General features: G+C 31.9%; 2 protein-coding genes and 2 pseudogenes across 4 annotated transcripts; 2 read left to right on the forward strand and 2 right to left on the reverse strand.

The window, feature by feature from the left end:
* Positions 1-4,598: 4,598 nt before the first annotated feature.
* LOC146952275 (uncharacterized) lies at positions 4,599-16,157 on the forward strand (annotated as a pseudogene).
* A 13,356-nt stretch (positions 16,158-29,513) lies between these two features.
* On the forward strand, positions 29,514-32,903 carry LOC146952276 (cytochrome P450 711A1-like). 3 transcript variants are annotated; one of them, XM_085700554.1, is made up of 6 exons: positions 29,514-29,833; positions 29,908-29,999; positions 30,340-30,492; positions 31,125-31,920; positions 32,019-32,114; positions 32,499-32,903. In XM_085700554.1, the coding sequence occupies exons 2-6, from the start codon at positions 29,959-29,961 to the stop codon at positions 32,826-32,828; spliced, it is 1,416 nt and encodes a 471-aa protein (XP_085556680.1). In that variant the 5' UTR covers positions 29,514-29,833; positions 29,908-29,958; the 3' UTR covers positions 32,829-32,903. The 3 variants fall into 3 exon arrangements, with proteins under 3 accessions (XP_085556680.1, XP_085556675.1, XP_085556669.1); XM_085700549.1 differs by lacking the exon at positions 29,908-29,999 and having other exon boundaries at positions 29,514-29,822; positions 32,413-32,903; XM_085700543.1 differs by lacking the exon at positions 29,908-29,999 and having other exon boundaries at positions 29,514-29,822.
* A 17,774-nt stretch (positions 32,904-50,677) lies between these two features.
* On the reverse strand, positions 50,678-52,345 carry LOC146952277 (17.9 kDa class II heat shock protein-like). Its single transcript, XM_085700567.1, has one exon. The coding sequence runs from the start codon at positions 51,368-51,370 to the stop codon at positions 50,888-50,890; it is 483 nt and encodes a 160-aa protein (XP_085556693.1). The 5' UTR covers positions 51,371-52,345; the 3' UTR covers positions 50,678-50,887.
* A 6,815-nt stretch (positions 52,346-59,160) lies between these two features.
* On the reverse strand, positions 59,161-60,228 carry LOC146952278 (uncharacterized; annotated as a pseudogene).
* Between the last annotated feature and the right edge of the window lie 9,041 nt (positions 60,229-69,269).

A 69,269-nucleotide genomic window follows, 5' to 3' on the forward strand; every position in this document is an offset into this window, starting at 1 on the left:
ATCCTCTCAATCCCTTCCAACTCACCACCCAACTTAGGTCCGCCCGAAAGACAAGAGGAACGAGACTTAGATGGCTTCTTACCTTTCCCTCTACTATGACTAGCCAATTCCGCCAAATGGACAAAATTTGGAGTACCCATAGGAAGTGGCTTAACCCCACCATTTGCCTTTTTTTATGTCTTCGCTTCGCCTTTTGCAGCACCTTCCTCTCTAAGTCTCCCCAAAGTCCTCGACTGAATCACTAAAGTCAGAAACATCTGAATCCTCTGCCAAAAAACGAACATGTTTATTGACTTTTCCAACCTCCCCAATTACTGGATCAGCTCCATCAATCCCTTTAGATGATTCAAGAGCTGCAGAAGGCCCAACTGGCCCAACAGGGACCGGGTTCAAGATGGGCCCAACACCCATAGCTTGACCCGACCCCACCACCTGATCTTCACATGTCTCCTTAGTAGCAACAGCGACGCGCTTCTCCTCACAGCCTTGGGGTTCCACGCGCGTTACACCCTCTCCATCCACGTGGTCCTCATCCTGCACAGGGGATGGCACAACAATAGGCCCCACGTTATCAGCCTCAATCGCCTGTAGCAGTTCAAGCCCCACACCTCTCCCTTCCACATGTCGCTTCCCCACAGGTCCATTTGAATTTTGAGGTTCCAAATTGGAAACTCTATCCTGCCCCGCCAACAAAGTTTCATCTGCAACCCCCTTTTGTCCCTTCAAACATGAAAGATCACAGTCCTCCTCCGGCCCACCTAACCTCCCTAGCTGTACAGAGTTGTACTCTCTAGGACTAGCCTGACTCCCATCCTCCAGCAACTGTTCCAACTCCTCTCCACCCCTACCTCCATGGGAAGATACAGATGAGGCCACCTCCCAGCCATGGCCTACCTGCACCCTCTCTGATAGATCTTCCACCACCGTGACAGCAAACCCATCACCCATCACCTCCAGCCAAAACTTCTCAGAAATGAAGCCCAAAGTGGATGTGCAAACCTGAATCCTTGCATAATCCAGCCTACTAAAACCAACCGTAGCCTCATCAAAATCCAGGAACACACCAAAAAGCTCCCCAATCTGATTGAAACTTTTCTCCTCCCATACATGGAGCGGAAGACCGAACACTTTCAACCACACCCTTCTGCACTTCCCCACTTGGTTTGGGGACCACCGGTGCACTTCCGTAAACAGACCCCTCCACCACTGCTTACCGCTTCTCTATGCTTCCTCAATCACACCAGGATCGTCAGTCTCTAAAAGCACTAGCTTCTCCCCCATCGGCCTCACCATCATCTTCCTAAAGCCTCCCATAACCAGGCTATTCGCCACCTCACTAGCCTCTCTATGGATGGTCAGCACAGCTACGAAACACTTCTCCAAAGTTTTCAGGCGAAACTCTGACGGTAGCAGCTTCAAGGTTCTGCACCCAGCCCCCAGATTTTGCACCCTCACATTTGAAATTGCATCTCTGTATGTTAACACCCTTGGCACACCTTCACCAGTGACACCAACCACCTCCCTCCGCTTCTTCTCCTCCGGCGCCTTCTGGTCAACTCTCTTCTGGTCATCTCTTCCAAAACGGGCTTTGTTCACCTTCAGCTTCCTGTCACCGATCCAGACATCACCCAGTCGAAACCCCAACTCCTCCACATCGGAGACCTCCAAGAACTTCACAAATCCAAAGCTTTTCCCCCACCGATCTAGTTTGTTCGGTACAAAGACCTCCTTCACACGGCCAAAACGCTTGAAAACTTTCCAAAGTTCAGTACCTGGACAATCTTCAGGGAAGTTGGTAAAGAAGAAGGAAGTAGTATTGTTGTCCAAATCCTTGAAGAAACCCTTCCTACGATGAACCGGCATCACTCCTCTCTCTTTGTCCCAAGTGGACCCTTCCCCCCTAGAGTTTCTCTCTCTTGTAATTAATTAAATATTTTAAAAATGGTATGTAATTAATTATAAAAACAAAAATATGATATCATTATTTTAAAAATGACAACATTTTAAAAATTTTAAAAGCGAAAAAAATATCAGGATAATAAATAAGGAATCAATTTCTAATCATATATGGATGGTTTCTAACTCAATCTACACTCAGCATAAAAATTACAAAAGCAAGTAAGAATAAGATAGTAAAATGGCTTATTTTATCCTATCTCTTTGGTGCATTAAACATGAGATTTAAAAAATATGATAATTCCTATCATGACCATCAAACGGGCCTTAAGAGCATTTGTTATCAAGTCTCTTAAAATATACACCCTCAAGTCACTATTATAAGCAAAAATCAACATTTTAGATTCATTCATTAAATGATGTATGTAGTCTTTATTGTAAACCACAAACATAATTTAATGAATGAACGTCAAATTTTGATTTTTACTTATAATAGTGACCGAAAGACGTACATCAATAGTTAAAGGGTCTTGCTAATATGTATATATAGTTTTCATAAAAAGCATGTATTTATTGAGAGAGAAAAACTAATTTTTTGATATATAAATTTGTGCAATTTCTAATAGATAATTTTTATCCTTAATACTTTAACATATGTCCTTATAGCACATGTGAGCATTTTCCATAATTAAAATAAGGGATAATAGTCACTTTAGTCTCTGAATGTGTGACGAGTAGGCACAATAGTCTTTCAATGTATGAACGTTTTAAAATAGTCTTTGATTATGCACTTCATTAGTCAAAATAATCTCTAATGTTGAAATGTTTCATTAATATTGTCATATTAGTCATTCAATATATTTATTTATTCTCATATCAGTCTTTATAAATACTTACTTATTGGCATTTCAATCCCTATATTTAAAAAGTTAGTGAAATGTTAACTGGTGTCCCCCGGACACTAGTTAAGGACCTTAAATGGTAACTTTTTATGAAAGTTTGTGTAATCAGTGCATTGTAAATTGACAACTTTGACATTATTAAAGAATAATTACTTACTTAATTTAGTATGTTTAAAGAGTGCTTCGGGGCCCTCGTTAACAAGACTCAAAAAATTATTACGAGCATTAAGATATTATTTTAGCGTGAGAGACTAGTTTGACTAACAGAATGCACAATGATTATTTTAAAATTTTGATACATTGAAGTTGTGATTAATCATTACATAAGTGAGAAGAGAAATAAAGACAAACTTATCTAAGCATCAAAATTCATAAGCAGCAAGTCTTGGTTAAATACCATCGTATCACCCCTTCTAATTTGATTTCTATACATATACATACATCGGACACATCAAGTAGTAATCTTAAAGAGCTGAAAGACAGATACATACAAAAATCTCGTAAGATTCCCGTCCCAGTGTTGCGCACGAGTTTCTCATAATGAATGAATGATTAAGAGAAAATGGTTGAAACTCACGACATTCTTTACGGGCGTGGAACGTAAATTGAGTTTGTTCGTGAATAGAGGAAATTTGCCGGTGAAATCAAATTATCACAAACCGGTCACATGGGTTATTAACGTCCGTGACGTCACTTTGACTTCGACGTGGAACGGTGAAACATTAAACCATGACGTAACCCAAAAGTTAAAAAAATAAAAAAATAAAAAACGAAACTCCCACAGCGTGAATTAAAACCGAGGTTGATGTTAACTGGTGTTTCGGGACACCGTTATAAAATAAAAAATAAAAAAATTACATTAAGATAAGTATTTTTAATAGGAGTACTTTTTTTAACCAGTGTTTCTGAGACACTAGTTAACATGTTCTTAAAACTAAAAATACGATAATGAAGTTTGATTCAATTGATAAATAATTGATTCATTTCCAAAGCCGTGGATTCAAACATGTATCGATGTCACAATCTCATCTATTTAAGAATATTTATAAGTTCTCTATAAGAGCATCATCTACCACATAGCACCCTCCTCTTAGATGCTTAAGTGGTCATGTATGTATACCTCATATTTTTTTTTCTAGTTTTTAATAGTATTAATTAATAAGCATCGAATCTCTCCGACTCGACACCTTAGAAACAAAGTTACTCTCTCCGTCTTAAAATGTAAACAAAAATGAGTAACATAAGTTGATATAAATTTTGAACCAAATACATTAATTTTTTTGACCAATTTTTACTTATATTTTCGGACGGATAAAGCATACGTACAAAGTTTATTCATTTGTGTATAATTTAATAAGTACATTCCACAAAAATTTAAGACAGAGAATGCTTACATAATCATCATTCTCTATAAACACCAAATATTTTCTTTTCACAATGGATGTGTCTCTGTTTAATCTGATGTTAAATAGATGAATGTCACACTATTGTAGATGTTCTAAGCGTTTCTAGAGTCTTAAAATTTATATCTTGTATAAGAACAATTAATATAAACTTTTTAAATAATATAAAAATTACACTGCTGATGTGGATGACATGTGGGGTGATGGGTCCCACTACCATGACATAATCATCTGAGAAAGTCATAACTTTCCTCGTCATCGTAACGTTCCCGTTTCAACACGTGGCAAGATCTTTAACTTTCCTTATGGTAGGGAGGTTTGTGGGCTTTGGGTCCACCATGCTTTTGGGCTTGAGTATTGGATAGGCCCACGTGGTTGTCCTTTTTTGTGTGTAAATATGGAGATTGAAGATGGAGTAGTGTGAGTAATGAATAACCTTGTGGGATGTGGGGACCACAAAAATAATCATGAATATAAAGTCAGTCATATTAGAGATAGAGCCCTCGCACTCAAATATGAAGATGCACCGTTGATGGTGCTAAATAAGTAAATATTTTGTCTGCCATATGGAGGGTGATGACTACGGGTTGCGTCACACTTTTGAAGGGTCCCTCTTCACAATTTTATCGATTAGTCATAAATTTATTTAAAAATCTATATTATATAAATTTGTGACCTTCCTCAAGTCTATATATGGAATTGTTTTTCTCATCATATTCTCATGACATGTGGCACTCTCAATAAACAAATTTTCTTATCCTATTCTTATGACACGTGGCACTCTGAACAAACAAAGCATCCTTATGCATTTGGCTTTCAATACTCTTCCATATTAATATTTGTAACCATATATATCATTTTTTTAAAATATATATATCATGTATATATTTTTTTGGCCAATTCATGATTCTTTTTAGCCAATTCACATTTTTTTGAATTTATGAATTAATGAAATGAACTAACTTTTATTTTTATTTTCATGATGATAATATAATAATAATAATAATAATGTGAGACAATTTTATTATAATATATTTTATAATTGATATTAAAGAATGAAATTTTAACGAGATTGTTTTATATAATATCATATTTCAATTGCATGTGTATTTGAATATGCAGAAAAAATTGCATATATTCTTTAATCTATTAAAAAGATTATCAAATTTATAATTTATCGAAAAGTATAAAATCTAAAAAACTAATAGTAATAAAACAAATATTATTTCATTAAACTGTTCTTTTTTTTTTAAGAAATATCATTAAGTTGTTCGCCCTTCAAAAAAAAATCATTAAGCTGTTCAATTTTAATTTTAGGATAGAAAAAAAAAGCGGAATTGAAGCTGATTGTATTAGTCAAAGAAAATCATAAACATATCGAAACCATTATTTCAATTGATTTGTATTTAACAAACTTTTTTTTTTGGACAGAAAAAAAACAACTTAATGAGCTCATTTTATTAAACAAGAAAAAAATATAAAGATTTAACTAATTTTTTTTTATGTTTTTGTTAATATTTTATAACTTATATCGAGCCATATTATTAAACAAAAAAAAACATTTTTTCTTTTGCTCATAATAATTCTCCATCTTTGGACCTTGCCATTAAAACTTATTTAAGGCTGATTTAAGACTGATTCTCCATCTTTTGCCAGATTGGTGTTTTTGGAGCAAAACTATTTAAGACTTGACCGAAAAAACCGATAAATTATTAAACAAATTAAATGCCATTCAACTAATAGTCCTATTTTTGTCCTTTTTCAAATGCAGGTCATTTAACAAAAAAAAAATTATTCCTTACAAAAAATTATATTTTGCTTAATAGCTAAGACATGAGCTTGAATTTGATTGGTCGAGATAAATGTGGTTGTTTTACGTAATTGTCTTCTAAAATCTATTATAAATTAGACCCATTGGCCAACACTTTCTTCACACCACAACTCCTGTTTTGCAGTTGTCTTTCATATTCCTTTCTTTTTCTTTGGGTAATTTTCGTAAATTTTTTATTCATAATTTTATTCTTAATTTTCAGGTATTTTTCTTCCCTTTTATTTCGTTAATGCACATCAAAACTCCAATCAGCTTTCTTTCTATTTCGTTGGATTTTTTATATTTCGTTATATTTTTTATTGTTTCTTCTTTGTATCTCTTCACAACTAAATTACACCAAAAAATTTGTTCACCGTCAAAGAATAAGGATGTTAAATGTTGGTATCGTGAGAATTTGCTGATTTGTATTTCTATTTGGATCAAGATGTGTGTTGTTTCTATTTAGCTTTGTAGTGAATTTGACACGTTCAATTTTTTGATTTTATTTCAGGTGTGGAAAGAGAGTTTAAAAAGGCGGAGGAGAGCAACTGATTCGTTTTACATAAGGCTAGAGAATTGATGAATAAGGATTGATGGACTTGAAAAGTTGTTCCGATCAAGATTCATTCTACCCTACATGCATATACCACTATTAAATTTTTTAGATTCAACTACAGAAGGAGCACAATACTTTATGGGAAGACCAAGGATACATTTTTTCACTAAGAGTCATAATTGTACATTCTTTTACAAGGATGATCATATATTTTTTTTAATACATTTTTTCAGCCGTAAACATATATTATGTTATTATTTATTCAATTTTTTTTTATATATTATGTTATTATTAATGCTAAGTTCCACATTGTAATGGTCTTTCTATATGTTATTTATTATTTATTCAAAAAAAATTATATATATTATGCTATTATTAATGCTAAGTTCCACACTGTAATGGTCTTTCTATGTTTGTTTTAGTGTTGTATTATATCTGTTTGGAGGGTAGTATTTGAATGTGTGAATTTTTCTATCACTTTTCATTTAGTCAATTTATCCTACATGTTATTCTCATTTGATTTTATATATTTTAATTTATATATTTTAATGTTGATGTTAAAGAAGAGATTAAAAAGATTATGTTGATGTTAAAAAAGAGATTAAAAAGATTACGAGATTGCTGATTTTTTTTTTTTTGGTGTTTTTAATCGCAACTCTTTGACAAGAAGCTCCAAGACTGGAAAACCAGTAACATGATTTGGCAGTCTAGAGCCTACATTTTTGTCAATATTCCCAATTTGTAAATTGAATAAGTGGTATGTAGAAAACAAATTAATTGATTAATATTTTTTTTTATAGAATAGAGTAGTGAACGTTGATATACATTTACCTTTTGTGATTAGATGACAAAATATAGAGCTAAAAATTAGTTAAAAAATTGTGGTGTGGTAAAGGTATTTGTGATGCGTTTTAAATCGGTTTTGAGGTATAAATCATCCGGTCCAAAAATAAAATGATATGCGTTTAGGTTTATATAGAAAAAAACAAACTGATCCAATATTATGGTCTACTTGAATATGTTATTTGATATCCAAATTGAAAAAATGTAATTAAAATTATATTTTTTTTATAAAAGAAAATTTATAATTTAATTTTAACTATAATATGACTATTCCTTCAAAAAAAAAAAAAACTAATGTGACTATTTTCTATCAATGCACTTAATGAATATTGATTTCATAATATCACTTTAAATTAATTTCTCTTTAATTCTCTTTTGGTAAAAAAAATATGTAACTTTACTTAAACCATCCACAACAGAGCACCATAAATTAGGTGCTTACATTTATTTCATATGTCCACATCACTCATTTTACGACAATACTTAATAAGCATCATTTTTCTCCAACCCAGCACCTCAAAATAAATTATTAAACAGGTCCCACAAATAATTTTATATCATTACATTTTAACAACATTTATTTATTTTATTAAGATTTATTAAATGAGACTCATGAAAAATGAAGAGAGAGAGAGGGTGTTTCCATAGCCACAATTTTCCATAGCCACCCATATATTATTCTCCACAATGGGGGTGCTTATTTAATGTGGTGCTAAATAGGTGAAGCACCCACCATTGTGGATGGTCTTAGATGTGATTAAAGAAGAATGATTTCATAAAATCCATTTAGAGTAATTTTTTTTGCCAATAACTATAATAATTTGAAAATTATTAAATAATCACAGCTCTAATTGTCTTCTTTCTATTTCGTTAGTTTTTCAATTGTCTCCTCTTCGTACATTTTTACAATTAAATGATATCAAAAGTCGATTTTGTTTATTATATAAAAACAACTTCTTCATTTTCAAACAAAAATAAATAAAAATTTTCATCAATTTATCGAAAATATTTATACAAAGTCCTATTCTCTTTTGTCTCTATCAGTCGCTAATGATTTTTTTTAGAAGAAGCCAAAACAAAATTAACATAAATAGTTATCATCCTAATACAAGGTGTGGTTGGAGTCGTAACCTACAAAAGTCATACACATATACCACGAAGCCAAATCGGTTGAACAAAAAAAAGCTAAATGGACATTCCAAAATAAACTAAGACCATCCACAACAGAACGCCCTAAATTGGGTGCTTACATTAAATTCGTATGTCCACATCACTCATTTTACCGTAATACTTAATAAGCATCAATTTTCTCCAACCCAGCACCTTAAAAGAAATTATTAAATAGGTCTCACAAATAATTTTATATCATTACATTTCAACAAAATTTATTTATTTCTTTAAGATTTATTAAATGGGACCCATGAAAAATGAAGAGAGAGAGGGTGCTTCCATAGTCACCCTTCTCCATAGGCACCCATGTATTATACTCCACAATGGAGGTGCCTATTTAATGTGGTGCTAAATAGGTGAAACACCCACCATTGTGGATGGTCTAAGAGATTTTCCCCCAAGTATGCTAATCAAATAATAAATTACAAGACATGGCTTTGAGCTATAATACTAATATTGGGAAGCATCTTCGAACCAATCATTATTTTGTTAAAGTTTCGAATATTTTCACTCGGTCGTATATGATCATTTTCATATAAATAAACAGTTAATTAGTCCCTAAACTATCACTCTTTCAATAACTTAATCTCTAAACTATTAAAATCAACTAAAAGATCATTAAATTGAATTTTTTACATGGTCCACTGGTGAGAAACTTCGCAGAGTCTTCGCCTTAGACTCTGCAATTTCTCAGGAGAGTCTTTGCCTTAAAATGCATCTATAACTATGCATTGAATTTTTTTTTTATCCTTTCCTTTTTGGACTTAGATATAACTTAAGTAAAGTATTGATTATTTAAACCATTTGGTTTGGAAGAAAAAGATGTAACACATGTATGTTTTTTTTTTTGTCAGCAGACAAAATGAAAAGTATCACTTGAAATTAACAAACACAATTGTGCGGTTGAAGTTCAAATTACCTGAGTGAAAGTGTCCAATCTAACAATATAACGACATTGTCAATCGAGTTAGATCTTACAAACATGACAATATTTTTTTAATATGGCAAAATGAAATATATTAAACCAAGAGAAGATTCCAACTTGGACAAGAAATGCAAGGCTAAGACTCAAAAGAATATCAAGTTATATTACAAACCAAACACCGGCAATAAAAAGCAACAAAACAATACATATGAACCAAAACAAACACTAGCTAGAAAACAAAGTTCAAACACCCGCCGGTAATGAAAATCAAAAGCTAAGTGTTTAGCTTTCAACCACTAAAGATAACACACATTTTTGTTATAAATGCTTTGTTTATTTTTAATAGATATGTAGATGTTCTCATTTTCATTTTCAATAAATCTAAACCCATTTATTAAGTTTAATGGTGTTTTTATATGGTCCATCAGTGAGAGACTTAATAGAGTCTTCGTCTTATAATCCACCTATAACTATGCATCACTTTTTTTTTTTTGGTTATTTTCTTTTTTGACTTAGAGACAACTACAACAAAACATTGATTTTTTAAACAAGTTGTTTTAGAAGAAAAAAACATGTAACACGTGTATTTATTTTGTCAATAGATGAAGTGACAAGTACCATTAAGACACATAAAATGGGAATATCCAACGTGGATGGTCGTAGGAGTCAAGAATGAATATGTTTAAAAAATTTGAGACAATTTTTAAGAAAATGATATAAAAAAAATCTTACAAAATTATTATATTAGACGGGACAATTTTTCATATCGCGACATGAATGCATGAAAAAAAATTGTACAAATTTTTCTAAATAATATGTATAAAATAATTAAAATTAGAGTTATAAATACATAAATCATAAAGTTATGAACCTTTTTCAATTTTTTTTTCTTTCTTCCCTAAAAAAACATTTTTTTCTTTTTTAAAAAATTCACATTAATAAAAAAAAATCATTTAGAATGGCAAACTAATTTCATATTTGTTTTCCACCCGTTGTTTACTCTCTCTATTAATAATATAATTATTGTAATTTATTGATTTAATTGATTATAATTAAATTCACAATTATATGTTTAAATTCAAATATTAAATACCGAAAACAGAACACAAATTTATGATGGAGATTTGGTGTTAACTTTGTCTGCATTCAGAGAAAGTAGCTTCAAATAGTGATAGTGGCGGTGATTTTTGGATGTCAAACTATTAGATTAGTTTGAATCTTAATTCGGTTCCACCACCGATCTTTCATATTCCATTTATTTTTTAGGTATTTTTTTTATTCTTAATTTTTTATCAGTAGCTATCTATAATAGACTAATAAAATTAACTTATACTTAATTGTTGCAGTTCTGGTGATTCTGTTAATAAAGTCAACACAGGTATGGTGGAGGAACTTAAGGAAATGGTTGACGTGTTTAATAAATATGCAAATAAATTTCATCAGGTGCGGGATCATGTGGAACAGGGCGGAACACCAAACTTTTCGGTTAGATTGCTTGGAAGACATAAACGGGAGATGATGCACAATCTACTGACATGTGACGAAGTTGTTGCTCTAATTATTGGTGATTCAAATGATAAGGAGAATGGCATAGATGTTGTTGCTAGAAATGCAGCCGGGGAGTATAAGAGATTGTACGAAACTGAGCCTTATTTCATACCTTTACAGTATCCTCTGTTCTTTCCTCGCGAGGAGGATGGTTTTAGTACAAATATTCCAATTAGATTTGTTGACCATGGAAATAAGAAGCGGACACGGATAACAGTTACCATACGCGAATGCATTGCATATAGAATGCAAGACAGGGTCGTTGAGTATGGCAACGTTGTTAACTCGAGGAGATTGTTGCAACAATTTGCTGTTGATTGCTATACTATGATTGAATCGCAACGGTTGTGGTACATTAGAAAAAAAATCAAAACACCATAAGGTGCGGCATTCTGAATGGTTTGCACGAGGCAATGGATTGGGGTGAAACTGATGCGTCTAACGTTGGATGAAAGATAGTGTGACCGCCGTCCTTTACGGGTGGCAGGCGTTACATGTTTAATAATTGCCAGGATGCAATGGCAATTTGTAAGAAATATGGATATCCCGATTTGTTTGTAACAATCACGTGCAATTCAAACTGGCGAGAAATTCAAGATTTTCTTAAAGAATGAAACTTAAAGGCATCTCATTGACCTGATATTGTTTGTCGAGTGTTCAAATTGAAGTTGGATAAATTGATGGGCGATTTTAAGAAGGAAGAATTGTTTGGCAAAGTTGACGCAGATATATATTGTAATATTAGTAGTATTTTATTTAAGTATTTTATTTATTTTTTAAGTAGAATTTTATTTATTTTTTAAGTATTATTATGACACCGTCTTTGTCTGCATGATAAATTTATGCAGGTATACATTGTAATACTATGCGGTATACATTGTTGATGTTTATTTATTTTTTAAATAAATTATTACACCATTTTCGTCTTAAAATAAATTATGACATCATTTTTGTCTTCGTAATAAACAGGTCATAGTCACGTTATTTTCGAGTGCAAACTATTGTGTTGATATTGTCAACTGTACTAATAGTTATTGTTTTGTTGGCAGGCATGTACACAGTCGAGTTTCAAAAAAGAGGTCTTCCGCATGCTCATATCTTGGTGTGGTTGAGTTCAGGGAACAAACTGAAGACGGGTGCTGACATTGATAAGATCATATCATCCGAGCTACCTGACAATACCCTTTATCCAAGACTTTATGATGTTGTTTCTTCTTATATGATGCACGGGCCATGTGGTGGTGCACGTCCCTTCTCGCCTTGCATGGACAGGGGCAGATGTACGAAATATTATCCGAAGGATTTTAAAGGAACTACGACGATAGACGACGAGGGTTATCCGAGGTACAAACGTCGCGATTTTGGGATACATGTTGACAAGCAGGGGGTCCAATTGGATAATCGTTATGTCGTTCCATACAATCCACATCTTCTCATTAGATACGGAGGTCATGTAAATGTGGAATATTGTAACAAATCCAACTCCATCAAGTACCTTTTCAAATACATTAACAAAGGCCCTGATATGGCATTGATGCAGTTGTCTGTTGACGGTGATAATCGTGATAAGTCCAAGCCGGTTGATGAAATAAAGCAGTATTACGATTGTCGTTATGTTTCACCTTGTGAGGCTATTTAGAGGATATTTGCTTTTGATATACACCATAAATGGCCTCCTGTTCTCAAACTAACGTTTCACTTGCATAATGAACAATCGGTACTATATGATGGTGATCATGACATCGAGGATGTGGTGATGTATAACGAGGAAGCGTCTACCATGTTTCTCGCGTGGTTTGAAGCAAATCGTCGGTATGTAGGCGTGCGATCTAACGTGTGCTGAATTTCCAACAAGATTTACTTATGAGAAGAAAGACAAACAGAGGCAGCCACATAAACTAGGATATCAAATTGGAAGGCTTCATTACATGCCGCCTGGTATAGGGGAGTTGTACTACACGAGGATACTATTGACTGTTCAGAAGGGTTGCATGAGATATAGATGCATAAAAACAACTAATGGCCATACCTATGACACGTTCCAAGAAGCATGCTCTGCTTTGGGATTACTTGACGACGACAGAGAGTTTATAGATGGTATCACGGAAAATGGTGAGTTAGGTTCAGGCCATCAATTGCGTTGGTTGTTTGTGCATCTCTTAACCACTAGCACAATGACGAGCCCTGATATAGTATGGGCTGCTACATGGCAGTTACTGTCCAATGGTATCTTATTTGAACTTAGGAAGCATCTGAATATTCCGGGTAATGTCTATTGTACTTATTATGAAATCTATGCACCATTTTTGTTTTGTTTACGATCTAATTTTTGCATTTTTTTCTCTGGCTGAAAAGGACAGTTTAGAAAAATGTTTAACATAGCCGTGCTCAAAGTATTTTATGCCTATCTCAATAAATATATTTATCTATTTAAGTAGTGATAATAAACAAATACAATATTCTTTCAAAAAAAATAAACAAATACACTATTAAATATTTTTTTATTTCATGACAACGGGTTTATACAGCAATATATAGAATAGAATGAAAGGATTTAAATATGAGTGTATGCACGTAGGAAAATAATAACTTAAGTAAAACAGAGATAAATTCAAGGCTACCTAACAAAGTAGACACACCAGAGAGCTTTTCACTATTTTTTTTTAGACGACAAATATTATTCTTCGTTGAGAGTGCATAGGAAACGCCAAGCACTCGCGGAAATGAACAGAGGATGAATACAAGAACCAACAAATGCAACACGCCTGCACCCAAAAAATCATGAGGCCGAGGTGTAAACTAGGTTGCCTTAATCAAAGACCAAACCCAACAAAGTACCACGACAAACCGTGGTGCTACCTACACGAGAGTACCCCTGTCTAACAATCTAATGCCCACAAAGATCCTCTAAAAAATTGCAGCTGCACTACAACAAGCCGAAATACCTGCAACTAAAAAACAAAAAAGCCAAGCGGACGCAGCAACAATTATGCACACACAGAAGCCTCCCAGCCAGCGGCTACATCACGTAGTAGCAGCGCAAAACTGACACCAACACACCCATAGATAATGCAAACATCATAAGGTTAATGCAGGACCTACTGTCAACGCCACAAAACTGTCATATATAGCTTTCCACTATGTATATCTTGATTAATTTGATCACATTTTCTGTTCTTTAATTGATTATTTTTTCATGTTATATAGATTAGCGAGCTATCATGACATCATTTTGTAGCAGTTCCTATATCTATTTATTTTCGTGTTAAATAAATAATTGCTTGGGAAATCCTTTACAAATAAGCATATTTTTTTAGTTTGAGTTAAGCTGGAGAAGCTTTTTTTGATTAAGAATTGAGTCGTGACTTTAATATCATTTTTTTCTGTTGCATTGCATATATTCTCTTACTATCATTTTTCTTCAGGTGTTAATATTAATTTCGTGACTTTACATTTAATATGAAAATCTGCATATCGGTGACGATGACATGAAGAACCTGTGTTTGATTGAAATTGAAATGCTGCTTCAGGAAAACGGACAGTCGCTTACTGACTTCAAATTTATGCCCATGCCAAACGCAGCAGACATGCCAACTTTCACAAACAAGCTTATCGTTGATGAGCTAAATTACAACAAAGTTGAACTGAAAAAGACATACGCTGATCTGTTACTGATGGTGACTGATGAACAAAGATGTGTGCATGACAAGATCATGGTTCTGACGACGGTGGTTTCTTTTTCTTATATGGTTACGGTGGTACTGGAAAAACCTTTATATGTAAAACATTGTCGGCTGCTGTTAGATCGAAGGGGTTAATTGTATTGAATGCTGCATCCAGCGGTATAACGGCTCTTCTATTAACAGGTGGAAGAACCACGCACTCGACGCTAACAGTCCCTATTAAGATTAATGAGGCGTCATCGCTTACGATGGAAAAGGATAGTCCTAGGGCAGATCTGGTGCGTGCTACAAAGTTGATAATTTGGGATGAGGGTCCAATGATGCACCAATGGTGTTTTGAGGCAGTTGACTGATCATTGCGTGATATCATGTCCAAGAACGATCCCCTAAATGAGGTTAGACCTTTTGGTGGAATGACAGTAGTTTTAGGTGGTGATTTCAGGCAGATATTGCCTGTTTTCCGAAAAGGAAAGAGGCAGAATATTGTTGATGCCACAATCAATTCATAAAAGATATGAGCTTATTGTAATGTGTTGAGGCTTACTGTTAATATGAGATTGGGTGCATCTTCGGTACCTGCGGAGCAGGAAGAAATTGCTAATTTTGGTAAGTGGATACTCTCAATTGGAGACGACAACGACACTTCGGATGAGAATGGTGAAATGAAGGTAGAAATTCCTGAAGATTTGCTCATGTCGGACACAACAAATCCTTTGATGCCACTTATAGACTTTGTGTATCCCGATTTGAATGATAACCTTGGTGACCCGCTATTTTTCCAAGAAAGGGGAATACTCGCACCAACGCTTGATTCAGTTGAGCATGTTAACGAATATATGATGTCACTGATTCCAGGTGAAGAGAAAGAGTATTTAAGCTCTGATTCTGTTTGTCGATCGGGTGAAAATTCTGATGTCCAAAGCGAGTGGTTCACAACGGAGTTTCTTAATGGTATTAAGAGCTCTGAAATTCCAAATCACTGGTTGAAACTAAAGGTGGGATGTCCAGTTATGCTGATGAGAAACATCGATCAGGCCAATGGACTGTGTAATGGTACGAGGCTGACAGTTACACATATAGGGAAGAGCACGATAGCTGCTACTGTAATTACAGGAAAAAGGGCAGGTACCAGGGTATTCATTCCCGGGATGAATCTTATTCTGAGTGATCCAGGACTACCCTTCAAATTCAGGCACAAACAAAATTTCCATTGACACTTTGTTTTGCAATGACAATAAAAAAAAGTCAGGGTTAATCTTTATCTCGAGTGAGAGTTTATCTTCCTAAGCCCGTGTTCACGCATGGACAACTCTTTGTCGCTGTCTCTCGAGTTACTTCTAGAAAAGGTTTGAAGCTGCTCATCTTTGGATGAAAAGGAGACCACAAATGTTGTGTATCGCAAAGTTTTTCAAAAAGTATGATCATTGATTATGTTTTAGAATTGTTGTTGCTATAACTTAGGAAACTAAAGTTGCGTATTGTTTGGAAGTCGTTTTTTTTTAATTTCTTTGTAAGGCAGACTGGTCATTACAGGACATGCAATTTCTATATAAGCAGATCCTCCTGCTATTGACTTTTAATTGATGCACTTTTCAGGTATAACAATACGCGGAACTTTTTCTTTTACATCGTTGTTACCTTAAAATACAATATTTACATTAGACCATTTGTTTTGTAAAAAAATAAAAACAAATAACAATTGGCGTTTCTGTAGCCCAAACTATATTTATACACACCCGTAAAAAATTTAACGTTTGCATTCACAGACTAGGTGTATACATCTGACACAACTATTATATAAAAAAAATACAAATATTTTAGTTTTAATGATTAATAAAATACATTATGTCAACAAATAATAATATACAGTACGTCGGCGTATTTTTACAAAAATATTGCATATGCTAAGTTTAACAATGAGTACATCTTATACTACAAATAATTAGTATAAGTATAAATCCAAATACTTTAATCGTTATGTGCAATGTTTAGATATTTCAAAATATATACAAAATTAACAAAATTAAGATGATATTTTTTTCCATATCAAATTTAAATTATAACCACACTTATAACTTTAAGATAACATAATATAAAATCTATACATTTGATCAAATTTTTTTTTATTTCCCCGTGCTTGGCACGGGTCACTATACTAGTAAAGAATTAACTTTCAACTAGATGGAATCTAAGTCTTTTATTTAAAGAGAATGCTAAACATTGCCCTCAAAGTATTGATTAAACAATCAAAACAAATAATTTTTTATAAAAAATTGTGTAATTATTACTTAATTAAATGTCAAAATTTATATTTTCAAGACAATTTTTTTATTTATAATTTCCGTAACCATTGTCCTGAGGGCACTGGTTAGTGAGACCCTTAATTTAAATACTCCTTCACAAAATCAATCACTAGATGTCAGGTCATATTTCATAGGGGAGTGCCTAAACTATATGACATTCATCAATTTAGTCTCTCGTATAGAAATTTTGGGGACGGAATGGATGAATTTTCACATACTTTAAAGCGCTAAATTGGCGAATTTTATGCACTTTAAAAATTATGTAATATATTTTTATAATTTAAAAATTAAATTAAAGAGAGAGTAATATTTTAAGAACTAAATTGATGGATTTGTGTAGTATCATCATTACTATACAAGTTGATTGACTTATTTCTTGCAAGAGCTCAATCTTGATTGGATAATTGGATTCTAAAATGAGTGGGAATAAACGACGTGGTCTCATTGAGGATTCAATAATGCGTGATGGATATTATGAGTGGACCAAAACTCTTCTTCTTGTAAATATTGCCATAGCCTGTGTCCGTGGAAGCTGCACTTCCAGTCCTGGTCACCATGCACAATATACATTATTTTAGTATTTGTTTATACATACTTACTATAATTCACTTTTAAAAGCATCATGCATTTTTGTATCAAAGAAAAAGCAACATGCATTTTGCATTTTAAAAAAAAATAAATTTAGGCCCACGTGAATCCTAAACAAGATTTAAATTTCAATCCACACAGAATACTTTAATGGAATATTACTCCATTGTTTTCTTCTATCAATACAAACTTTGGAGTTTGGAAGAAATTAATAGTAATGTATCGATACGTAATAAATACATGTCTCATGTGATGACAAAATATGAGTATTTTTTTTTCTCCTTCTTCTTCTTCTTTTTCTAACGAGTCTGGCAGCAAAATTTGCATATCATATAGTAAATGTTAAGAAATAAAAAATTATTAGGAGTTTAAACCTTTGTCTGAACAAATCAAATGTCATTGCAGTATTTTATTACTCCCTCCGTCCCGTTTTATCTGAGCCAATTTAGTTTTTCACACAGATTAAGAAAAATGTATAAATAAAGGGGAAAGTGGAATATATTGTATTGGGAATGATGAAAGTAGTATTTATTAGAGTTATATTGTATTGGGAATGATGAAAGTTGTATTGAAAATTGAAATGACTCATTTATTTTGGGACACTTTTTTTTAGAAAATGGGTCAGATATTCCGGGACGGAGGGAGTATGTGATTTATATTTTATAGGATGATAAACAAAAATACTTTTAATTTAGATTTCAGATTAAATCTAATTCAACCTTACGAAATTTACTTGTAAGCATTAAGGATGCCATTCTTTATTAATTATAATTAGGTTTTATCTTAAATTTTATATAAATTTTGGTTTTTTGGAATACATCTTACGTTCAACATTATTTAATTTGATGCATGGATAGTTGGATATAACCGACAAATGACTCAAACTAATAACATTCAATCTCTTCTTAGATTTCTCTATTTGATCAAATCATCCATATAAAACCAACTTTTAAGATAAGAGATCGATACCCTCTTTATAACTCTATCAAAACTTATTTTTATTTAAATTTTTCTCAATAATTTACCACAAAACTAATGTTAAATGTGGACAAATTATACTACATTATTGTATACTATGCTGGATGATTTGACATATGATTTATATTTTTAATTTAGTTATTTTGGTATTTCATTTTGATGGGTGTATTATTAATTGTGTGTAGATTGGCACGTTGTGGATGGTTGCTTGCTTATAATGCAAATCTGTCGGCGCCGCGGAATGGATGGAGAAAGAAAGAAAGAAAGAAAGAAAGAAAAGGATGATTCATTTGTTTTGAAGGTGTAAAAATGAATTTAGTTGACTAGGTTTTGATTGGCGTGACACATGGGTGACGCAATCTGAGGTGACAGTGTCACATCAATGGTGGGGACCCTATGACTTCATACTCTGAATCTTTGTATCATCACCATACCTTAACTTTTTTTTTTTGAGAGAAAAGAGAAATAGTATCGTGTTAAGGTAGAGGTGGATTGATTAGATGGTGGAGATAAAAAAAGGTTACCCTTCCATTTTTAAATAACTCTCTCTTCTTGTCTTAAACATTCAATTAGACTCAATAAGAAACAAATTTGATTCTAGAACTTTTGCATTGATTTCAATCAGATTGTTCGATCTAAATGAAAATTGATCTTCAAAATTATTCATTCCCTTAACTCAACGGACAACTTTTTATGTCGCTTCAACCGATCTTAAAAGTGCACGCGTGAACTAACTCACGCCGAAAAATATGAAGCGAAAATTAACTCCTGCTGAGTTAAGGAAATGAGTAATTTTCAAAGGGATAATAGCAATTTTCAATCTAAATTGATGGGTAGGAAATATTAATGCTATGTTTGGAAACAAAGTGGAATTAGGCTTGACGTGGGCCTCACTAACTCTACAATAAGTAGTTTCTTGACGGAAGCATATCCAAACACTCATAAAAATAATTTTTGATAGTTTTAGATGCTATAAATAATTGTTAACTATCAACTGAACCACACTTACTTACATAACATCTTTATCTCTCTTTTAATTAATCATTCTCTGTCATTCAAATAATTTGTTTTAATTTGCATTGTAATTTGTTTCCTAAATACGCTAAAATCGCCAAATATAGAATGTAAGAATTCATTTCCATAAAAACAAACTAGGATTATCTACCTTTCAAACCTCAAGATTTACTAGCTTTATCTCGATTTCACTTGTGGGGTGCATTTGTTATTGATTAAAATAAAACTAATTTTGATAAAAAAAATGATTTAGAAATTCTAAAGAAAACTATAAAAGGCAGATAATACATTTTCTACAACAATACGGCACTATGCACATTACTTGAATCATAAAGAAAACATAGACACTATTTTTTGCTTACCCTACTGTCTTTTTTACACGCCCTACAAAATTTAGAATTATGGAAAATGCTAGATATCAAGAATAATTTTATCAAGAAAGATTCAAGAATGACATGGCAGAATAATCACCCTTAGATTTCAGTCTTATTTATTAACCTTTCATAAAAAAAAAATACATAACACCCACCACCCCATGATTTCCGGCCAGGCTGAGATTTTATTGGCTAACATTAATTTCGGGACAATTTATTAATAAAATCTAAGGGTGATTATTCTGCCATGTCATTCTTGAATCTTTCTTGATAAAATCTTTCTTGATATATAGCATTGCTCTAGAATTATATAATCCGAATAGTATAAAATATATTAAAAAATACCTTCCAAAATCCTCTATTTTTGGTTTATAATAAAGTTTATGAGAAGGTAGGGTGTGAAAAGAAATTTTCATAAAGATATTGCATTCCGACTGAATAGAAAATGGAGGCCCAAGCCAAAAGCTCCTATCACTTGTATCTTGCTTGAATTTTCACTTGATAATTGCTCTCTTCCTTTTGGTTTTGCACATTTTCTTAATTAAACGTGAATTAACTTACGCATGATATTTTTTAGCGTGAATTAACTAACGTCGACACTTTTAAAATTGGTACAATCATTGATTTTAAAAGTGACAACGTGAGTTAACTCACGTTGAAAAATGTCAAACGTATTAACTCACACTGAATTAAGAAAATGAACGGTGTTCAAAAGGAGAAGAGCAATTTTCTTTCCACTTTGGATAGTGAGTGCTTTTCTTGCGTTACCTTTATCCTGGTTCTCACACCTAAAAACTCCACATATTTTAAAAGTGCACATCTTTGTACAAGAAAAATAAAAGGAGAAGAATCTAAAGTTATAAAAAATGTAACAACTCCTCCCATAAACTTTGGAGAAACTAGGTTTTGGAGTATCTCTTAAATTAGAGTCTCACCATCACTTGTCTAATTCTAAATCATATCAATATTGAATTAAAGATCCATCACATTCTATTTGAAATAATTTATTTTATGGGATGATTGGACGCATAAATTAATTTCTTTCCCCCTCTCTTCTTTTGAGTGGACAGCAAATTAAAGTAAAGGCACCGCCACACAGGTATTGGTTACCATGAAAAAAGGTCATGCCTTAAATTAGTTGGGCTTACTATCTATCTATCATAGTCACACAATGGGTGGAAGGAAGTGGATGATTTTCGTTGAGCATTATTTACCACTTGTCTCTATGTTCTTTAAAGGGCTAAATAGTAGCATCGGATTCTAATTTGACCAAAACTAACGTGTCCCATAAGTTTAGTCTTCTTCAATTGTTTTCTCATATCTTTGTCAATTACTTTCATCACATGCCTTATATATGATTTATTATTACTTAATATATTATTATGTACTATTACGGTTCAAACTAAAGAATGAAAAGGCATTCCTTGTTCTAGAAGGCTGTTTAAAAATTTGGATGGTGGGGGCAATCCTCACCTCACAAGCCGATTTTGTGGGATGTGTTAGGCCCAACCACAATTTCTAAGTTGGTATCAGAGACTCTTCAAGATCCATTTGACCACATGCAATCAGGTTTCTGCTATCGGGCCACCCATTGTTTATGTCCACGAACCAAGTCCAATAGTGTTGGTCGTGAGGGGCGTGTTAAGAGTTCCACATCGAATATGAGATGGTCTGGCGATGTATTTATTAGTGGGGGAAATCCCCACCTCACAAACCGGTTTTATGGGATTGTGTTAGGTCCAACCACAATTTCTAAGATTTAGATTGTAGGATCCGATCGACATAGTACATACCTTTGCATTCACATGGAAATAATATATATGAAGTCCATTATGATTGTATTGTGTGTAGAAACCAATATTTCGTGAAATATGGGTGTTTTTGTTGGGGGGGGGGGGGGTTTGGACTCGAAAGTGAGAAAGATGGCTATTGTGTGTAGAAACCAAAATTGCTATTCACACACGTGTTTAAGCTGAAACACACCAGTAAAATATTGAAATACCCTTTCGACAATTTACTGCCGCAAAAGTTAACCTACGGCGGAAACTTCGGCAGTTACCGCGGAACATCAAACTTGAAATTACAGAGCAGAATGCAGATCTGAAACACAATCTGAATCACAAGAACCAAATTGGCTTGAAAATCATTGATTAACCTGAGAGACCTTGACCTTCAGGGTGACGACAAGTGATGGCAGATGCATCACCTCTGAACGTATTGCCCCCAAAGGTTGACAGTTTGGTCAGACCTTCGTAGGCAAAAACGCATAAATTAATTACCTTAATTCAAGCTAACCACATCATCGTCTAATTATTATTACTATCATAATAGTGTAATAGTATTAATGGTCAAGCTTATTCTTATTTGGATATGTTGTCGATATAAGTGTATAAATGTAATCATGGTATGATTCTTACATGGGAGATGCATGACAACTATTGGAAGCGGTTTGTCATGATAAAAAGAGATTGACTGGTTTAACAAAAACTAATTAAGAGTAATGTTATTTATACATCCTTTTATTTTTCAGTGAGAGACATGTAGAGTAGAGATATAATGTATGAACATGTTTGTACATTTAATTAATTAGATCAATCAATGAATCTTTTATTATTTTTTTCCCCGATATAAGCGAGGTCGTTAGATCAAATAGACGAACACGGCGAACAAACTAGATATGGACTACATTCTTCTACATTCTACTGTAAAAGGTTAACACAAGTTGATAGTGAATAATCTAAATAGTAAGCACTCGCATTCACGTGCATGAATCTTTTACTATATTAAGAGAGTATAATATATCCACATGATAGAATTCCACACCAACAAGAGTATACTATACTTTTTTTAAGGAAAACATGAGTATATTGGTTACGCTTTTATAGAACCAAATATGTTCCCAATTTTCTCCCTAACTTATCCGGTATATGTTCCCAATTTTCTCCCTAACTTATCCGGTATATAAGGGCAAATTCAGTATTTCTTGCGGTCTTTGGATATTTTGGGGGGCTTAAAAAGAAAAGTTTTTTTTCCCAACAGTGGACATGTGCTTGTTCTTCCTTTGAGAATTTCTTATCGCACCTTACATACTTCTCGCGCATCCGAGAATTCCCTTGGATTTTTTTAATTCTAGAATCTGAAACGAGTTTTTCCGTTATTTTCAAAAACAAAAAAATTAATCGTGGCTAGCTGTTTTTTCTTCTTCAAGTCTTTTACCCATTTGGATTCTAGAATTCGAACAGAAAACAAGTGTTTTTAAACATTCAAATTTTAAGAACCGAACATCTATTTTACATGCTTTGAACCCCTCTTGTCAAAAAAAATTTTCACATTTTTTCCATGATTAGAGGGGTTTGAAGCATATAAAAATAGAGTTTAGATACTAAAATCAATCCAAATTACTTGTTATGTTCGATTCTATAATCTGAATCGATAAAAATCCTGAAAAAAGCAACTAGCCACGGTTGAATCATGGTTAAAATAACCGTGACTAGTTTTTTGCACTTTGAAAATGAATGACAAAAGAATTTTGCTCTTCACCCAGCACAAAACACTCGCGCCCTATAGCCCGGACCAAAATACCCCTGCGTTAGTTAACTAACGCAAGTGTAAAAAATGTGACTTAGTTTTTTTACACATGCGTGACTTAAGTCACGCAGCATGAGTTAACTCACGCAGGTGTTATACCTCGCGTGAGTTAACTCAAGCTAGTTTATATTCCAAATTCAAGTGAATTGCAAGCAGCCAAGCAAGGCACATGGGAGCCAAAGTGAAGTGAATTACGTGTACCACATTTCAGTGTGTTTTTAAAGGCAACAAAGTGCATAGAGGCACTACATTGAGGATATGAAGAATAATAGACAATAACTTTGTGTTTTCTGCTTGCATCTGAACCGAAAATCCATTCTTTTTTCCAGGAGATGCTTCGACCAATTCCTGTAGCATTGGCATCTTGCACTCGGTAGTTTGAAGCAGCCAAAAGAGAGTCATTTGCAGCACTTCAAAAACTTAGAGTGGGCCAATTTGATTCCTCTGTACCTATAACACCGGCCAGAGATCCTTCTCAAATGCAAATTGGATTGGTCGGTTTCACTTTGGCTCCCAAGTAATTCACTTTGGCTCCCATGTGCCTTGCTTGGCTGCTAGCAATTCACGTGAATTTGGAATATAAACTAGCGTGAGTTAACTCACGCGGGGTATAGCACCTGCGTGAGTTAACTCATGTTGCGTCACTTAACTTGCGCAGCGTGAGTTAAAGTGAACAGCGTTACTTAACATGCGCAAGGGTAATTTTGGCATGGCTGCATGACGCGAGCAAAATGTGCAGGGTGAAGAGCAAAATTCATGACAAAATCTCATTCAAATTATAGAATCCAAAAATCGGATAACATTTTTGGTTTTTCAAAGGGCCCGCAAGAAAGATCAAGGGTGAAATTAGAATCTTTTCTTTTTAATATATGGTGGCCCAAAAAGGCCCAATCATGAAAATGATTTTGTTTTTAATTTGACATTTTTTTCCTATTAATTTATTACAACCTCAACCCAAATGAAAATTTAAAATAAATAAAGAGAAATGATATTTGTATAACAATTTTGCAACAAAAAAAAAGGGAGGGGGTGTTCTCCTAAACAATTTATGTCATCTTGAAATACACTATTAAAACATGTGCAATGTTTCGTCTTATCAAATGCACCATCAATACTCAAGAACGCCAAGATAAGAGTAAGAGATCTCTTACGGCTCAACCAGAGGTTCTTGGTTCAAATCCAACTCTGAAAATGTAGTAGTGTTCAATCTTTTGAGGGAAAACTTTACCACTCATCATCTCAAAAAACTTTGCCACCCATAACGGTCCTATCGGCTCGAGCATGCATGGTTTGTACAAAAAAAAATGCACCATTTATCATTGTAAAATTTTAATTTTTTTCCATCTTAATTTTTTTTCTCATTTATAAAATTTATTTCATAACCTATTATACGTTCAAATATTTTCTCTCTTTTCTTCTTATATCTCAATTTCACCAATAGAAAGACAACTATCCTTAATCACAAGCTATTTGTGACACAATTAATTTGGCTTGCGACAATATGGGGTTATGGAACATGAGAAATGACATTGTGTTCAAAGGTGAGATTGCTAATAAAGTGAAGTTGCTGTAGCACGTTAAACATGTATCATAGGGGGGAGCACTCTAATTAGGGTGTTTGCGATGTATTTGAGTCTTTGTTGTTGGAGTTTTATTTTACAAATTTTGTTGTAGGAGTTAGAGTATCCCTTGTACTCCTATATATGTTTAAAAAACACGTGCTATTTGTAATTTTTATTTATTATCAATATTTGTATTATTTGTTTTTTATTTTTTATTTTGACGGGATACTATCTTAGTTGTTAAAATTTATTAGTTCATTTCTAGTTTTCTCTCAAAATCTTCGCAACTAAACTCGACCTAAATCAAAAGAAGATTAAATTCGACCTAAAATCAAAAGTAACAATTTTTCTCATTTTCTCTTTGTGTGTGTGCGTGTTATATAGCACAAGGAGTATCCTAAATTAACATCAAAAGAAATTAGTTAATTCCTTCAAAGAATTTGAAGTCAGAGAGGTGATTCTCCCCTTTTAAGTAGTAGAATACGTTACATATAGATTTTTTATAATTTGAACATGTGATTACTTGTTTAAGTATTGAGAGAGTCCTCACCACTCAAGTCACTCCAACTTGATACATACATCATATAAAATCCTTCAAAGTTTATAAAATTTTCTTTTCTAATATCTTTTACTCATCCTATTCTAATGTTTAAACCTTCGACCTCGTGAGCTTAGCTCAGTTGGTAGGGACAATGCATAATATATGCAAGGTCTGGAGTTCAAACCCTAACCACCACAAAAAAAAAAAAAAACCTTCAAAATTATTTCAACGCTATTATGAATTCTCAAATATGTGAAGTCTAGTAATTCAAAAAGTGAAGGATTGAATTGAGTGAAAATTTATAAAAGAAAAAAAAATATATCATACAAAAACAATAATAGGGACAAAATTCAAATTAAACTTCTTCGCGTGGTTTATAAGTTCAAATGCTTTAGCCAACAAATCAAAGTAGAAAAAAAAAAAAAAAAAAGCTAACAAAAAGAAAGTTCAAATGTTTTTTTCCCTGGCTATAAACGGTTCAATTTTTATTTGTTTTCCAAGATGATTCAACATTCTAACAAATTAATGGACGGAAGCAAACTCTAGTTCATTTAAAAAATATTACTAGTGTCTTCCACCAAAGCAAAGCACACAAGTTGTGGAATCATTGTCAATGCAATTTGGTTGGGAAGAACTGGCTCCGTTCATGTCATTTTCCCAAGTCATTAACAAGTACTGAGTGAACGAACATAAAAGCAAGGAAGTAAAATAATATGAAATGGAACAAATTATTGCAATGCCATAACAATAAGAAAATGTGAGTTAATTCTTTATGTTGGCGTCGGTAGAGAACTAGAGATGCACCAAACCATGTGCCAATATCTCCTTGATTTGGAGGGAAAATTGTTGGAAAAATCTACCTCCAATGTAAATAATATTTGAAGATTTTGAGATCATCATCATCATATCTTATCTTAATAATAAAAAAGGGAAGTGTTTTCGGATGGAACTTTTGTAACCTCGGCCAACACTCAACCATGCTTCAAGTTAGATGTGTTGCATTTAAGTCGAATGAACGGCATATCTCCTTTTATTTAGGAACCTCCTTCTTTTGTAAAGTTTATTGAGAACCATAAAAGAATGAGTTGAGTATACATATTATGGGTCGAACATCCGTCGATGGCTAGAACTCGGTCAATGTGAGTTTTAAGGCCTTCAGACGTGTAGACCTAGGTCTAATCACATGGATGCTTTTTTTGTTTTGTTTCTTATAGGCTCCCTCACTAGAGATAATTCTATTCATGTGTGGTAGACACTGAATGTAAACATCTCTTTTAGCTAAAACTCAAATCTTGGTTCGTCATGTTAAGGGAGTTTAACATCTTCTACTAGATCAAGCTTTGTTGATAATTCAAAAGTATTCGTAAGAAATTATTGTCTAATTGTCAATTGATTTAATCTCTTATCCCAATTATATCATCCATAAAAAGGCATGAATTCTAAGTCTAATGACAATTCAAAAAACTTAACCATTTTCAAGCTGGTCATGCATATGAACTTGGATCCATCACAGTTACTAAATTGCACTATCACTACCGTCAACAAAATTCGGTCATTAAATTAAAACGAGACAACTTGTACCATGAGTTCAACAAAATAAAGAATTTAAATTAAAATCCCAACCGTTCTTTTTTAATTTTTAGATTATTCAATTTTTTTGGTGCTTGTTCCTCATAGTAGGGGCCTATGATGCATAGATACTAGTATTTTGATATAAAACATCAAAAAACAGTTGTTTAACTGAGTAACTACCATTGTTGTTGTAAAAACATGCTTAAAAAAATCAATTATAATAAAAACTAGTATAATACTATACATATTTCAATCATGTGTTTAACGTCACTTTTATCATCATGTTGTTTCAGAGATTTACCTTTTTTGTTCACCTCCTCCACTATTTTCATCAAAAGCAATGGAGAGAATTGAAATACAATAAAAAAGCGAAATATTTTTTGTTGCATCCGCTGCGACGAATCAACTAAGTATAAAAATGAGTATGTTTTGGTATATGCAGTATGAGCAGCGGCGAAGCTAGCAAAAAATATTACGCGGGGGCCAAGTTTAAAGAAAAATAAAATATTTTTAAAATCAAAATATTAAATTTAAAGATAAATATAATTGTAGCCTAAAAAATATTTATAACTTTTTAGGTTTAGTTGCTAAAAAAAAATTAATTTCTCCCAAATTTTTACCAAAAGAAAAGAAGAAGAGTGTTTTTAGTCGTGCATTTAATCTAGATAACAACAAATTAAAGACTAAAATTAAACTAAATCTTAGAACTTAACTTAAAAAATGTGAGTGTTCTAGAGACTAAAATCAAATTTAATCATAATCTAAAGCAATATGTTAAAAAAATCACTATAATTTTTACTTACATGAAATGTAAATAAAACAATAACAAAGAAAATAAAAATTGACAATAGCTATTTAGAAAAGTTGGACACAAAGCATTTCAAAAAGTCAATTTTATTAATAATTGATTGTATACTAAATGGATTAATAATATGTCTTTTTCAATGTAAATAAATAAGTTATTTGCAAGAAACTCATTATTTGTTGTTGAGACCGAAAGTGTCAAATTAATACAAATAAATCTATCAATCATGTAATAATTTTTTTACTTTATTATTTATGCTAATTTAACAAATAAATTTGTTTGGGGTAGCTAAATATTTTTTATTTGGGGTAGCTAGATATAAAAACATACCAACTCATTTAAGAAAAATATTTTTCTTGGGGTAGCCTTGGCTACCACATGGTGTTGAAGGGTTACACCCCTGAGTATGAGTACCGTACATGTACCTGGTATCACGGGCGGATACACACCCCAGCTGCCTGGGCACTAGCCCGGGCACAACACTTACTTTCTTTGTAGCAAGCCCAACTCAATAGCCCATTAACCACTTAAAAAAAAAAAAGAATTATGCTCTTCTCCCATAAAAAATTGCTCGCTCCCAACCAAACTTTCGAAAATACCCTTGCATGACTTAAGTCACGTACCCTACGTGAGTTAACTCATGCTAGTTATAAATCGTGCGTGACTTAACTCACGCAGCGTGACTTAAGTCATGCAGGGGTAATTACGTCTTTTTAGTTGGGAGCGAGCAAAAACAGTTGGGAGAAGAGCAAAATTCTAAAAAAAGTGAAAAATCTTTTCTAACATGTGTTTTTTTTTCTTCCTAAAAACACATGAAAAATACGTTTTTGCCCCCAGTAGTAGTTAACTATCATTCAATCTTTCCGACTGCAGTTAACTACCGCTGGCTCAGCTGCACTTAAGTTCGATTCCTGGCAGAGCATCTATTGTGATTTTACGCGTTTCGGTCAGAAAAAAAATCGAGACTTATTTGAAATGCTACAGAACTTTCCAAATCCTCTATTATGTCACATGTGAATTTGCGATAAAATTTTTGCTCAGACTCTATAAAATTTCTGACTCCACCACTGCCAGGTATGGGTGCGTACCTGATACCAGTAGTTCACCATGCTTGGAGTCCTCATCCTTCAAAGGTAGGGGCCAATATGCCACAGTGCAGAGGCTTGTATGTCCCAATTCTGGTGATTGTGCACCAATTACTCCGCATGCATATATGGGGTCCTTTTCAATTGAAAATAGAATGACGCCTACCTAAGTGCGTAGTTAGCATGTGTGCAAAAAAAATTGGGTTAATTAATGTTTGTTTACCAAATTCGTCTATATCATCATTCATACACGGACAAAACAAAAAACCATCTCCACTCCACTCTTGATTTAACGATCTTACTCTTATAATTAATATGGTCCCCCCAATCCCCCTTATATAAACTTCAATCCATGAAATGGGACAATATATATAGCCCCACTCATTCTTTTATTTCAAGCAACAAAAAACCCCCCTCCTCTCTTACTATATGAAGTATATGCACACATAACAATGTTATTTATTACTGTAATCTCAAGTGTCCCTTTGGCTTCAACAATATTCATCTTAGTGACTTTAATTGGAGGATTAGTGGGTTATCTCTATTGGCCATTTTGGAAGTTAAGGAAAGTTCCAGGCCCACCATCTCTGCCTCTTGTAGGACACCTTCCATTGTTAGCAAAGTATGGCCCTGACGTTTTCTCAGTCCTTGCCAAGCAATATGGCCCTATCTACAGGTTCCTATATTGTACTTGCATACATACAATTTATCATTTTATTTATTTTTCTTCCTCCTTTTCTTTTAGTTCTCTGGTTGAGAAGGAAAAAAAAAAACTGTTATTGTTGGAATCAAGATCAAGTTGAATACATGATATGCAAAATCTTCAAACCCTTTTTGATGAGGATGAACTTCAGCCTAGTCATGATGGCTGCTATTTTGACTTGTGAATTTTGTGGTTTGGTGGGTCAGTGTTCTAGTGGATATTGCTTGTGGAAAAAAAATACAAGTGTATTTGGATGCAAGCATTTGTTATTACATGCAAGTTTGAGACTAGGGTTAATATTTTATTTAGGATATTTTCTAAATTAAAACAAATATTAATCTTTATTTATATTTTAACAAAATCAATTTTTTATCATAATGAGATTAGCAAAATCAATTTTAATTTTTTTTTATGTAAGTCAAATATTCAAATAATTATTCAAGTAATTATTATTGTTGATGATATTGTTCCTATTTGTTAAATGGAGCAGATTTCATATGGGAAGACAACCTCTTATAATCATAGCAGATGCAGAGCTTTGTAAAGAAGTGGGAATCAAAAAATTCAAAGACATTCCAAACAGAAGCATTCCCTCTCCTATCTCTGCTTCTCCTCTTCACCAAAAAGGTTTATTCTTCACCAGGTATATTTACATATTTATAATTAAGGTTAAAGATATTATAGGAAAAACCACATAATTTACATGACCAAATTTATGTGTTATTTAAGATTAGTTTGAACTGTAAATGGTTTGTATGACATATGAATGCATGCTCTCTCTTTTTGGACTCACATGAGTAGTTTTATTCATATGATCAATACTATTTAGTGGGAAAATGAAATGTTTATTATTGTTGTTGTATATATCCTCAATAATATATTTGTCACACCATATAAAATAGACTGCAAGATAAGCATAAATGTACTTTGCTTGTACAACTTCATTTTCTCACAAGTCAACATTGCATTTTTCATGTGGATTTCGGGGTGGGGTAGCCTAGCCACTAAGTTGAATGGCATTAACTTTTTGTGATCACATCATTATTAAAATGAGATCTGTAAAATTCATTCAAATACAATGGTTGACCAAAACTCTTTTATCTTTTGTGTGTATTTTTAAAATGAGTGGTGATACATGTACACCCATAAATGACATACACACTTAAACCTCCACGTAAACATGTGACATGTGGCCTAGACCCCACAAACACTTTGTATCTCTTCCGCATCGTTGTATTTTGATGTTAAAATAAAACAACTAATTTAAAATTGTAGGGACTTGCAATGGTCTACGATGAGAAATACTATATTATCGGTATACCAACCATCACACTTAGCCAACTTAGTGCCTAAAATGCAATCATTTATCGAATCAGCAATCCAAAATCTTAATGACACCTCAAAAGAAGACATAATCTTTTCAAATCTTTCCCTAAGACTAGCAACTGATGTTATTGGAGATGCAGCATTTGGTGTCAACTTTGGTCTCTCAAAGCCTCATTCAATTTGTGAATCAATGAACAATGTTAACAATGTAGAACAATCAAGTGCTAATAGTGATGATGTATCAAATTTCATCAATCAACACATTTACTCCACAACACAACTTAAGATGGATTTGTCTGGTTCCTTCTCAATTATAATTGGCCTAATTGCTCCTATTCTTCAAGAGCCAATAAGGCAGATTTTGAAGAGAATACCAGGCACTATGGATTGGAAAATTGAGTGTACAAATAAAAATTTAACCGGTCGTCTTGATGATATTGTTAAGAAGAGAATGGAAGTCAAAAGCCGAACTTCGAAGAATTTCTTGTCCCTTATATTGAATGCAAGAGAATCAAAGAGTGTGTCGGAGAATGTGTTTTCATTTGACTACATAAGTGCCGTTACATATGAACACTTACTTGCCGGCTCGGCTACCACATCTTTTACATTGTCATCTATTGTTTATTTGGTTGCTAGTCATCCAAATGTTGAGGGAAAATTGCTTCGAGAGATTGATGGATTTGGTCCACATGATAAGATACCTAATGCTAAAGATCTCAATGAAAGTTTTCCTTATCTTGATCAGGTTAGTGAAAGAAACTTGTAGAAATTTAAGTTTGTTTTGAACTTTGATTTGGTTGAAAGGGCCAAGAAAATAGTTGCAAGTTCTTTTTATTTATTCAGGTGATTAAAGAGGCAATGAGGATTTACACTGTCTCTCCACTGGTTGCAAGAGAAACATCAAATGAAGTAGATATAGGAGGTTACCTTCTTCCAAAGGTAATATATCTTTGTCCATGGATTTTATTTTTTTACAAAACTAGTGTTAAGATAAGTTCTGGCTCATTAAGTTGAGTTTTTGCACTATTTTTGTAAATAACTCTAGTCCCATCACAATTTTTTTGGAGGGGACATATGATATTAGTTTTTGTTGGATTTGGCTTCTCGCAACTTAGGTAATCATGTCGTCTCCAATTTGAACTGTCTGATCAAGATCAAATGGTTTACTTTTTGACTTTTTATTTTGGACCACATTTTCTAGAGTAACATGTTCTTCCATCCTGTTTTGACGGTCCAGATTGCACAACTATGTCAAATGCGTGATTTCTTATTCGGAAATAATTCAAATATGTCTATCTAAGGCTTTATGCTTTGGTATGACAGGGAACATGGGTATGGTTAGCACTTGGAGTTTTAGCAAAAGACTCAAGAAACTTTGCAGAGCCAGAAAAATTCAAACCGGAGAGGTTTGACCCAAAATGCGAAGAAATGAAACGAAGGCACCCTTATGCATTCATACCATTTGGAATTGGTCCAAGGGCATGTATTGGTCAGAAATTTTCCTTGCAAGAGATCAAGCTTACTTTAATTCATTTATATAGAAAATATACATTTCGTCATTCACTTGACATGGAAAAACCTGTAGAACTTGAATATGGTTTAGTTCTTAACTTCAAGCATGGTGTTAAGCTTAGAGTAATAAAAAGAACATAATAGTATTATCTATGTAAACCAACTAGATTGTACTATTGATATAGTGAATAATTAATTGTTCTCTCCTCTCTTGAACATTTTTATTATAAGGAAATTAAAAACGTATAGTCACTTGTGTTATTGATACACATGAAAATGTGTTTATAAGTGGTAGATTATCGGGTTTTGTAATAGTTAAATTAGACCCGACTTAAATTATGAAATGGTATCAAAACCATATTTCGATCATACCTTTAAAACTCTCACAAGTTTGCATCGCAATACACACTCCACATAAAAATTCCAAGTTTTACATCTAAAACAAAAGCTATTAAATCTTAGGAGTTTAGTGTGTTGTGCGGAAAATCCTTAAAGATAACACGATGTGTCTCATACTACTTCATTCTTTGTATTGATAATTCAACAAACAGAACACAGAGATCAATAGTGTTAAAAATATTAAGAGATATTAAAGAGACCAAAAGTTTATAAGACTAAAATTTTGTTTGAATAATTTGACTTTCAATTCATTGATATGGTCGATATTAATTTTTGCTATTTTGTTTGAATACTTTTAATTTTTTGCCGTTTTGTCATAATAGAAACATTTATATTTAATTTTTTAAAAACATTTCAATTGGGAGGTAATAAAAATATATCAAATATTATTTTAATCAGATATCAAACATGGATACGCTTAATCTAGAGTTAGTTTTGATCTTATTCTAACATTTAGAATTTTACTTTTGATTTATAAATTTAAGTGTTCAAATTTTAATTAAAAAAATGAGAAAAACAAAAATAGTATATCGTTATTTTTTAAAAATATTTGATAAATTAAACAAAATTGTTTTGTTTTTCCCTCATTCTCATGTATTAAATATGAATTTTGGACTCATGCATATAAATTGCCAAAAACAACATCAAACAACTACATGCATATCAATCGGTAAGAACACTGCACCAACCAACTACATATGCATGAATTTTGAATCTATTATTTCTAATTCACAACATCAACCAACTACATGCATATCAATCGGTAAGTTGCCAAAAACAACATCAAACAACTACATGCATATCAATCAGTAAGAACACTGCGCCAACCAACTACATATGCATGAATTTTGAATCTATTATTTCTAATTCACAACATCAACCAACTACATGCATATCAATCGGTAAGAACACTGCACCAACCAACTACATATGCATGAATTTTGAATCTATTATTTCTAATTCTTAATGTATTAAACATGAATATTAGAGTCATATATGTCATGTGATAATGAATATTATATATCTTAGTTAAAAACAAAAAAAAAATTGTAAATTCTAACTTTTATTACATTTATGTATTATATATATCAAATAACTTTTTTTATATAAACAATCACATAATTTTTTTTTTTGAAGAAATCACATAAAATTTTCTAACATTTTTTTTGGACAAATTATAATTCTTGTGGTTGCTACTTTGAAACTAACATAAATTATTTCTTCAACAAAAAAATTTAGCTCAAGTGGTTAATGAACTCTACCAAAATACAAATTGTTCAGGAGAACTTCGACTCATGTGTTGAACAATTTTTTGGAATTGTGGGTGAATGCAAAAAAAAAAAAAATACATATAGATTATTTCTTTGATCTCATATATCGTTTCACCTATTCTTTTATATTTCCCCTTTATAATTTCTTTCATCTTTTTGCACATATGCGTAAAAGTAGAAGACATTTGTTCAAGCTCATAGTCTTAGGTACATGAATGAATATGGATGTTTAAATTCAAACCGATCTAATTAAAACTGCGGATTTGATCAAATTTTAGATTGAATTTTAAAAATTGAAACAAATCGCACGCGCACCCACACATACCCACACACATATACATTAATACTTTTTAATTTTTTATTAGTGTATGATTTTTTACATTAATTTATCATTCATTGGTTTATAAATTTTTAATACTCATTATTAGTTTCATTCATTCTATTTTTGTTTTTACTATTTCATTTGTTTCAAACATAATCAATGGTCTTTATCAAGTAATATTAGGAGAATGCTAACTAGTGCCCCAAGGGCATTGGTTAAGCATCCAAAACAAGTAAGTTTTCATGAAAAAATTGTGTAATCATTACTTTAGCAAAAATATTTCTATTTGTAGATTCCTTAACCAAAGCCCTGAAGGCACTTGTTAACAATACCCTTTATTTTAACATGTCTTTATAACCACGGTCGACCCAACATAATGTGAGGCCTAAAGTGGATATTAAAATGAAGCTTAACAAAAAAATGCAACCATTTTTCAATACAAAAAAGTAAGAAATAATAACATAAAAATCTATTTTACAAAATATAAACTAATATTTTTTTTTTGGTTAGAAAGTTAAAAATGTATCGATTATATACATTTTATAATAAAAATTTATTATTTTTGAAAGAAAAAAAACATAGCAAAAAAAAGCGCTACTAATATATCCATAAAAAAAACACTACTAATATAAACAAGCAAAAAGACAAACATGATTTTTATTTTATATTATTTGTTTTATTTATTTTACTTTAATTCACTTATTTCAGTGATAGTTTTTTTTGAATAAAAGACGACAATTATTATTGATGATAATTTATTTTATTTTTTTCAGTTTGATAATTTTGATATAACTTAAACGTATCTAAATTTTAGTTTCAATATTCATATCATATGTTGATAAGTTAAATAAAATTTGGGAAAAAATTATTGTTAAGAACAAATATATATATATATATATATATATATATATATATATATATATATAAACCACTATTATTAGTTATTTTTTGTATTTTTTAATACCTTGTTATTTATAATAATTTTTTTTGAAATAAATAATACTTCCAAACTAACTAAAACAATTATTTAAAAAATTGACGAAAACACATTTATAGCTACAAAATCATTCTAATAGAATTCCTTCAAAAAAAAATCATTCTAATAGAATATAACATTTTTTTTTAGCAAAGGCAGAACTAATTCATTTCATTAAAAAATAACGGGTACAATGTAGATGGTACTTCATGAAAAATATGGGGGCTAGGGTGAGATAAGGAAGCTCTAGCTATGCTATGAGCTACCCTATTTGCTTGTCTCCTGACATAGCTCACAATAAAATTATTGCGATATGACAATAGATCCTTACATCTAGAAATGATATCTCCGAACTCGTTGTTTGGAGTAGAGTTAGAGTTAATAGTATCAACAAGTAACCTAGAGTCGGACTCAAAGATAACAGATGACATGTGACAATTAATAGCAATGTTTATAGCCTCAAATAAGCCTAGCGCTTCAGCTTCTGGAGGAGTAGAATTGAAATAAGAATGCTTCGAGAAGCCTAACAACAACGTCCCGGAGGAGTCTCTAAAGCATATGCCAAGACCCGTAACAGTGTTGTTGTTAAAGAGTGCACAATCCACATTACATTTCACCATGAGAGGCGGAGGTTTTTCCCACAAAACTTGTTGATGCGTACCTTGACTTGGTTACCGTGCGTTTTGCATATGTATCCATTCTTGGAGAGAATTTTCAGCCCGCAACACAATAGATTCGGGAGGTGTGTTCGTGCCTTCCCATAGCTTGGAATTTCGACTTTTCCACAGACTCCAGAGAATCATGGATGCCAGCTCTTGTTGCTGAACCGGGATCTTGTTAAGGAAATCAAAGAGAAGACTAGTAAAGTTATTAGCAATACACAATAAATTACGGACAATGTTGTGCAACCCAATTAATTCCCAAAACTTCATGGCTTTGGGGCACACAAAAAAAGTATGGATGTGTGTTTCAGCCCATGTTCACTTCATGTTCACAATAGAATATAACATAAAAAAGAAAAAATAGATAAACACTGTAAAAAATCAAACATCTAACCCTGCCCTATATTTAATTGTATTATTTCATTGGAGTCTAAAGCCATTGGAAAAATGGAAAAAGAAAGTATTTTTTTTGGGCGAGAGACGCCTTATGTTTGATCTTATTATGCCTTCTGCCGACTCTTTAAAATTTAATCTGTAACATCAAAGTTGATTCTGTTAATTTTTTGTGCAATTAGTTAGAACTCGATACTAATCTTAAAGAGCCAATTAAGGCTCAGAAACGTACTGCACCTTATTCGTTGTTCTGTTTTTTGCGGCGAAATTAAGTGGGAGAAGGAGCGATAATTGCTCCCTTATTATAATAACTAACTCACGAAACAAAAAATTTCAGAATCTTCCAAAATCAATACCAATGCTTGATACAGTAAATTACATAAAGTTTGGAGACAATGATCGTGTTACTTTGAAGGTTAATTTAGTTAGGTTACTTACAGAATAAGTAACAGTTGAGGTAGTTGCAAAATTACTTAGCTACTAGTGTGTATACCCGTACACCGTACGGGAGGAAACATTTTTGAATTTAATTAATAAGTAACTGTTTTAAATTTAAGTTAACAATTTGGAAATACACTACAAAAGAAAATGGAAATAAGAGAACTTACTTAATCTTCACATTATACATAAAATAAATGTCAATCTTCAAAGCACAATATGTGTTAATAATAACAAAATTAACACTTGTAAAAAAAAATTAACAACAATTATGAAGATAAAATGTCATGTCATTTTAAATAATTTGGTTTAACACCACTACTCATCCAACCAAGACAATCCTATCATGTTGAATAAACCAATTTTGACTGAAGAAATGTTGGAATAAGGAATGAAGGAACAAACACGTGGAATTTGATTTTATTATTCAACATAGTTTTGGAACATGTTTACATGAAATTTCAAAGAAAATACTGATGAATTATCCTTCAGAACTCTTCAAACTTATTCCTCCACTTTTCGTTTTGGTTTTCATGCATGAATTTGGATCCCCCATAATCATCCAATCTAACTTAAAATCTTTCCTAAGCCTTTTACTTGTCATAAATTTGGTCTTCTCTTCTCCAATATTAAGCTACCATCCTCATAGCAATTATTTCCCTAATGTATCTACCATTACCTAAAATTATTCAAAGTAACACTTGATTTTGCTTGTTTATCCAAAGCTACTCTTAATCCAAGTGGATGAAAGATATCCAATGTCTAAAGAAAACAATAAGGTCAAAAGGAAGCCAAAGAGATTCATTACAAAATAAAAAACTAAGCAAGATATTTCACAACCGAGAGTATTCAAATTCTATTTTATGTGGCTTAAATATCAAGGCGGCTGTCATAATTAGTATATGCAAAAACAAAATAAATTAATATCTTTGTATAATTACAAAAGAGTACTTAAACTAAAAATAAAAAGGCCATTCTAAAATTCTGGCAATGCAAACATGAACACTATCATGCTGAGCTACTGTAACACCCCGTTTTCCCAACTTGAAAATTTCATTTAAATCAGAGTATTTTAAATCATAACGGAATGTCACATGCTACCTAAAAATCTCAAATACAGATAATAATGATTATCCTTTAAATTCAACATCGTGAAAATCTTAAACTGTTGCAGCGGAAAATAGTTCAACATTTAAAAGTCTTGGCACGCAGGCCTTATTGGAAAATCTCATAAATTAGTTCATAAAAGAGACACGTAAGGAATAGAAGTAAAAGCAAACCCCCATCCCGTTACGTATCAGAGCACCTAGACACCAAGTGAGGAGTCCACTCACGAACGCCTCTAATCTTTATTACCTGCACATTACCCACGGTCGAGGCAACATATACGCAGAAGGGGTGAGATTTCATAATCAATACATTAAGCGCATATAATCCAATAAAATGCATTTAACAAGTTAACATTAACAAGATCTCAACAATTAACACTTAGCATATTTTTCATTTCATAACAAACACAATCATCAAATACTATTACTAATTTTCCTCTCAAATCATAATCAACTTAACACTCAACTTGACGACACAACTCATCTTTGACCATGCAACTCTATCAACTCAACAACAACTTAACAACTTAGACCATCATGAAACTTCTTGATATGCAAATGCATGTGGTACCAATCAATAACAAAAATGAGCATAATAGGCTCTTCAATGTGTGAGCACAAAGGCTGCCGGGCCTAAAGCCCCCAACTTTAATGAGCACAAGGCTGCCGGGCCTAAAGCCCCCAACTTTAATGAGCACAAGGCTGCCGGGCCTAAAGCCCCCAACTTTAATGAGCACAAAGGCTGCCGGGCTTAAAGCCCCCAACTTTAATGAGTATGCAATGGACTCAATCTTCCTACAACTTGAACAACTTGAACATCATGAACATCTTATATGACCACAATAATTTGGACGACATCTTACAACTTTACAACTTAGACCGACATTTACAACTTATGACATTAATGGTCAACAACAGCAAACAGCAACAAGTGCAGCATATAACAACTCTTATCTAACACATCTTTAAATCCCTCAACTTCAAATAGCACATCTTTATATAACTCCTCTTAAATTACACATCTTTAAATCACACATCTTCGAATAACACATCTTTATATAAGACCTTTCTTTGAATCACACATAGTCAAATAATTCATCAATTATACTTTGTTAAATAACACATCAATTAGATCAATAAATAACACACTAATACAAATCTTTAAATAATTCATCATTTAAAACATCATCAAATATTTGCTATAACATTAGCCACATAGGTATAATCACATAATACAAAATTAATTCAATATGTTATAAAACACAAAAAAATTGCCGAATGAATAACCTTTTAGAAAGAACCAATTAAGACCCCCCTTTTTTTTATAACCCACACTAACTTTTCTTTATATGAATAAGGTTGGTGGATCAAGGATCAAAACAACACCTAATTGAAGGATACCGCATAAAACTCTCATTATATATACTATCTGTCAAGTAAACCCAAAGAACTCAAAAGATGGGAAAAGCGAGACACATGGATATCAATTGAAAACAAGTTAAATAAAACACAGTCAAATGATGGAAGGCAAACACAGCACAACCGATAAAGATTGAGAAAGTTTCAGTCCAATTGACAACAAAATTTTCTATAGAACAGTCTTCTCCCTAAACGCTTGAATTTCTTTATTCGTATTTAAATCAAAATTATCAATTTCAAGTTCAAAGAAATAGATCCAGAGAAGAATTTATGGTGCAGCAAATCCATAGCTTTTGATTTGTTTAAAACGATAAAATATTGCTAAAATATCATGCAATCCTTTTAAAACAATATTAAATAGAAACAAACACTACTTGCTTATCCTGTACGGAAGTTATTCATCATGGTTTGATGAAAATTGTTATCTCATATAAAGGTTCAAGGAACATATATTTACATACGGAATCACTTCATAGACTACAAATCAACATAAAGCCATAGCGACACAAGGGAACACAATTTAACAAAGATTCAGCACAATTTATAAACTACAATCAAGGTATAGTTATAACAATATATAAAAGAACCTGAATTTAACAAAATTCATCAAAGATCATCAAAACAAACATAAACCCTTCACTACCCATATGATCATACAACCCTAATTTCTCATAATCTCACAAACTCATCCTAAAGCTTAAATTCATCCTATAGAATTATACCCTTAATAATATTGAAAATTAGTCTCACCCTTACCTGGTAATTGCAGAAATCGCAGCCCTCACTCTCTTTTTCTCCTCTTCTGACTTTTCTCCCTTTTTCTCCAAAAACGTACGTACTATTTTTTCTTAACTTATGTCTGTCTATTTATCTTTTCGTATTACTCTTCTCACCTCTAAACTTACTCTTTCCACACCACAGCCCAACTTCTAATATTTTTATTTTATTTTTCATATCTTATTTTATTTAATAATAAAATAAGTCACACCAACATTATAACTTCACAAAATCACATACTTCACATCAATCTTGAAAATCACACAATTTACCTATAAATCATGTAAACTACTTAAATTCATAAATCATATAAATCACACATATAAATCATATAAATATATGTTAAAACTCATCAAAATAATTAAATAATTATGACGGGCGTTACAACTCTCCCCAACTTAAAGAATTTTCGTCCTCGAAAATTCAGAGCACAAGAGAAAATTGATTTAATTATTGCTCAAATGTCTTAAACTACAAAGTATTTCAAACACGATATCACCACAGGCCTCACAAAAATACGACAGAAAATTAAAACAAGTTTTTCTCTGAAGACACCCAACAACGAAAGGAAAAACTTTAAGAATCACAAGGCGAATAGATCAGCCATAAGGCCCCAACACCAAACTTAAGCAATCAAATTCATGACAACAACAAACAAGTAAAGATGAAAATAAGAGTTACAAACCCGTCATACTTCCACTCATAACAACATACGTTATAACCAAATATAAATTATGAATTTCAACAATTAGAGGACCAAATAGAACACCAATAACTCACTTTCTACACTAAAGTATACCGCACATAGACTTCCTGCACTAATCTGAAAGCGCAATATAAAAAGTTGAAACAAGGCTCTAATTAAAATCTTGCCATGGAGCACATTACATGTATCCCTTTTTTTTTTTTAATAAAATAAAATTATCAACTTACTTATTATGATTATCCTTTTTCTAGGTCTCACAACTATACATTTACAACTTCTTACATTATATCTTTTAAGATTTTCTAAGAGCACGAAAAGAAAAAAAAAAAAAAATATATAGTGAAATTCAAGTTAACTATACTTACCTCAAACTTTATCATCACTCTACACAAAAGGTTTACTAAAATCAACAAAACAAGAATATGATCAAGGATTCTCTCTAATGATAAAGTGGTATACAAATAAGCACACGTCAGTAAACATGTAGTTACATGCGTATAATAATTTTTTTTTCTTTCTTTCACAGAAGCAGTTAAGAAGATGAAAATCAGTCATAGGTTCTCTTTGCACATATTCAAGTTACGACCTTAAAGAGAAGAAACAATAAAACAAAGTAAGAATAATACTACTTGCTAATTTTGCATTAACTAGGATTTCAACCCACAAACATTGACAATTGTTGTAAGAATGTATGTATATAATAAAGCCAGTAAAACCAAAACAATGAAAAGCAAATTATACACTAACTGAAAATTTGAGAATTAGTGTAATTGTCATGCAAACTACAGCCAACAAAAGTTCATGGAAGTTGAACACTGTTATTAAAACAAATGCATAATTCGAAAAAGATAGTCCTCATAAAAAAAATAAAAAAAATAAAAAACTCAAATAAATAAAATAGTTCTCGCACAACTAGCATGCTACAACACAGTTTTGGAAACTTCAGGAAGATTTAAATCAATACGGTCCATTTTCTTATAAAGCTGGAAACATTCCGGTGTTATTGAAGAAATCTAAGATGCATCCTTTGTTATTTTAACATACAATTCTTAATTTAAATACAATGTAATAATGTTCTCTCTATTTTTTTTTTTTTTTAAACTTACGAGAAAACAATTCGATCAATCTAATAAAGCATACATATGTCACTTTTTGACAGATGATATTTTGTATCTATAAGCTACACAAATCTAGCAATATTGTGCATGTTCCTTTAAAGGAGAGCTATAAAATAACTAACAACTAGAAAATATTATAATACACTGGCCTTCAAAATCATCAATATTTTAAAAAAATTAATATAAATCAAGAAATAGAAGGTTTATGGTTAATGCAAAGAAAACACAACAGATCACGTGTCAACAACAACAACATGATAAACAACAGATCACATAATAAAACATAACTACTAACTAGAAAACATGACGACGCGACACAACGACTCATCTACTTGGCCGGGCAGACCGACCTGCTCTGATACCAATTGTAACACCCCGTTTTCCCAACTTGAAAATTTCATTTAAATCAGAGTATTTTAAATCATAACGGAATGTCACATGCTACCTAAAAATCTCAAATACAGATAATAATGATTATCCTTTAAATTCAACATCGTGAAAATCTTAAACTGTTGCAGCGGAAAATAGTTCAACATTTAAAAGTCTTGGCACGCAGGCCTTATTGGAAAATCTCATAAATTAGTTCATAAAAGAGACACGTAAGGAATAGAAGTAAAAGCAAACCCCCATCCCGTTACGTATCAGAGCACCTAGACACCAAGTGAGGAGTCCACTCACGAACGCCTCTAATCTTTATTACCTGCACATTACCCACGGTCGAGGCAACATATACGCAGAAGGGGTGAGATTTCATAATCAATACATTAAGCGCATATAATCCAATAAAATGCATTTAACAAGTTAACATTAACAAGATCTCAACAATTAACACTTAGCATATTTTTCATTTCATAACAAACACAATCATCAAATACTATTACTAATTTTCCTCTCAAATCATAATCAACTTAACACTCAACTTGACGACACAACTCATCTTTGACCATGCAACTCTATCAACTCAACAACAACTTAACAACTTAGACCATCATGAAACTTCTTGATATGCAAATGCATGTGGTACCAATCAATAACAAAAATGAGCATAATAGGCTCTTCAATGTGTGAGCACAAAGGCTGCCGGGCCTAAAGCCCCCAACTTTAATGAGCACAAGGCTGCCGGGCCTAAAGCCCCCAACTTTAATGAGCACAAGGCTGCCGGGCCTAAAGCCCCCAACTTTAATGAGCACAAAGGCTGCCGGGCTTAAAGCCCCCAACTTTAATGAGTATGCAATGGACTCAATCTTCCTACAACTTGAACAACTTGAACATCATGAACATCTTATATGACCACAATAATTTGGACGACATCTTACAACTTTACAACTTAGACCGACATTTACAACTTATGACATTAATGGTCAACAACAGCAAACAGCAACAAGTGCAGCATATAACAACTCTTATCTAACACATCTTTAAATCCCTCAACTTCAAATAGCACATCTTTATATAACTCCTCTTAAATTACACATCTTTAAATCACACATCTTCGAATAACACATCTTTATATAAGACCTTTCTTTGAATCACACATAGTCAAATAATTCATCAATTATACTTTGTTAAATAACACATCAATTAGATCAATAAATAACACACTAATACAAATCTTTAAATAATTCATCATTTAAAACATCATCAAATATTTGCTATAACATTAGCCACATAGGTATAATCACATAATACAAAATTAATTCAATATGTTATAAAACACAAAAAAATTGCCGAATGAATAACCTTTTAGAAAGAACCAATTAAGACCCCCCTTTTTTTTATAACCCACACTAACTTTTCTTTATATGAATAAGGTTGGTGGATCAAGGATCAAAACAACACCTAATTGAAGGATACCGCATAAAACTCTCATTATATATACTATCTGTCAAGTAAACCCAAAGAACTCAAAAGATGGGAAAAGCGAGACACATGGATATCAATTGAAAACAAGTTAAATAAAACACAGTCAAATGATGGAAGGCAAACACAGCACAACCGATAAAGATTGAGAAAGTTTCAGTCCAATTGACAACAAAATTTTCTATAGAACAGTCTTCTCCCTAAACGCTTGAATTTCTTTATTCGTATTTAAATCAAAATTATCAATTTCAAGTTCAAAGAAATAGATCCAGAGAAGAATTTATGGTGCAGCAAATCCATAGCTTTTGATTTGTTTAAAACGATAAAATATTGCTAAAATATCATGCAATCCTTTTAAAACAATATTAAATAGAAACAAACACTACTTGCTTATCCTGTACGGAAGTTATTCATCATGGTTTGATGAAAATTGTTATCTCATATAAAGGTTCAAGGAACATATATTTACATACGGAATCACTTCATAGACTACAAATCAACATAAAGCCATAGCGACACAAGGGAACACAATTTAACAAAGATTCAGCACAATTTATAAACTACAATCAAGGTATAGTTATAACAATATATAAAAGAACCTGAATTTAACAAAATTCATCAAAGATCATCAAAACAAACATAAACCCTTCACTACCCATATGATCATACAACCCTAATTTCTCATAATCTCACAAACTCATCCTAAAGCTTAAATTCATCCTATAGAATTATACCCTTAATAATATTGAAAATTAGTCTCACCCTTACCTGGTAATTGCAGAAATCGCAGCCCTCACTCTCTTTTTCTCCTCTTCTGACTTTTCTCCCTTTTTCTCCAAAAACGTACGTACTATTTTTTCTTAACTTATGTCTGTCTATTTATCTTTTCGTATTACTCTTCTCACCTCTAAACTTACTCTTTCCACACCACAGCCCAACTTCTAATATTTTTATTTTATTTTTCATATCTTATTTTATTTAATAATAAAATAAGTCACACCAACATTATAACTTCACAAAATCACATACTTCACATCAATCTTGAAAATCACACAATTTACCTATAAATCATGTAAACTACTTAAATTCATAAATCATATAAATCACACATATAAATCATATAAATATATGTTAAAACTCATCAAAATAATTAAATAATTATGACGGGCGTTACAACTCTCCCCAACTTAAAGAATTTTCGTCCTCGAAAATTCAGAGCACAAGAGAAAATTGATTTAATTATTGCTCAAATGTCTTAAACTACAAAGTATTTCAAACACGATATCACCACAGGCCTCACAAAAATACGACAGAAAATTAAAACAAGTTTTTCTCTGAAGACACCCAACAACGAAAGGAAAAACTTTAAGAATCACAAGGCGAATAGATCAGCCATAAGGCCCCAACACCAAACTTAAGCAATCAAATTCATGACAACAACAAACAAGTAAAGATGAAAATAAGAGTTACAAACCCGTCATACTTCCACTCATAACAACATACGTTATAACCAAATATAAATTATGAATTTCAACAATTAGAGGACCAAATAGAACACCAATAACTCACTTTCTACACTAAAGTATACCGCACATAGACTTCCTGCACTAATCTGAAAGCGCAATATAAAAAGTTGAAACAAGGCTCTAATTAAAATCTTGCCATGGAGCACATTACATGTATCCCTTTTTTTTTTTTAATAAAATAAAATTATCAACTTACTTATTATGATTATCCTTTTTCTAGGTCTCACAACTATACATTTACAACTTCTTACATTATATCTTTTAAGATTTTCTAAGAGCACGAAAAGAAAAAAAAAAAAAAATATATAGTGAAATTCAAGTTAACTATACTTACCTCAAACTTTATCATCACTCTACACAAAAGGTTTACTAAAATCAACAAAACAAGAATATGATCAAGGATTCTCTCTAATGATAAAGTGGTATACAAATAAGCACACGTCAGTAAACATGTAGTTACATGCGTATAATAATTTTTTTTTCTTTCTTTCACAGAAGCAGTTAAGAAGATGAAAATCAGTCATAGGTTCTCTTTGCACATATTCAAGTTACGACCTTAAAGAGAAGAAACAATAAAACAAAGTAAGAATAATACTACTTGCTAATTTTGCATTAACTAGGATTTCAACCCACAAACATTGACAATTGTTGTAAGAATGTATGTATATAATAAAGCCAGTAAAACCAAAACAATGAAAAGCAAATTATACACTAACTGAAAATTTGAGAATTAGTGTAATTGTCATGCAAACTACAGCCAACAAAAGTTCATGGAAGTTGAACACTGTTATTAAAACAAATGCATAATTCGAAAAAGATAGTCCTCATAAAAAAAATAAAAAAAATAAAAAACTCAAATAAATAAAATAGTTCTCGCACAACTAGCATGCTACAACACAGTTTTGGAAACTTCAGGAAGATTTAAATCAATACGGTCCATTTTCTTATAAAGCTGGAAACATTCCGGTGTTATTGAAGAAATCTAAGATGCATCCTTTGTTATTTTAACATACAATTCTTAATTTAAATACAATGTAATAATGTTCTCTCTATTTTTTTTTTTTTTTAAACTTACGAGAAAACAATTCGATCAATCTAATAAAGCATACATATGTCACTTTTTGACAGATGATATTTTGTATCTATAAGCTACACAAATCTAGCAATATTGTGCATGTTCCTTTAAAGGAGAGCTATAAAATAACTAACAACTAGAAAATATTATAATACACTGGCCTTCAAAATCATCAATATTTTAAAAAAATTAATATAAATCAAGAAATAGAAGGTTTATGGTTAATGCAAAGAAAACACAACAGATCACGTGTCAACAACAACAACATGATAAACAACAGATCACATAATAAAACATAACTACTAACTAGAAAACATGACGACGCGACACAACGACTCATCTACTTGGCCGGGCAGACCGACCTGCTCTGATACCAATTGTAACACCCCGTTTTCCCAACTTGAAAATTTCATTTAAATCAGAGTATTTTAAATCATAACGGAATGTCACATGCTACCTAAAAATCTCAAATACAGATAATAATGATTATCCTTTAAATTCAACATCGTGAAAATCTTAAACTGTTGCAGCGGAAAATAGTTCAACATTTAAAAGTCTTGGCACGCAGGCCTTATTGGAAAATCTCATAAATTAGTTCATAAAAGAGACACGTAAGGAATAGAAGTAAAAGCAAACCCCCATCCCGTTACGTATCAGAGCACCTAGACACCAAGTGAGGAGTCCACTCACGAACGCCTCTAATCTTTATTACCTGCACATTACCCACGGTCGAGGCAACATATACGCAGAAGGGGTGAGATTTCATAATCAATACATTAAGCGCATATAATCCAATAAAATGCATTTAACAAGTTAACATTAACAAGATCTCAACAATTAACACTTAGCATATTTTTCATTTCATAACAAACACAATCATCAAATACTATTACTAATTTTCCTCTCAAATCATAATCAACTTAACACTCAACTTGACGACACAACTCATCTTTGACCATGCAACTCTATCAACTCAACAACAACTTAACAACTTAGACCATCATGAAACTTCTTGATATGCAAATGCATGTGGTACCAATCAATAACAAAAATGAGCATAATAGGCTCTTCAATGTGTGAGCACAAAGGCTGCCGGGCCTAAAGCCCCCAACTTTAATGAGCACAAGGCTGCCGGGCCTAAAGCCCCCAACTTTAATGAGCACAAGGCTGCCGGGCCTAAAGCCCCCAACTTTAATGAGCACAAAGGCTGCCGGGCTTAAAGCCCCCAACTTTAATGAGTATGCAATGGACTCAATCTTCCTACAACTTGAACAACTTGAACATCATGAACATCTTATATGACCACAATAATTTGGACGACATCTTACAACTTTACAACTTAGACCGACATTTACAACTTATGACATTAATGGTCAACAACAGCAAACAGCAACAAGTGCAGCATATAACAACTCTTATCTAACACATCTTTAAATCCCTCAACTTCAAATAGCACATCTTTATATAACTCCTCTTAAATTACACATCTTTAAATCACACATCTTCGAATAACACATCTTTATATAAGACCTTTCTTTGAATCACACATAGTCAAATAATTCATCAATTATACTTTGTTAAATAACACATCAATTAGATCAATAAATAACACACTAATACAAATCTTTAAATAATTCATCATTTAAAACATCATCAAATATTTGCTATAACATTAGCCACATAGGTATAATCACATAATACAAAATTAATTCAATATGTTATAAAACACAAAAAAATTGCCGAATGAATAACCTTTTAGAAAGAACCAATTAAGACCCCCCTTTTTTTTATAACCCACACTAACTTTTCTTTATATGAATAAGGTTGGTGGATCAAGGATCAAAACAACACCTAATTGAAGGATACCGCATAAAACTCTCATTATATATACTATCTGTCAAGTAAACCCAAAGAACTCAAAAGATGGGAAAAGCGAGACACATGGATATCAATTGAAAACAAGTTAAATAAAACACAGTCAAATGATGGAAGGCAAACACAGCACAACCGATAAAGATTGAGAAAGTTTCAGTCCAATTGACAACAAAATTTTCTATAGAACAGTCTTCTCCCTAAACGCTTGAATTTCTTTATTCGTATTTAAATCAAAATTATCAATTTCAAGTTCAAAGAAATAGATCCAGAGAAGAATTTATGGTGCAGCAAATCCATAGCTTTTGATTTGTTTAAAACGATAAAATATTGCTAAAATATCATGCAATCCTTTTAAAACAATATTAAATAGAAACAAACACTACTTGCTTATCCTGTACGGAAGTTATTCATCATGGTTTGATGAAAATTGTTATCTCATATAAAGGTTCAAGGAACATATATTTACATACGGAATCACTTCATAGACTACAAATCAACATAAAGCCATAGCGACACAAGGGAACACAATTTAACAAAGATTCAGCACAATTTATAAACTACAATCAAGGTATAGTTATAACAATATATAAAAGAACCTGAATTTAACAAAATTCATCAAAGATCATCAAAACAAACATAAACCCTTCACTACCCATATGATCATACAACCCTAATTTCTCATAATCTCACAAACTCATCCTAAAGCTTAAATTCATCCTATAGAATTATACCCTTAATAATATTGAAAATTAGTCTCACCCTTACCTGGTAATTGCAGAAATCGCAGCCCTCACTCTCTTTTTCTCCTCTTCTGACTTTTCTCCCTTTTTCTCCAAAAACGTACGTACTATTTTTTCTTAACTTATGTCTGTCTATTTATCTTTTCGTATTACTCTTCTCACCTCTAAACTTACTCTTTCCACACCACAGCCCAACTTCTAATATTTTTATTTTATTTTTCATATCTTATTTTATTTAATAATAAAATAAGTCACACCAACATTATAACTTCACAAAATCACATACTTCACATCAATCTTGAAAATCACACAATTTACCTATAAATCATGTAAACTACTTAAATTCATAAATCATATAAATCACACATATAAATCATATAAATATATGTTAAAACTCATCAAAATAATTAAATAATTATGACGGGCGTTACAGCTACAAACTTTGGTGTCTGATCTCTATGTACACATCAAAGTCACTATTTCAAAAATTAGGTGAATTTAACATGAATTTCAGGTGAAAAGTTAACATGAGTAAGAACACAGTCATTTCAGGTGAATTTAAAAGTTAATTTATAAATCTTCAAGATAAAACACAACAATTTCATTCAAATTCAATAGGGGGATTTTGTTCCCCATACATCACATGGGAACTGGTAAGAAAGACATACCACATTTTCATGACTCCTGTGTCTAAGACACGGTACATAATCGAACACGCTACTGCATACTATAAATTAATAGGAATCACATCATTCAGAATTAATTCAACTTTCAACAAGGGTTTAAAACTTAACCCTCATTTTAACACTCCGAAATCGTTCGTACCCAATAATTTAATGAATGATGTACTTGATGTATGATCCTTGTTGCATAAAAATAGAATGCTAGTAACACTCACTTTTGAACACTCTTTTTGACACCCATTATTTTATAAGATGGAATCAATGTATGTCCTACTACGTGTGGGTTCTATTTCTAAGGTGACCCACAATGACCATGTATTATTCTTCTAAAAGTGCATCATTATCATGAGGTTGCATTGTCTTCAATAACCTATATTCTTATTATAAAAGGGGACTATTCTTTAGATATATTAGATAGATAAAGGTCATGTTCAACGTCAAGAACTTTATTTCCTGCAGGTTTCAGAGAGAGCTCATTCACAGTAGATGCTGAAGCAAATGTGTCCATTACTTGAAAAATAACTATTATTTGTCTACTTTGATATTTGACTCTATCAATCCATGAAAGTCTAGATATAATTACTTCATTTTCAAATAAACCAAAATTCCTAATAAGAACCAAAACAGAGGAAATACACATATAATCATAAAAACAGATCGACATTGCATTTCAAATCAAAGTTACAAATTCAGTGCTCAACAACCTAACCATCCTTGTGCTTCATCAAAACAAGTACATAATAACAATAACCTAAGAACAAAACATTAAAAAGAACAGAACAACCTTAAAAAATAACCCCAAAGACCATCACACATAGTAAGTACATCATCATTCATTCAGAAACAAAGTTTCAAGCAATCTGAACCTGAATGGTTCTAGGTTTCTTAGGCTGAGGAGGAGGCAATTTCTGAACAGTAACGCTCAACACACCATCTTGACAGACAGCAGAAACAGCATCAGTGTTAGCATTCTCAGGAAGCACAAATTTCCTCATAAATTTCCCAACCCTTCGTTCCATTCTCAAATACTTTGCACCACCTTCTTTCTCTTCTTCCCTCTTCCTTTCACCGCTTATCACAAGCACATTATCATCTTCCACCTGAACCTTAATATCACCAGATTTCAACCCCGGCATGTCGATCACAAACACATATGAATCCGGATTTTCCTTCACGTCCGCTGGAGTAGCAGCCATTGCCTTTGCGTCTATCACATAGGATCTTGTTGGAGCATTGTGTGATGATGTCTTCTCCACATTCTCATCTGAAAGGTCCATCATTTGATGGAGAGCCTGAAGCACTGGAGCATCCAAACCCATCAACCTGAAATCCATTTTCAGTTTCTCTCGATATGATATTTTTTTTTTAGATACTTTGATGAAGAAATGATTTTTATTTTAATGTTGAAGAATGGTTTTTCTTTGAAGTATTTAAATGTGTGTGAAGGAAGAAACATGAAAGTTCTAGAGAAATGAAATGAAATAAACACGCTCTGCTTTTGAAACTTCTAGTCCTTTCTATACAAATCCCAACTAATTCGTTTTGATTTTTCACCGTACAGTAAAAAAAACATTATTCAAAAATAAATAAATAAAAACATTCAATAAGAACCTAACACGTGCCTTTTTAAACATTCCGTTCCAGTAGTTTCCAGAAGCATACCAATGCCATATTTTATCTCTTTAGAAATACTTAGGTAGAAGCGAACCTAACACATCATATTTAGGAACAGCCAATGAAGAAGTGCCACGTTTTTTCACAAATAAAAATGAAATAAAATAAAAACAAATTTTGCAGTAACTTGTTTCTCTCTCTCTCAACCGCCATGGATAAGAAGCAGCAAGATGAAGGAAAAAACACAGTACAAAAACAAACGGCCGAACGTTAAATTTGTTACAGAGCAAAGGATTAAAATTTAGAAAATGAAGAATTCAAAAATTAATTTTCTTAAGAATTTTATCATCTGCAATTTTCTTAAGATTTTGTTTATGAATTTTTATCTTTACTTGATAAAAATGAAGGCAAAAAGTAATATCTGTTGTGGCGGAGGTATCATGTTCAAGCACACCGGAAACAAAGGCAAAGGCTGCAACGGTCGGTGGTGCTTGGTTTCTTTTACGATTCTCTATGGAAATGGGTTCCATGGATGGGAGAGAATGTTTCGGTGTCATGGCAGGAAGTATATTTCAATGATGATTTTTTATATCAATATTCTAAGGATGACAAACATGGCCTTTAAGATTTATGAGAATTGAGAAGCTTGAAATTTCACCATTGGTGTGGAATGGAATAATAGCAACAGGGTCGTGTGGAACAGAAAGGATGATGATGGTGGTTTTTTATTTTTATTTAAAATGTATTGAAAATAATAATGACGTGGTTGTATAAAAAACAAAGTTAACGAGTTGTCTTAATTTTTTTGGCTGTTTGCAAGGAGGACGTGTTAGGTACGATCCTATGCAAGAATTTCTCTTATCTCTTTACATTTCTCTCCTTGTCTCAAGGTGTATTCACCCGAGTAAAATGCACACAAAATATTTTTCTTCCGAAATTTTATGGCCGATATTTTTTTATTTTTAGTTTAGACAAGTAAAATATTTTTACTTTTTTTTTTACTATGAGGATAAAAAAAAAATTGGTTACAATGAAGATAAAATATTTTGAAGTTACTAAATGTTTTTACTTTTTTTTCTCAAAAAAAATGTATTACTTTTTTGCTTAAAAAATATCTATATAAAAGAGGAAAATATTATTTGAGTAAAAAAAGAAATGATTTTATATTTTAATTAAATTTATTTAACTAAAAATATAATTTAATTATTTTAATTAAAAGGACTTTATTTTTGGAGTATTGAATTGTGACGTCTTTAACTTGAAATTTTTATTTAAATTTGTACTTGTTCTAAGTATGAAAGTCCCGATCACCTCTCCCAAGACAGTGAGAGGAGGAGTACATCATCAACGACAAGTCGCATGCTTGGGTATATTGATTATAGCTCGACAAGAAGGATCACTGTTCTGACGTATCCTTAAGTACTTAAGGAATCAGAGCTACGTAGTTCTCTTGTAAATTGATGATGTGGGAAAGAATAAGTCAATGAATGAGGGTGGCATAAAATCTCGTATCTATGGTGTGGTCCTATGAGGTAGTGGGAGAAGGAGTAAGGAGTTGGCGGAGAGTAGTGGACAAGTTAGTGGAGATCATGAGGTGTCATACTACTCCATCTCTCGTAGACTTAATCAAAGCCCGATGTATTTTATGTGGGATGACTTTAGTCAAAGCATGAGGTGTACTGACCACGTGGGTGGGTCGCCCCTTCTTCTAAAGAGGCCATGTGGTTCCTTCGTTGGCATAATTCTTATGGCGATATAAAATTGAATTTTCTCAATATTTTTATTGTAGTTAGGTTCACAAACGCTTTCAAGGGTATCAAAAGAAGAATGATAAGCTTTACATGAGAAAATGGAAGTGATGAAAGGATGTACCTCATTAAAAATTATCTCTGAGGAGAGAAGAGCGAACATCTATATATTTTGCAGTTTAGGTTTATAACTAAAACTAGATTGCTGACCCGTGCGCCGCACGGGTCTTATGAGCTAAAATCATTTTATAATGTATTTTGTTTTGGGGTAGTTATATTGTAAATATGAAAAAATACTTAATACCCAATGAATGTTTCAATAATCAAGGATTATTTTTAGCTTAACAGACCCGTGAATCAACAAACTTTTCAATGTCAACTTCATACAAATTAAAATAATTTCTGAATGGTCAAAAAACTTAAGTAAACAACTTTAAAAGATATTGCAAAATGATCTGAAAGTTGAAGTTGAGACAATATGTGGCATTTTCTCTTGACATTTTCAAAATAGCAATGAACATAGTATCAATTGTTGCACAAAATACCAACTGTGGTTGGATAAACACAGCTGCACCATTCTTAAAAGTTATGTGGTGTTATAGTTTTGTGGTAAAAAAAATTAAGAGACTACCTATTAAAAAGTTAAGCTGCATAAACTTATTTCTAACTTGTACGAAAAAACTATTATATTGATTGTAATACTCATTGTTGTAAGATTATAATCATCTGAACTTTTTTTTATTAGTTGTTGTTTGTTGAAAAATTTATCCGGACTAACTCTTTATCAATGTAGTTTCGATGCTGAATAATTTTTTCAAAGAATAGGAAAATAATTGAAGAACTTTGTCTTTAATGTGCATTATCATTTGTTTTTTAAGAAGCTAATGGAATTAAATTAACAAACAACCACAGCCCCTAAATGAACAATGCAGCACACCAAAAATTGGACAGCTAACAAACATGGTAAAAAATGCTGCTGCTCAATATTTTGAGAATTGTTAATTAGAATTATACAACCATAAGTGCAATAACTATCAAAATTTCTATTTAATTATTATAAACAGTCCCATCCAAATGTTTAAACTAACTATTTCTTGCATTTTGTGCTTCAAAAATCCTATTAAGACCCTTTCTATCACGACCTTAATATGATTTCTCTATTTAATCTTTTGCTGTCACTTCAATTGTATCTTAGAGAAGATGGCAGCGTTCACAAAACTTAAAAGATGTTACTCATCAATCATTCTAATACCTAAAACCAATTAATTAGTTCCACATGCCTACTTTGGTAAAAAAAAAAAAAGTTCCAAATGCCTACATTGAACAATTTACTAATGAATTGAATATCTACATTTTTCTGTGGAATGAGTTATAATTTATTATTTACATAGTATCAAAGCCTCAATGACTTATAGTGACACAAAAAGGAATAAAAAATGAATAAAAGTATCACAGTAAGGATGCAACATGCCACATTATATACAACTCAATCAACTTATTATCAATGAAGCCTCACCAAATTAACCTCTCAACCAACAAAATCTTCCTTTGGATATATCAACTTGATAGAAGCCCCGCATTACTGTAAGAATCCAATCAAATTTGCAGGTTGCATGAAAATTTTATACTTCGTTCATGCCCCCTCCAAAAAAACACTTCTGGTAGTCGGCTCTAAAAATAACATAAACAGAATCTCAAAAGCACCAATTACAGCCAGGAAACAAAAATTGAAACTGGGAAAAAAAAACACCATTCAAGACAGTCACAAAGATTAAACTACAATTGATGAAAAATCTGTTCGAAACACTTGAACATATCTGGAAAACGACAACTACTCTAAACGGAAACAGTTTCACACCGTTCACGCCATTCAAGACAGTCACAAAGATTAGAAAAATCTGTCCGAAACACTTGAACATATCTGGAAGACGACAACTACTCTAAACGGAAACAGTTTCTGCTCGAAATACAAACTCTCGGGTCATGCATATATTTGCCTGTCATGCACATATCTGCTAAAACATCAACAATATGAAGAGAAATTACTTGCTATTGAAAATAGATCAACAACCTGAAGGGAAAGAACTTGTCATAAAAAATATAGCAACACATAAGTATTTTGGTTCTTCAATTATAGTTCACTGCTTTTGCTGAAGGTACATACAATTCCAAAAATAAACAAATATTCCCTCCGTTTCAAAATGAGTGTCGCTTTAGCCAAAAAAATTTGTTTCAAGATGAATGTCGCTCTCAGTTTCCAATGCAATAATAACTTAGGATGAATGTCTCTGCCGATGTGAGGGCAGTCTTGGTGGGTGATCCGTAAGTACCTCTATAAGTGTCCTTTGGGCCCGGAGGCGTGCCCTGACCCTGGTGGTGACTGGAGCCGAACCCACCTAAACTTTTTGTAACCAAAAAAAACATGTGAATCAGTCACTTGTATTGAGAGTCTATATTAAATGAAATACGCTTGAAAGTTTATAAGCGTGGACCATCCACACCTTACGAACCAATTTTATTATAATTGTTAAGTTAGATCTAATTCAAATTCTAAGATGATACTAAAACTATATTTTCATCCTAAGACTTATGGGATATGGCTCCACCACGCTTTCGATGTGCAAGTATGCAATCATATGAACTAACTATATAATGGACATAATTACACAAAGAAACAATTCTAACATTTCTATGTGTATCCCTTCATATTTTTTTTTAAAGGTTAAAACTCAAATCAGATGTTACTAATTTGTTCCTAATGGGGTTGAGGTACATCAAGAGCAAGACAAGACCATTGTCTAGAAAGTGACATTGAAGAAGAAGAAATAGAATTTCTAGGATGATATGCTGATATTCTCTTCCCCTTTCCTTCATATATAATAGCATCTTCTTCTTCATCAGGTACACATTTTTCACCTAATATAATTGTTTTCATCCAAATAGATTCATCAGGTTTTAGCTTCTCTTTATTCCCTATATCATTTTCCTCTTTTTTATCCCAATTTCTTGCTAAAGATAAACTCCTTGGCATTTTTATACTCAATTTAAACGATAGCCTACGTTCGGAACTTGTCCTTTTCACAAATTCTGAAGCTTTGTTGGTGTTGTTGGGTTGTTGCATTGATGGTGGAAGAGGTAACTCTTTCGTCGACGTTTCATTGTTATTTCCTTCTATTGATGTATTTTCTAACTTTGTTGTCTCCAAGGTACAAGGTTGTTCTTGTGACGTGAATATTGTTGCGTTTGTTGTGTTTTTGTCTGTGTTTGTGGCTTCTTTGGTATTTGATATCGGTGTTGTAGGGGGCGGCGCCAATTTTCTCCTTCGAAATCGAACACTGCATAGAGTTGTGATTATGGCAATACTTGTTGCTAATCCTATTAGGGAGAATGAAAAATATAAAAATGGACCTATCAATGAATTGTTGGCATTGTCAGAGGGCAATCTTCTTCCCATGACAAAAGATATTATCTATGCAAGTGATTTCTATTGCTAACAATTTGTTCTATGTTCTTTGTCTTGTTCCTGCGATTTAATAGTTTTGTTTCTTGGCAAATGATATTGATTGAAGGGTGTCTGGGGAATTCAAATTCCTATAGAAATATATAGTTTTGGGTGGCAATTTTGTTTTTTGGTTTGGTTTGTTGAAGAAAACCGCATATGGTTGCTCAAATATTGGAGTTGTAGGGAAGGAAACATACAGGGAAAAGAGGGAGTCTAAACTTGGAAAATTTAGTCGATAGAATAAGATTTTTATTTAACTTCCGGTGTATCATGCGGCTCCGATGAGCATGGACCCATGCTCATCATCAACTAACGAAACTGACTATGTTGAAATTGTTACACATGTTGTATCTCAAAGGTAGTTTCATCCTTTTAGCGTCTTTTATAGATTTTTTTTTTGTATCATTAATTTTTGTTTTTCACAATATTGAAACTCTCCAATTCTCTTTAAAAAAAAATATTGGAACTCTAGTCTTCTTTCTCATTCTCGTCTTCTTTCTTTTGTTTTTAAATCTACATTGTTAACATGGTATCTAAGAGATCGATTTAATTTTGGGATCTACTATAAAGTGGTCCATTGCTTCTTTTAGTTGTCTCACTCGTCTTTAACTGCTCCGCGATTTGATTTCATCTTGAACTCGCATTGTTTTTCGTTTTTTGATGACGCTCTTGCTTTTCGTGCGTCTATTTCTACTCCCTCCGTCCCTATATTTAAGCACCATTTTGACTAAAAATTTGTCTTTAAATATAAACTCCTTTTCAAATTACTAAATGCGTTTATTATTATTTTTCTAAACATACCTCTAATTAATACTACTAATTTATCTTCAAATATGAAAAGTCAAATTTAATACACATACAAACAAATGACAATTTGTTAATACTAGCTTGGAAACCCGTGCCAAGCACGGCTAGAATTACGACTATTTTTTTTATATAAAATCTAATTAAATGACAAATTTATTATTTTATACACAATATATCAATAAAACGCATCGTTATCGTATTTTCGATTACATATTATATACAAATATCAACGCGTATATAGTTATTTGGATTTTCGTATCGATAAACAGGGATGATTTAACGGATGTAACGTCGAAATATTAGTATTTAATGCCGGAATATTTTACACGAATGACTAAAAGTAATCATGAAGACATCATGAGTATTGTTTTTTTTTTTGCTGTTCTGCATATAACTGGGGGTGTTGGAGTCTCGAGGCCTACCACTGCATATACAATTTCTACCAGATGCCCTTATATATAGTTTCTTTCAAATTCCATGATTTCTATAGCGGATACCCTTATATATACAAAGTTAATATCGTGCATACACTTGATTCATCTTAACATCCAACATGAATTTGTAATTATTCAATCGTGTAACAAATAAGTATAACAAACAACGACAAAGACACCAACTATCTATCACATTTTTTTAACTAAGCATATTATAAAATAACCCATCAACAAAAACACAACAAAAAAGACTTGAAAAAGGGACTACAAAATTCTCCTATGCATGCACATAAACATAGGCACTCCAAAGAACAAAGAAAAAAAAGACGGATATATAAATGATTGTATAAAAAAATGAAGCAGAACATATAGTTGATAATATGGTCACTGAAAGAGTACGACTTACATTAGGAAAAATGAGAAAGATCAGAAGGATACTGACATTATAAATAAAATTAAACTGAGTATGAGAATATTGGAGTTGCTCTATCAGATAATAGAAAAACTGAAGTCTCAGTAGATAAACACGTTAATGTATCAGGCAGTGTTAATTTCGTTGCTGAAGAGAAGGTATTGCACCTATTGCAATTGGTCAATGATATTTCAATGCCATAGAAATTCCATTAACGTGAGCCTGTGTACATCTAAATGATATCACGTCACCTGAAGCACAAACACCTGAAGGTACATGAGACCAAAAATATTATCAAAAAAGGATCAAAAATATTACTCCATATAACATATTAGTCCCTATAACAAATCGATCACTCAGCATGTTCTTTGCACAACAATAAATGTCATTGGATTTTATACAATAAAATAAGAAGTGTGATCTCAATTGTTAGTTGCAGAATTGTAGTTTATCTACATGACCAATCCATTACTCTTTATTTACGCAACTATTAGAATGGTTGCAAGTAGCAACAACCAATTCATATCCAAATAATATATATATATATATAACGAAGTTTGAAAGAGAAAAAAAACTCATACCCACCTGCGTCATCAGGAACGACCGGTTAAACGTTCCGAAAAACATCACGGTACACAACATTAGTGGTCTTAGTACACACACGATTTTCTTCATCCAGTATAAGCATTTTCAATCCCTTTTTGGAAGCGACTCTCGACACAGCGACGTACAATTGTCTATGAGTAAAAACCGTTTCGGAAAGATAGATTCCAACATAAGACAACGACTGACCCTGGCTTTTATTTATTGTCATTGCAAAACACAAAGCCAACGGGATCTGTCTCATAGTAAATTTGAAAGGCAATTTAGGATCACTTGGAACTAAGTTCATTCTTGGAATATTTACTTTTTCACCAGCATTTTTTTGGTAATAAGAGTTGCACCGATAAAGTTCTTCCAAAGATTGTCTATGATCAACCTAGTCGCATTGCACAATCCAGTTGCTTGGTCAATGTTCCTCATCAACATAACTGGACATCCAACTTTAAATCTCAACTTGTGGTTTGGAATATCGGAAAACTTGATATTGTTTAAGAATTCGGTGGTAAACCATTCGCTTTGTACCTCACTATTCTCGTCTGATTTGCAAACCAAATCAAAATTGATATATTCCTTTTCGTCTCTTGGAACCAATGATAGGAGGAATTTTTTTACGTGTTCAACTGCGTCCAGTGTAGGAGCAAGTATCCCCCGCTCTTGGAAAAAATCCGAGATCTTCATGTTTCGCAAAAAATCCGAATATTCAAAATCAACCAGAGAACGCAACAGATCAGAGGAATCTTTTATCAGCAACTCATCAGGAATGAGTACATTAATTTCTCCACTCTCGTTGGTGGATCCTATTCCATCTTCAATTGAAAGCATCCAATCGACAAACTTTCTTATCTCATCTTGCTCGGCACGAACGGTTGAACCACGTAAACACATATTTGTTGTAAGTGTGAGAACCTTACAGTGACTCCACAACTTTGATGAGTTGATGGATGAAGCAAGTATATATTGTCTGCATCCTTTTCTTATCACTGGCAAAATTTGTCTGAAATCACCGCCCAAAACCACAGAAACACCCCCAAATGGTTATATCGACACCATCATAAGATATTATATCGCGCATGGTTTGGTCAAATGCCTCAAAACAATAACGATGTATTATCGGTGCCTCATCCCATATTATTAATTTTGAACATAGCAGCTTTGTTGCTCTCTTTAACAAATCCACAACTTGACGCTTTGTACCTCATTATTCTCTTCTGATTTGCAAACCGAATCAGAACTGATATATTCCTTTTCGTCTCCTGAAACCAATGAAAGAAAGAATTTGTTTACGTGCTTAACTACATCCAGTGTGGGAGAAAGTATCCCTCGCTCTTGGAAAAAATTCAAGATCTTCATGTTTAACAAAAAATTTGGATATACAAAAAAAAAATGAAGGGACTGAAAAAAAAATCTTAATATTTATGGGAAACATTTACTTAATTAACCATTTTTACCGTAAAACTTTATTTTTTGATGTCATTCACTTTCATTCTATTTTCGTATTCAAACTCTATTTTTTCAAACTCATTTGCATATGATCTATGATGGGGTGTGGCAATGGAAAATGTACATGTGTCATGATGAATTTACAAAATACATGTTTATTAAAAATTTTAAAATGATACAACGTTTTTTTAATTAAGTCTATTTTTTTTTTTTGTAATAATTACCCAAAAATCTTCAACTCCTTCAACAAAACCACATAATTACTGATAATTTAATCTATTTTTTATAATCTCATGAACAAAACACACACCATATATTTTTCACATTAATGTTTCTCCCATGTTCAATTTTTTACTTCTTCATATTTGTTTTATTTTTCTATCAAGTTTCCTTTCTCTATTCTCATGGATGAAAGGAATATAAACATCCCTTCATGAAATCACCACCAATCAACCTTTTTGAACATGTTATACCTAATTTTGACCTTATTTGACTACATTACATAATTATGGACGCAGATAGTTACATTATTGATTAAGATATGTTATTGTGTCAAATGTGAGTTAACGTTATACATTGGATGGAAGAATAGATTTTGAACAACATATAAATGAGATGACCGAAATACATAATGTCTCAAGGTTTTATGTAAAGATGTGGTGTCAATCTCACTTGTATGGTTGTTACTGACGTAATACGATCATCCAACCCAATGAAGACTCACCCGAAAATCCCAACATTTTGATAATTTATTTTGCTAGTTTTCAGTTGTCAATTGTTTATTTATTTATCTTAAACTTTAGTTATTGGATGTCATTCTCTTTCATGCTATATTTTTATTCAACCTCAACTACTTCAAACTCCTTCACTTTTATTCTTTTGTAAAATTTGACAATGGAAGAAAAAGCATATGTGTGTTGTTAATTTGACAAAAATAAATACTTATTAGAACCAACTCCTGAATGTTGGTTAAATATGTGTGTGTTGGTTAAATATTTACTAAAAAATGTCCAACTCCTGAATCGAACCAGTAAAATTATCGACAATTCACTTTATTCCTTATATGCTCCCATAAAAGCACACACTCCTTTTTTTTCCGTATCATTTCTCTCATGTTCGAATTATTTTTTTATTTTCTTTCCTTTTCTAATTTCTTTCATAGCTTCTCATGAAAGAAAGGAACATAAAACTCCCTCCATTAAATCACCACCAACTCACCATTTTTACCATGATATGTCTTCATCTAATTTTATTTGGCTTTGTTACCAAATCACAGATGTGGAGAGTCTCACACTTAAAGAGAGAGATGTTAACATGTCTTATATGAGTTAAAGTTTCTGATTGGATGCAAGAGAATATAGTGACAAACATATAAGTGAGATGACCCATAAATCCAATGCCTTTAGGATTTGGATGAAGATGTGATGTTAATATCACTTGAGTAGTTGCTCTTAGTCTAATGCGATTATCCAACCCATTTTACGCTCCCGCGAAAGTCCTAACGTTATGATGAACTGTTTTCTTCTATTTTGGATTTTCATTTGCTTAATTCATTATTTATCATGAAAGAAAGGGACAAAACCTCTTTGTATAAAGCCACCATCAACCCACCTTTTTAGCATGTTGTGCATTCGTCTAACTTTATTTTATTATGTCTCTATATCCCAGTCGCAAAGAGTCTCAAACTTAAAGGAGAGATGTCAATGTGTCAAGTGTGAGTTAAAGTTCTATATTGGATGCTAAAGTAGATGTTACATATAAGTTAGATGACCAATATACCTGATGACTTAAGGTTTTGGTTCATTTTGTGGTGTCATTTTTTCAACTCCTTCAAAAAATCCATAAAATTACCGACAACTTTTGGACAATATGTTTGACCGAGAAATCCCAATTAGCATGAACAATTAAACCAACAAACTCTTTTAGTAAAAAATCAAGATGAGAGATGGTTTCGGTATAAGGGACATTTCATTTGTCATTATTAATTTGAAATAAAAATTCATTTTCTTGTTAATGCGATTTTCCAACTTAAGAGTTTAATCTAGTAGTAGAAGAACAAACTTTGAATTTCGAGATTTGAGTTTCGAACTCAGCTTGTATCCTTTGAGAAAAGTAAACATAAATATATTTATGAGTGCTCTTTTGTCTCTAAGACTATCCACAATGGTGAATACTTCACCTATTTAGCACCATAATAAATAAGCACCCCCATTGTGGAGCAAATAAATAAGGTGCTTGTAACGAAGGGTGGCTATAGAATCACCCTATCTCTCTTTACTTTTGTGAGGGACCCCTAAATAAATTGAATAAAATAAACTGTTGAAAATTTGTAAAATTGAAATTTACAAAATCACTGAGTTGTTGCTAAAATTTAATTTTGGATATCATTCAATTCTCCTTTTAAATTCTGTTTGTTATTATCATTTCTTTTCAAAAAAAAGTTCCTTTAGAATATGTCAAAGAGACTTTAGGCCTTAGGGTGTGTCTATTTCAAAGTTTGTAATATGATTCCTAGGAACATGAGATTAGAAATATGCAACATTCCCATGTTTGTTTCAAGTTTTGAAAATTTGTTCCCTTGAATATTATATTATGAGGAATGTTATTTACATGTTTTCTTCTATTGTTATTCTCATGCTTAAAGGATGGGAATTTAAAATTCCCATGGTAATAAAACTCAACTTGCCATAAATTCTCACTACCATTAACATTTATTTCCATTTTTATTTTTTAATTAATTAATTTCTAAAATATTATAGGAAATCTAAATTTTTACCAAACAAATGGGTAGGAATGTCGTTTCAAGGAATGTAATTTTTTGCCTTGAAACAAACACATCCTTAATTTTTCATAAAATAAATTGAGGCTTTTCAAAGACTACTATAAATTGAGGCTTTTCAAAGACTACTATAATAATCTACAATTTACAATTTAAATTTTTTTTTTATTATAAAAATTTTAGGTGAGTTAGGCTCTGGAGGACACATCAAGATCAAGATATGTCTCATGACTCAATGAACACTTACAAAGTTACTCCCTATCAAAGAGATCCTCACGCTAATAGTGGGGATTGAATCCACGCCCATGAGGTTGAGTCAACTCGTTATTAGCCGAGTCAACCTTGATTAGGAATGCTATTATTAGTATTAATAGCAAAAATAGTGATTCAAAACATGATATCATAAAATGGTATCATTTGTCCTCGTGAGCTTAGCTCAGTTGGTATGGACAATGCATAAAATATGTAAGGTCTGGGGTTCGAACCCCGACCACCACCAAAAAAAATATAATGGTATCATTTAAATAATATTTTTTTTCATCTGACCCAATAAATGAGACATTTAATAGAATCATTTTAATTTAAATGGTCACATTAATGACTCCTAATTTATTTTATATCATGATTATACTTAATAACTGAAAAAATCACAAAAAAAATTAAATTATTCAAATTGAAGTATTCAAAATTTTATGATATTTTTTTTTGAAAATTTAGCGATAACTTTTTTAAGTACATGAAATATTCCTTTTTAAAAAATGGATGTGAAACAATAATAAAAAACTTAAAATATTACTTTTTTTAGTTTATTAAAAAAAAATATTCAATAGGTTTTTTCTAAGTAACCTCAATTATTTAAATTTTGACAGCAGATCATTTTTTCTTTGCAATATAATTTAATATTTTTTTATTTTGTTTAATTAAGGGTTACAATTAAGGATCTTATTTAAATAAAGTTTTTTTTTACCTATTAAACGACAAAGTCTAATATTTATAGAATCAACCCAATTGAAATGACACATAAAATTTAATTATTTTAAATTATAAAAATATAAAATTTCAAAATTTAATGACAACTTATTTTAACTTTTTTGTAAATTAAATATTCTCTTAAAAGAATTGAATATAAAACATTAATAGAAAAGGTTAAAAGATTCAAATAATTCACTTTTCTTTATACGGATAGAAACATGAACTATTGGAATTTTAAATGTCTTTGATTTATTTGTTATAATATACTTCAATATTTTTTTGTTTCCATTTGTTTTTTTTTGGTTTAGTTGTTTCCTTTAATTAAGGGTTAAAATTGACACTATCATTTTTTTCTTTATCCGTCTGATCATTCGATCAAGGCCTTTTCATTATAAATAATTACATGACACATTTTAACCTTTATAAAATCATTTTAATTTAAATGACATTAATTACGCTTAAATTTATTTGTCATTATTATCCTTGATAAAAAGAAAAAAAAACTAATATTTGAGAATTATATTAATTATACAAATACTTGAAACTTTCGTGTTAATATAATTCATTTTGCCTTGTTAAAAATACCAAATACGTGAAATTTAGAAAGACAAAAAAAAAGACATTACATTGATACAAAAGATTTAAAAAATACAATTTTTGATTGAAATGGTGCATGAAATTGCTTGCAAATGGAAGCTATTTATAATAAACGGTATATATTTATTTAATAGTAACTAACTCATTGACAAATTAAAGTAGAAAAAGTCATATATTAATTGTCAAATAAATAAGATAAAATGACACTTAAAGTATTGTGTTTTATCCGGTCAAAAGAAATAAAAAAGAAACCATGATTATTGCTCAATGGCTGATTGAAGATTTTGATACATTCATTATATTGAAGAAACTATAATAAGTGAAAAACAGTCATTGTAAAACAGGATGATGTTAAGATGTCTTCTTATTAAAAATGGTTTGTCCAACTTAGATGATGTGAACCAATTGTATGCAACTTTTATGGTGATGTTTAACATGTCCGGAGATGTGCTTAAAAGCATCAATTAAGATTCATCAAATAAGATTTCATGTGTAATATACCCATTGTGCAAGACAAATATTCATAAAATAATATAGATAAAGGCTAAATCAATTTATTGAGATTAGCTTTTCGACATAACAATTCATTAAAAATTAACCTAAGGTATCTAAACTCTAACATCTTGATTCTATATCAAATACAAAACATTGCCTTGACTAAAAATTATATTGTTGATGCTGAACATCTTGAAGTTGTAGAACGTAGACACATGCTCTCCAATGGAACCCTGAGAAAGTAACATTAGCAATAAACAATTAGATACAAATAAAAAAGAAAATCAACCTCATAATCTACAACCAAGTGATTAAACTTATATGCTTTTAAAACACATAAAATACTTGTTTTTACAAAAAAAATTATGGGGGGGAAGAGACACATGAAAATAATGAAAAACAAAGTGTCTATATATAGAGAGAAAAGTCATTGAATAATCAAGATCCAAGATTCGCAGCCACACCAAAGCCACTCATAGAGTAAACCTTTCCCTCTTGCAGGTCCTTCTCAAATTTGTAGATCAGATTTCTTCGTACAGTGGCGTGAATCTTGTTTCCCTGAAAACACAAAGAATAAAACAATCAATATATAATCAATAACACAACACAAAACAAAACATTAATAATAAAAAAAAGCAATGTAATATGCTCACAGATGCATCCATGAGAACCATGGCGAGAGAAAATGGATGAGCATCACGATTGACATCACGAACAAACCAAGCATGGACAATCCATACAACTATGCTCCAAGATTCCTTCACCGGTCTGATCTCAGATATGTTATCTGATCTTGGAGCCATTTGAATATACCTTTTTTTTCTAGGTTGAGAGGGAAGAGAAGTAGACAGATGATTTAACAGAAGAAAACATTGGTATAAATAGGCTAATTGCACAAATAAAATATTAGTGGTAGCAATGTGAAAATAAAAAATAACATCAAATAGTTGCAACATGATTGGTTTAAAAGAATGACATTGACACACGTCCATGTAATATTGGACGAATATTTACAAATGACACGAATGACATGAATTAATTTTAATAATTTTTTTTTGCGACAGAGGTGTTAGGCGATATGTACTATTAGGAAATTAGGAAATAAGCACTATATACTCCTATAAAATTTTGTTAAGGAAATAACAATAATCCTCTTTTTTCATTATTTCCGTAAAATTCTATTAATTTTTTCCGTAAAATTCTGATCACTTTTGATTGAAATCATGTGCATTAAATACTCTTATAAAATAGAGATAACATTTTAGGATAATTCATCAAATTATGATTGTTGTTTCTATTATAAACTTTTTCATATTTATAGTGTACATAAAAGAAAACATTGGTGCATTAAACAACAATTTCAAATTCTGACTTTTTGCACAACATTTTCGGTTACCTAATTTGGATTCCAATTTTGTTTGTTTCTTTCCTATTATAAACTCCATCATATCTTGTGTGTACATGAGAAATAACATTAAATGAGTCTTTCACTAATAGGTTGTCATGTGTACTTTAAAAAAAATAGCGCAAATATATATAATAGAGATTAACATACAAACTAAACACATTAATTGCACTAATAACTTTTCTTAAGAACATACAAAATAGACACATTAATTGCACTAATAAATTTTCTTGAAAAATGTGAAAAATGCAAAGGGTGTTTACATACATGGACGGAGGGAGTATTTTCCAACTTGTTTGTTCTTAGCGGAATTGTTCTTTTAAATGTTGCTTGATGTTGCTCGTTCTGCGATATTTTTCCCACTTTTTTCTCAGTATAATTGTGATTTTTGATATGACTGGGATGATTATGTTACTCATATTAAGCCATTGCACTAAACAAAATTCAAAGTTGATCTGAAGCTATGTTGATGGAATCTATGTTTAGCCCAAAAATAAAATTAATGAAGAGAATGAAAAGGATGTGGAAAGTGAGAAGTCATGAACTTGGATTATTAATTTTGTTTAGTATAGATCACATGCAATTTGCAAAACTTGGATTAAGAATGTTTGGGATCACCTGAAACACTTGTATGTTAAGTCTGACTTTGTTAAACAACATTAGTTGGACATTGATATTTGGGATATGAGCTGAATAATGTGACAATTCAAGAATTTTATTTTGTCATGTCTAATTCATAGGACCATTTGACTCTCATTTAATTGTAATATGTCAACATGTATATTTATTTATTGTAGAGAATATCACTGTTTAGTTTAGTTTTTGATGGGTCTTCGAGATGACTTTAAGGGGGCTTCAAGGGACTATTTTGCACGCCCCTCCTCTTTCCAGTGTTGTTTATGTTGCTCCTTTTTACAAGGGAAAGTCTCAAGGAAAGGATGGTAGTGATGAATGTGAATTTTAAAAGGAGAAGAGTCATTAGAAACAAAATTGTGGAACTTTAATCTATTTTATTATGTATTTTAATTACAATTACAAAAAATAATATAAAATTATTGTGAATGATTATCTTAGGCAAGTCATGAATTTCTTCAGTTATGTGAACATAAAATGATGATGCGGTGACACTTGACAGTAGTGGATTTATAGTTTATTATTTTATATCACATCATCCAAATCAATTACTTTATTTTAAATATTTTTATAGATGATAATGCATACCATTTTCACCATTGTTGAATTTTAAAAATGTAAAATGTCTTAGCGGTCATTAAATATTTCAAATGTCATAGAAGTGTGTATATAATTTTGTTTATCTATTATTTACACTTGAATAGAAGGGAAGTGAGCAACAAACTGCACCGTTAGACCTTTTTGGTTGGTAAAATCAATCCTCGTAAGCACAACATTCATGGACCTAAGAGACATGACATTGCTATGCATGACCTTTTGAACTCTATGTAGAAAGTCAACAGCCTCTGGTGCTAGGAAACCGAAAGTGCCAAAAGCAAATTGTATAAAAGCATGTTGATTGTCTGAACGTGCTTTCTCATGTTTGGCCACTTTACTTGACGCAGCTTTTAGGACTGCATGTCCTATGGTAAAAGGCCTAACACCTAATCCCACAAGTGGTGAAACCACAGTCAAGTCTACAGATGCATGTTTTCCTCCAACCCATTCGTACACCATAACATCCGCAGACCTGAGTGTTGATCTTCTATCTAATGGGTCAGTCAGGAAGTTCATAGGCGCCTCCTTCTTCACTGATACTCCCGTCCATCTAAATATATCAAAAAGTACATCCCTAACAAAGTCGTGTCTGTACTTAAAGTCGGGAAGCTCCTTACAATGAACGACATGCTCCCCAAAAGTATCCAGGCACGCCTTACGACAAACATGACACACCTCATCAATAGGAAATAGTGGAATCATAAGACGATATCTAAGGATAGTACGATACTCCACTAGTGACATATGCTGACAGAAACCATCAATCGAGATAGCTGGAATAAAATCATGAACATGTGCTGCTTGCAAACATCCAAAAATTGTCTTTTGTCTCGTGGTCATGTCAAACTTAACTTTCATATCCTGAACAATTTTACTAAATTAAAATGTTGGCTTATTAGATCGTTTGGTCCCTTATTAATTTCTTGTTTTCATTTTGGTCCCACAATTAATGAAAATGGCGTTTTAGTCCCTTGCCTTTTCCTCTATTTACCAAATAAATCCTGACTGTTAACTTTACTCCAAATGTCTATGGTGGACCAACCTTAAAAGTGGTCCATCGTAGACCTTATTAATCTTGTTAATTTTAACGATTCGATATATTTATCATAAAAAGGACTGTTAGATCTTTTGCTAAAGATGTGAAATACCTAAAATACCATTAAAAATCCCAATTTGTTTTATCCTCTTCTTCTCC

This window comes from Medicago sativa, chromosome 1 (genome assembly GCF_051527215.1).
Source record: "Medicago sativa cultivar Bolivia chromosome 1, Bolivia_mono, whole genome shotgun sequence".
Taxonomy (NCBI): domain Eukaryota; kingdom Viridiplantae; phylum Streptophyta; class Magnoliopsida; order Fabales; family Fabaceae; genus Medicago; species Medicago sativa.

Excerpts from the sequence above, each read along its gene's own strand:
- LOC146952276 (XM_085700543.1), top strand. The coding sequence starts at position 29,599 with ATGTTATTTATTACTGTAATCTCAAGTGTCCCTTTGGCTTCAACAATA. Across the intron at positions 30,493-31,124 it reads AAAGGTTTATTCTTCACCAG|GGACTTGCAATGGTCTACGA; the intron begins GTATATTTACAT and ends TTAAAATTGTAG. Across the intron at positions 32,115-32,498 it reads GAGGTTACCTTCTTCCAAAG|GGAACATGGGTATGGTTAGC; the intron begins GTAATATATCTT and ends TTGGTATGACAG.
- LOC146952277 (XM_085700567.1), bottom strand. The coding sequence starts at position 51,370 with ATGGATTTCAGGTTGATGGGTTTGGATGCTCCAGTGCTTCAGGCTCTC.